This window comes from Diabrotica virgifera, chromosome 6 (genome assembly GCF_917563875.1).
Source record: "Diabrotica virgifera virgifera chromosome 6, PGI_DIABVI_V3a".
Taxonomy (NCBI): Eukaryota; Metazoa; Arthropoda; class Insecta; order Coleoptera; family Chrysomelidae; genus Diabrotica; species Diabrotica virgifera.
Window position 1 is genome coordinate 133,174,985 of NC_065448.1, and position 72,089 is coordinate 133,247,073.

The window sequence follows — 72,089 nt, forward strand, 5'->3', positions numbered from 1 at the left end:
CTGACCTTTTTGAGAGGGAGGATAACTCAAATATTATCATCTGATTTATTTTCAAGCAATTTCTCCAAAAAAATTTGAGTCGCCTCTTAACGTCCAAATGTACTATTTTTACAGATGCGCCCTGGTCTATAGGGTGTATAGTAGCCGCACTTTCTGCCAAGTATGAAAAGCATACGTCGAATAGTTTTAAAATCTTGAGCAAAAATAGTTTTTAAATTTTTAGATAAAACACCCTGTAACTCAGTAAGAAACCACATTTTATTTAAGTACTTTAGGTTAAATCTTCGTATTTTGTGCTAAGTTTTCTCCACTTACTATATGGACAATTATTAATGAAACATCCTGTATATGCCAAAAAATTAAAATTAAAAAATAAAAATCAACCTGATTTGTAATTTACCTCCAGAGTCGTCCATTCTCGAGAAAATGAACTTATTTCAACTCAAAAGTCCCCACTGGACCTATAACTTCAGAGGCTTATATCTTAAAACCATGATTTTTTGGAGCTGTGCGCCAATTGAGGCTTTTGTTCTACACATCAAGGACTACCAGAACCCAAAGTTTCAGAGCATTTGACAGAGAGCCATTTCCCATAAGCTTTCTGCGGGGTCCTTTGACATCGATATTCATTTTTTATAAAAATTAAAACGAAATTCCCCTAATCGAAAGAATTTAACGAACACACCCAAAAATAGGTCTCGTATCACACACTCTTAAAATGTTCCCTAAAATAATTTACTCCAGACTGTACCCGAAATCAGTAGTTGGAGAGATAGAAGCGGATTTTGTGCGTGATAAGTATATATAAAAACTATAAAGTAAAGTAAACTAAGTATATATACAGAGAGAGTCTGTAAAGTGGAATAAATTCAATATCTCAAATACTAATTGTTTTTTTGGAAAATGCTCAGACCCGTCGATTAGTATTTCAAATTGGACCGCGTTATGTAATAGCGGATTAAGCGCCAAAATGTAGTTTTGAGATAAATCGGTTTAAAGATTTTAAATTTGTTTTTGGTACTATTTCTAAAATATAGTACTGACATGTTTCATATTTAATATATTAATGCAAATGTAAATAGACTTTTACATGTGTTTAAAATTTTTTAAAAATAATTTATATTTTAAAAGTTATTCGATCAAATGTCGCTTAATTCGTTAATGATTTTTTAAGATATGCATGAGTTAAGATCCGAATACCGGATTAAGAGACATATTTGGCGCTTAATCTGATGTTACCTTACAAAGGATGTCTTTTAATTCGATACCTTTAACGTTAGTAAATATGTTATGTTTTGTAATAAAGAATTAACCGACTATTCGTGGCGCTTGATTCGTTATTACACTTACAAAGATGTGGATTTTTGTTTATGACAATAGATTATGTACCATTATTGGCGTTTAGTTCGATATTACAAATCCTAGTGTGGGATTTTTTTTAAGAAAATAAAAAATGTCGCTTAATACAGGCATTTAAAAACAGCTTTTTTTTAAATTTTTTTACAAAAAACATATTTTTATACATAGATTTGGACCCTAGCTGCAAGATGGCACTATTATCTCGATTTTGGACTTTTGGCGGTTAATCCGTTATTACATAACGCGGTCCAATTGTCCTTTTTGACATTCAATAAAAATGTATACAGGGTGTCCCAATTTAGAGATATGACGTCATCGTCGATTTTCTTAAATGGCAACACTGTCATTTTGATAGCTAATTTGATAGGGTTTGTAAAGTTATACATAACTGCAAAATATCAAATTTTTATTCTCTACCATTTACAAGATAATAGAAAATAACAAAGTTATATCTGTAATTTGGAATATATTCAATAATTAAAATACTAACTGTTTTTTTGAAAAATGCTCAGACCCGTCGATTAGTATATCAAATTGTCATTTTTGACATATAATAATAATGTATACAGGGTGTCCCAATTTAGAGATATGACGTCATCGTTGATTTTCTTAAATGGCAACACTATCATTTTGATAGCTATTTTGATAGCGTGTGTAAAGTTATACACATCTGAAAAATTTCAAAATTTTATTCCCTACCATTTACAAGATAATAAAAAATAACAAAGTTATGAAGAACAAGAAGTAATCAAATAATAATTGAATTTATTTATTTCAATTAAGCAAATGCTCATAACGTTGCCCATTGACAATTTGACAATAATTGAGGGCAACATTATGAGTTTTTGCTTAATTTATTGAAATAATTAAATTCAATTATTAGTTGATTACTTCTTTTTCATAACTTTGTTATTTTTTATTATCATCTAAATGGTAGAGAATTCAAATTTTAAATTTTGCAGTTGTGTATAACTTTACACACCCTATCAAAATAGCTATCAAAATGACAGTGTTGCCATTTAAGAAAATCAACGATGACGTCATATGTCTAAATTGGGACACCCTGTATACATTATTTATATGTCAAAAAGGACAATTTGATATACTAATCGACGGGTCTGAGCATTTTTCAAAAAAACAGTTAGTATTTTAATTATTGAATATATTCCAAATCACAGATATAACTTTGTTATTTTCTATTATCTTGTAAATGGTAGAGAATAAAAATTTGATATTTTGCAGTTATGTATAACTTTACAAACCCTATCGAATTAGCTATCAAAATGACAGTGTTGCCATTTAAGAAAATCGACGATGACGTCATATCTCTAAACTGGGACACCCTGTATACATTATTATTGAATGTCAAAAAGGACAATTTGAAATACTAATCGACGTGTCTGAGTATTTTCCAAAAAAACAATTAGTATTTGAGATATTGAATTTATTCCACTTTACAGACTCTCTCTGTATACATATATAAAAACTATATGGGGATATGTCGAGTTAGTTGTGTACATGACTTTCCCCAACGAGCAGAATCCAGAGTGGGGGACGAGGGTAGTTATAAGGGGTCAAAATCGCGGTTCTTATTATTTTTTTTTTGTGACTCTCATGATCCAGATAGTGCACCAAAATTTGGGAATAAGTAGGTCATGACGTAAATAAGTAAAATCATCAGGGGCGGAACGCTGCACGGCCGACAAAGGGGTGGGGGCAGGGGTGAATATAAAAATTATAAGGGATTTTTCGTGACGTTCGTGATCGAGATAGTGAACCAAAATTTGGGAGTAGGTAGATCATGACGTAACTAAGCCGAAATCTCCAGGGGCGGAAATCTAAATCTCCAAGGGCGGAAACCAGTGTTGGAGATGAAGGTAGTTTTTAGGGGTCAAAATCGCAGTTTGTATTTTTTTTTGTGACGCAACACAATATTTGGCTTCCAGGCAGCGTTTCGCCCCTGGAGATTTTACTAAGCTTGTCATGATCTACTTATTCCCAAATTTTGGTGCACTATCTCGATCACGAACGGCAAAAAGAACTTTATATTTTTATACTCGCCCCTACCTACTCCAACATGTACATCTAATACAATCATATTTGGAAGATAGAACTTTTAAAGTTAAACAGGAAGGCGAATATTCAGAATTACGACCAATTAAAGCAGAAATCTCACAGGGCAGTGTTCTGGGACCCATACTATATTTATTATATATTTGTGACATACCTGTTACAGAAAATATTAAACTGGCAACATTTGCAGATGCCACTGCAATACTAGCAGTCGGTGAAACATTCGAAGAAACAACTAGACACCTCCAAAATGCGGTGAACAAAATAAACACATGGAATAATAAATGGCGCATAAAAATCAATGAAGGAAAATCTGCCCATATCGATTTCACTTACAAAAAAATAAATAGTCACCCAGTTAGAATAAACAATAAAATCGTTCCGTACAAGAAAACAGTTAAATATCTAGGGCTACATTTAGATAGCAAATTAAAGTGGCAGGAACATATCAGAAAGAAAACTGAAGAACTAAAACTGAAGTACAAGAAGTTATATTGGTTATTAGGTAAAAGCTCACAACTTACAATCAAAAACAAAATATTAGTTTACAAACAAATGCTCCAACCAGTATGGTCTTATGGTTTACAGTTATGGGGCTGTACTAGTGAGAGTAACTATGCTTGCCTTCAAAGAGTCCAAAACCGAATACTAAGAAACATAGTCAACGCTCCATGGTATATCCGCAACAAAGACCTACATAGGGAACTTCGTATAGCAACAATCAAAGAAGAAATAAAGGGGATTGCCAAGGGTCACGAAAAACGACTCCACAACCATACAAACAGGGAAGTGTTAGAACTTTTAGATAATCAAGACCTAGTCCGCAGGCTCAAACGCACCAAACCTTTTGAACTTGTGTAATAGTGATAAATCTATAAATGTCAGTGTCGGTTTAAATTCGGGCAGTGAACCTAGCCACAACAATGATGTGTGCAACAATAATTATTAAATTCTAAGGTGAACCGTTGGGAATAACTAGGACAGTACAGTAGTAGATTAAGTTAAATGTAAAATGTTGATTAGTCTTAGGATTAGGTGCATTGTTAATTTAATAAGTAATAATAAAAAAACTCCTGACTACCACCCCTTTGCACCCCAAGCAGCGTTTCGCCCCTGGATATTTTACTTAGCTACGTCATGACCTACTTATTCCCAAATTTTGGTGCAGTATCTCCATCATGAGCGTCACAAAAAAATAATAAAAACCGCGACTTTGACCCCTTACATATAACTACCCTCGTCCCCCACTCTGGTTTCCGCCCGTTGGCGAAAGTCATGTACACAACTAATTCAACATATCCCGTATAGTTTTTCGTATTACTTATCACGCACAAAATCCGCTCCCAGCTTTTAAACTACAGAGATAGATATGAATGACATGAAATTTTTCTTCTGCAGTGGTGTCGCTACTAGAGAAAAATTATTTGCCCTAAATATACTTACTCAGAAATGTTTATATTATGTTAATCAGAGTCTATTTGTTTGCTTTATAGATAATCAAGACTTATAATAAGATTCGCCGTTATCAACTTATCAAGTATGTTGAAGAGATCGGGTTTTTACTCAACCTTAAAGTTCATGCGGATAAGTAAAAACAAAAATGATAACGAAACTTTACGCATTTGGACAAACCGATAAAAAGAGTAAAAAAGTATATTTACAAGGGCATAAGCATAAACCAAAGCAAATATTATCCTGCCCAAAAAAATAGTGGACAGAAGACATACCATTTTACCTCCACCACCAATCCAGGAGTTAAGCTCTAAGAGTTAAGCAACATTGGGTATAGCTTTATCCACACTTTTTGGCGGCGATCAAGTAAATATTTTGTTAAACGAGATTCGTCTCTAAAGATGAGATTTTTCCAATCTTTCACATCCTCATCTGCATGAGAATGACAGAGTTCCAAGCGTTGTCTTCGATGAGTTGCGTCCAATGTCAGTAGCAGGTGCATACAAAGACGATAAATTATATTCACTTAATCTTCAACGTACGGTGTCACCGTGTCAGGTGAAACTAGAAAACCATGACCATGAACATCTGCCAACCACTCGTTTCACACACTAAGAATTTTGAACGTGAGGTGGCTTGAAACCTTCGGTGAAGGGCGGTGGAGGAAGAAAGGTTTTCGAGCCAATATTGGAATCCAATCGTGCATTTCAACCATCGCACGTTCAAAATTCTAAGCGTTTGGCCACACGGGCGATATTTTACGGCCGCCGTAAGAGCCGTAAAAATCAGTGAGAAAATGGGTCCCACGGTGGGAATAGTAGATAGCCAGACTGAGCTGTAAAATATCGCCCAGCAACAGGCTGGCCATCTACTATTCTCACCGTGGGACCCATTTTCGCGCCTGATTTTTACGGCTCTTACGGCGGCCGTAGAATATCGCCCGTGTGGCCAAACGCTTAGACTACGTCTCCACGGGCGAGAAATTGACTTGTGAATTGAATTGTGCGTAGTCGGTTCAGTTCGGCTATTCCTATTCCGTTCCGCGGAACCTTAAGTTCGTTTTACGGCTACTGCTAGCGTCAATTTCTCGCCCGTGGAGCCCTAGCTTTAGTGTGTGAAAAGAGCGTCTCTTAGTAAACGCTGTGACTTTAGCAGTACCTGTCAGCTCTCGAACACTTAAATTCTCCACGGTGGATTCTCCAATCTTCCACGGTGTTTGTTGACCTTGTAGTCGAAGCAATAAAGCACTAAACTTCCGAAAAATAGAAGGATATGATGGATCTTAATAATCCTTTTTACATTCGATTCGTGAATGCGCCAGGAAACTTTGTGAACCGGATCCATGATATATGTAACATTGAAAACCTGCATAAAAAAATGCATTCTTGATGTGCATCTCAAACAGACAATAAAAAAAAATTAGAACTCGTCAACTATCGGCGAAAATGAGTTCAATTTGGTTTCTTTGGGGTTTTTGGGGTCACTGAAAACGAATATGACGTCAAAAGTGATCTCCGGAGTACCTGGTGCCCAAAGTACCTACTGTGCACCTCGTCTTGTGGAGTTTTCGGCAAATTCATTAAAAATTAGTCAAAAATTATTACTCGGGGGTTTTTGGGACCGCTAACGACAAATATGATTTCCGAAGTAATTTCCGGAGTACCTGGCGCACAGGGTACCTACTGTTTACCTCGTATTGTGGAGTTTTCGGCAAAAAATTTATCAAAAAATTAGTCAAAAATAATTACTCGGGTGTTTTTGGGGTCGCTAATGACGAATATAACATCGGAAGCGATATCCAGAATACCTGGTGCCCAGGGTACCTATTTCTTATGGAGTTTTCGGCAAATTCATTAAAAAATTAGCCAAAAATAATTACTTGGAGTTTTTTGGGTCGCTGACGACGAATATGACATCGGAAGTGCTCTATGGAGTACTTGCTACCCAGGGTACTTACTGGTTACCTCGTTTTCTGGAGTTTTTGGCAAATTCATTAAAAAATTATTTAAAATTCATTACTTAGGGGTTTTTGGGGTCTCTGACGACAAATATGACATAGGAAGTGATCTCCGATGTACCTGGTACCCAGGGTACCTGCTGTTTATCTCGTAACTAATGATGTTTGAAAACTCCAGAAAACGAGGGAAACAGTAGGTACCCTGGGTACCATGTAGTCCATAGATCACTTCCGATGTCATATTCGTCGTCAGCGATCCAAAAACCACCAAGTAATGATTTTTGGCTGAGTTTTTAATGAATATGTCGAAAACTCCATAAGAAGTAGGTACCCTGGGCACCAGGTCTTCCGGAGATCTCTTTCGACGTCATATTTTTCGTTAGCGACCCCAAAAATCCCCGAGTAATTATTTTTAACAAATTTTTTATTAAATTTTTTGCCAAAAACCACACAAGAGAGCTAAAGAATAGGTACCCTGGGCACCAAGTACTCCGAAAAAACCCTTCCGATGTCATATTCGTCGTTAGCGGCCCCAAAAACTCCCAAGTAATGATTTTTGACTAATTTTTTAATGAGTTTTAATGACGAGGTAAACAGTAGGTGCCCTTGGCAACAGGTACTCCGGAGATCACTTTTGACGTCATATTCGTTTTCAGCGACCCCAAAAACCACCGAGTAACAAAATTGAACACATTTCCGCCGATAATTGACGAGTACTGAATTTTTTTTATTGTCTGTTTGAGATGCACTTTAAGAATGCATTTTTTGTATGCAGTTTTTCAATATTATATCATTGCTCCGGTTCACAAAGTTTCCTGGCGCATTTACGAATCGAATGCAAAAAAGAATTATTAAGATCCGTCTTGTCCTTTTTTTTCGGAGGTAAGGCCGATTTTAGTGCTTTATTGCTTCGTCTATTGGTCTTCATTATACAGGTCTTTTTGAGTAAGAAAAAATTTCTCAAAATCTTTTTAAGGCATTGAATATTGTACTTCACGGAAAACGAAGCACATTTTTGATATATCGATTGCGACGCCCATCATATGAGAGACCAACAGCTTGCGTTTTGCATTTCAAACAGACGTCATACACCTTAAAGTAATATATCTAATTAACAAGCATTATTTGAACTAAATACTCAATTTATCGAGAACACCCTAACACAAACTTTCTTTTTAGTCACAGAAAATGACAAACTCTGTTTAAAATAACGAACGAATTGATAAAAGTAACTTATATTTTAATAAGTATATTTAATTATTATACATGGCAATTCAACCAAAAATCTAAAAGAGAAAACTATAGAATTTCGCGTGTCCGGTTATTACTTTTGCGGGTCAATATAGTTTTAAAGTTAAATAAAACTTTAATCACCTGTATCGCCTCAACGGCTCTACACACAGCGCAATGTACAAGCGTCTATATTATTCGAAATAATATTTGAGTACATGTTTTAAGTAAGATGGAAATCTTTTACCCTGTCAAAAAAGATTATAAAGATTTTTGTAGAATTGTAACTAATTTCATAGTTTTTAAGAAGAAAAAATTTCAAAATTTACTTACACAATTATTTTTTCAAAAAACTTTTGCAAGTACCTAACTCAAAAAAAGCATTTATTTCGGATGAGATGCGCCTAAAAAAATTTATTCTAAGTGATTCAGTAAATTGTTTTTGTTTAGTACAAGTGATTTGATAACACTAATTTTCGACCCACTTGGAAAAAGACATTTCAAGTTTGAAAACCATACTATATTATATGGAATCAAATAAAGAAAGCTTTGGTGCTGTAGAAATGCAAAAAAATAGTCGTTTATGCTCTGCTTATGAGAGCACACGGCTCACCTATTTTAAATCTGAAATAAAGAAAATGTCAAAATACTATTAAATCCCAAATCCCAGCGCGCCGTTTCAGTTATGAAGCCGGTTAAAAATGATCGGACATTTTTTAGAATTCTACCGCCAGCGCCCGAACAATATTTTTAACGAATAATAGAAACTCTGCGGCTACAAAAAATGAATGGCGAAAAATAAATAAAAATAAGGCTATCCATTTTCGTAAATCACCCTTGGAACCGACAAAGAACAAATTTTATTAGTACAAGCACGCCTGTCGACATAAAAGTACAAAAAGCAAAAAATGAAAACATGGGTGGAGTTTAGACCAGTGATACCAACCATAAAGATGTTTCTTCATTTCGGAGTTATTTTTACTTATGAACTTATGATAAAATATAAACTTAACTTTATTTTTTGTTAAAATGAACAAATAAAAAACAAATATTCAGATAAATTTTAAAAAGTCATTAACAGATATAAAAAAGTAGTTACCTCTCCCTTGGCTTCCAAAGATAGCTAATAGGGTACATATTATAGGGTACCTGTATCTTGGATATTTTACAACTCGAAGCGAAAATCACAAATAACGTAGGTATTGATAAATTTTAATTTTTAGTACATTTCGATATAAATAAATAAATTTGTTTACTGCAAAATAAAAACAGATACTCTGTCCTTAGGTCAAAGCTTTAAATTTAGTGACTTAAAGTTTATTATTTTACATGCGAACTGAACATTTTAAAGTTTTTGATAGTTGGTCATAATATTTGCTTTAGTTAAAACTAGTTTGATTTTTGTGAAATTAAAATACTAAAATACATCAAAATGTAGAGTAAGAAAATAATAGATATAGTCCGTCCGCTATAACTTTTCCCATGCGGTACGATTCATTTTCAATCAAATTAAGTCAAAACATAAAAATTGAAACGAACGTCGATGTGTATATACATTTTGTATTATACTCTGGGCTAATTAGCAAAATTCATGGAAAAGTTATTTACCAGCAATTTTATTGCTGGAATCGAATTATAAGATCCTATATAATAATAATATAGGTATGCAAAGTCCGCAGATAGTGTGCTACTTTTTGTATAAACAAAATGGCGACGACAAATCGTATTTTTTTCAATTATTGCTCAATAACTCCAAAGATTTTAACATTTCAACAAAAACACTCAAATAAAAATTCACCGCAATTAAATTCTGTATAGAGACATGTTTTCCTGATTTGCTGCGATGAAAATTTTCCTCAGAAAATGCGGGTTTTGCAGAAATGCAGAAGCCGGTGAAAATTAAGCGAATATTTTAGCAACAATTCAGTTGTTAATTAACAATTTACGATCGCAATAATAACCAAAATAATCATGATACATTGATCAAACTTATAAATATTATAAAGATGAGATGCTTATTTAATATTTTATCGACAAAATATAAATTTTTCATTTTTTTGCATAATTATTAAATTTTGAAAAAAAAATAGTTATAATACGCTGGTCTAATTAGTAAAGTACAAAGAAAGGTTATTTACCAGCAGTTTCATCGATGGAATCCAATATTATGATCCTATATATTAATAATATAGGTATGCAATGTCCGCAGATAGTGTGCTACTTTCTTTATTAACAAAATGGCGCCCACAAATCGTGTTTTTTTTTCAATTATTGGTCCATAACTCCGAAGATTTTAACTTTACACCAAAAATATTCAAATAAAAATTCACCCCAATTTAATTCTACATATAGGCATGTTTTTTACGATTTGCTTTGACGAAAATTTTCTCGGAAAATGTGGGTTTTCCCAACAAAATCTCGAATTTTCAAATACATTTTTTGGGCAAGTAATTATTTATCAATAATTAAATAGATTGGTGAAATAAAAGGTTTCTTGGTATAGACTATAACTGCAGAAACGGGTGAAAATTAAACGAATATTTTAGCAACAATTCAATTGTTAATTAACAATTTACAGTGGCAATAAAAACCAAAATAATCATGAGACATTGATCAAACTTAGAAAGGTTATAAAGATGTGATGCATATTTATTATTTTGTCGACAAAATATAATTTTTTTATTTTCTTGCATAATCTTTTAATGTTAAAAAAATAGTTATAAACAAATTAATATTTCTCAGAAATTGTTTATTATATTATAATTTTAAAAAATATTTTAAATGCGTATTTTAAAGGTCTTGAAAATGAATGCTTTAACAAATTTATCCAACTATTTGCAAAAAAGTTATGAAACAGCAAATTAAATATACGATTGCTCCGTTGTTTATAATTTGTTTTAATTGTTTCAAAGCTTAAAAGTGAGTCTGTGGTACAATCTAATTACTCACAAAAAATATCAAATATTAATTCAATGGTTCTATTTTAATCAAAGATTAAAAATATTTTTTTTTTGGAATTTTTAGCGCGAAAGTAGGCTTGATACAGAGCCGGAGATGTTTACTTGAAGCTACTGACACGCTTTAAACTCGCGCGAGTTGTGTATATATGTGGACGGGTATAATACAGAATACATAGCTACGGTACTGTATTAGTCTACTTTCGAGCGTGTAAATAAAAAAAAATATATGTAATCTTTAATTAAAATATAACCGTTAAACTAATAATCGATATTTTTAGTAAGTAATTAGCTTGTACTTTAAACTCACTTTTACGCTTTGAAAGAATTTTAAAAAATTATAAACTACGCAGTAATCGTATGTTTATTTTGCTGTTTCATAACTTTTTTGCAAATAGTGGTTGTAAAAAAGTTTTAAAACATTCATTTTCAAGATATTTGAAATACGCATTTTAACTATTTTTTAAAATTAGAATATAATAAAAACTTTCTGATAAACGTTAATTTGTTTATAAATATTTTTTTTAACATTTAAAGATTATGCAAAAAAATAAAAAAAAATTATATTTTGTCAACAACATGTTAAATAGGCATCTCATCTTTATAAAATTTCAAAATTTGATCAGTGTATCATAATTATTTTGGTTATTATTGCGACCGTAAATTATTAATTAACAATTGAATTGTTGCTAAAAAAATTCGATCAATTTTCACCAGCTTCTGGAACTATAATCGAAACCAAGAAGGCTTTTAAGTCACCAAATTATTTAATTATTGGTGGATAATTACATATCTAAAACTTTATTTGAAAATTAAAGATTTTGTTGGGAAAACCCGGATTTTTCGAGGAAAGTTTTCGTCGGAGCAGATCGGAAAAAACATATCTCTATGCAGAATTTAAGTGCGGTGAATTTTTATTTGAGTATTTTTGTTGTAAAGTTAAAATCTTCGGAGTTATAGAGCAATAATTGAAAAAAACACGATTTTCGGGCCCCATTTTGTTTATAAAAAAAGTAGCACACTAGCTGCGGACTTTGCATACCTATATTATTAACATACGTAATCATAAGCTTCGATTCCATTAATAAAATTGCTGGTAAATAACTTTTCTCAAAAATGGCCATTTCTCCGAGAATTCAGCCCAGACTAATACTGTATACTCTGGATATTTCGATATTTTCTACTATAATGTGCTATATCGTTGGAAAGAGAAGATTTCAGAGAATAATTTTTAGTCAAAAAACTTTAAAAAATTCAATTTTCGCACTTTGGCTGCCCTTTACAAGTATTAACAACATTTGTTGATAATTTGACAACATTCGATAATTTTTGACAGGTAATTGGAATGCACAGAGTTGCTGCGCGCAGCGCCAAAAATTAATGTTTTTTCAAAAGTGCTAATTAACCGATTTTAATTTTGCAAATTATAAAAGGTACAGTGTTTTTCTATATGAAAAAAATCCAATTACTATCTGTTTTATTTTCAATCATGCAAAATTTTGAAAAATTGCATTTTTTTGAGAAAGATCGATTGCAACATTATTTTGCAAAATTTATTAAACTGATTTTAATGAAATTTACAGTATTGTTTTAAGATATCATAAAGTTTTTCTGGGTGAAATATGAAGATCCTAGTGTAGCATAAATAATTGAAATAAGTAAGATGCGGATACTTGTTTTTATGTTTTTTTTTTTTCGGAATTATTGCTATTTTGTAACAAGGGTGACAATTTTTAAAATTTTTAACTATATATCTTGTAGGAAATTTAATTGCGCAACTTTTAGGTAAGTGCAACTTTTCTCAGAAATGAACACTTTTAAAGTTATAATCAAAAACGAAAAAAAATTGAATTTTTTCCTCAATTTTTGACATTTTGATTATTTAAACAATGTTCCGGACCTTTTTGAATGGGGGGATAACTCAATTATTATCTATTATATGTGAGATATTTAGACTCCAATTCTGAAAAAAAATATAAGTCACCTGTCAACATCCATCTCAAAACAGATGCGCCCTGGACTATAAATGAGGCGCTCAGAGCAACAGTGGCCTAAGCCACAAATTGAGCATTTTTCGATTTGTACAGGGTGTAACAAAAATACAGGTCATAAATAAAATCACATATTTTGGGACCAAAAATAGTTCGATTGATCCTAACTTACCTTAGTACAAATATGCACACGAAAAAAGTTACAGCCTTTTAAAGTTACAAAATGAAAGTCGATTTTTTCCGATGTATCGAAAATTATTAGAGATTTTTTAATGAAACTGGACATGTGGCACTCTTGTGGCACTCTTGTGGCAGAAGCATCCTAAAAGGAAATTATAGTGAAATTTGTTCACCCCATAAAACTCCATGGGGGTTTTCTTCTCTTAAGCTTCCGATGACCAACCTTTTTTGTTACACGGATGACCAAGGGGGGAAAACTAACCCCAGGTCAAAAATGTCAAAAATGACAATTAACAAAAAAAATAAAGGTTCTTTTTTTTTAATTTTTTTATGGCATGGACTTAATGTCATTCAGCCAGTCAGAACATGAGTATTAGTGTCATGTGTAGTGTGTATGTTGAGTAAGTGTCTTGTTACTTTGCAAAGTCGACGTCATTAGCGTAAAACTACTTGGAATTACACATTATAGACGGTATTTCACTAAACATCAACTTCAGAATATATTTTTTATTCGTAAAATATAGGGAATTTTTTTTATTTCAAAATACGAGGATATCCAGAATGATATTAAAGTCAAATAAAAAAATAATGAGTTAAAAATTGAAAATACTTTTGAATTTATTAAAGAAAAACCTACATTGGGGTCACAATTTCCCCCGCTTGGTCATCCGAAGGTTAAACCCCCCAAACTTTTATATTCGTTCCAATTAAATTATTATTGTGGTACCATAAGTTAAACACACTGGTTTTTAAACCCTTTTTGCCTCTTAGTATTTTTTCGATTAACCAGTTTTAATCGAGATGTGGCTTATTTTTTAATGTGTTTAATTTTATGGGGGGTTTGGGTCTTTAAACAATGCAAATATTTGTGTACGATACAATTAAATTATTGTTGTGGTACCGGTACCATTAGTTAAACACAGTGTTTTACAACTTTTTTGCCGCTTAGTATTTTTCTGGTAAGGCACCTTTTATCGAGATGGTACTTCTTTTTTATTATGGGTCAAGATATACCTCAAACTGTAATTTATAAATAAATTTTCATATTATTACCAGGTCTCCATAATCGTACTTAACAAATATTCAAAATATCTCGATAAAAACTAGCTTTTCGAAAAAGTCCTAAGAGGCAAAAACGTTTTAAAAACAATGTGCTTAACTAATGGTGCTACAATGATAATTTAATTGGAACGCACACAAAAGTTTGGAGGGGTTTAAGGGAACACAACCCCCATAAAATTTTTGTGGGGTGCACAAATTTCACTATAACTTTTTTTTAAGATGTTCATGTCATAAGAATGCCACATGTCCGTTTTCAATAAGAAACCTTAAATAGTTTTCGATATATTGGAAAAAATCGATTCTAATTTTATAATTTCAAAGGGCTGTAATTTTGTTACATCCTGTATATGAACAAAAGCAGGAACATTAAATCTTCGGATTAACAAGGGTCTACACAACCTACGTCTGTATTTAGCTAAATGGCGGCTCATAATCTGTAAAGCGATCGCATAAGCATAATGGAAATACGAATGCAAAGCATTTATCTCAAAACTTCGTTTTTAGGGTTAGGCCACTGTTGCTCTGAGCACCACAAATGGTCTCTTCATTTTCACTCCTGTAACTTATAAAAAGATTATAGAAGTTTTTAAGGAGTTTCCTCCCTCAATAATAATGTAGTCTTTTATTCTGCGTTAATATTTTTCAAAAATACTTGAAAAATTTTGGAACTGAAATTAACTCTAAAAATAAATAATACTAAACAATGGCGAAAAGGAAGATCTTACAACATATCCAGAACAAATACATTTTTATAATCAGTTGATCAATACAGTAGACTATATTAGGCTATTGATGATATATTTTAGAAAGGAACTACAACGTTTACGGGTTTTAATTGGGGTGAATTAGTCCCTAGGCACAGGTCAAATTAGGGTGAGTTCTATGTACTTTTGGTACAAACAAGTCTACAGAAAAATAGTTCCACGTTAAATTTACTATCGAAACATCACATTTTAAAATCAAATCATTTTTTTCACTTCGGGCAAATTAACTTTTTTAAATTCTTTGGGTCATTCTAAACAAAAAAAAGGTTTCGTTTGATTTTTCTCGAAAATTGTCTATTGTCGAGTTATATGCGATTTAGAATTTGAAAAAACGCTAAGATGGCCATTTTTTAAGAAGACCATCTTAGCCATCAAATTTTACAAAAATTATTATTATGAAAGTCAGAAAGTGACCAAATCAAAGATTAACCTTCGGATGACCAAGCGGGGGAAATTGTGACCCCAGCTTATGTTTTTCTTTAATAAATTCAAAAGTATTTTCAATTTTAACTCATTATTTTTTAATTGGACTTTAATATCATTCTAGATATCCTCATATTTTGAAATAAAAAAAATTCCCTATATTTTACGAATAGAAAATATATTCTGAAGTTGATGTTTAGTAAAATACCGTCTATTATGTGTAATTCCAAGTAGTTTCACGCTACTGACGTCGACTTTGCAAAGTAACAAGACAGTTACTCAACATACACACTACACATGACACTAATACTCATGTTGTGACTGGCTGAATGACATAAAGTCCATGCCATAAAAAAAACTTCATTTTTTTGTTAATTGTCATTTTTGACATTTTTGACCTGGGATCATTTTTCCCCCCCCCTTGGTCATCCGTGTAACAAAAGAAGGTTGGTCATCGGAAGGTTAAAAGCCCTTCTACAAGATCTCGAAGAAATTTGCCTCATTAATGTATAACTAAGCTGTTATTTTCAATTATTAACAATGAACGCTAATCGCGTATTGAGGACAATGTGAGTGTGAGTGAGTGCACCATTGGACGGTCGGAATGATGCATCTCTTTCGCACTCACCATTGACGACCGCCTAATACGCGCTTAGCGCCCATGGTTAATAATTAAAAATAACAGCTTAGTAATAAAACAATGACAACAATTTGTCCAGGATCTTGTAGGGAAAGCTTTAAACGTTGATTTGGTCACTTTCAGACTTTCATAATAATAATTTTTAACCGAGTTATTAAGCCTAAAATGACAATTTTCGCGTTTTTTAAATTTTAACTGGCATATAATTGACAAAAATCAATTTTAGAGAAAAATCAAAAGAAACCTTTTTTGTTCATAATGATTCAAGGAATCTAAAAAAATGACCATAATGAAAAAGTTGATTTTTTGAATTTGTTTAAATTAAATTGTTTAAACAATTTTCCGGCCGCGATAGCTCCTGGCACTCTGTGGATTTGTTAAAAGTGCCTCTTTTTGAGTGAGTTTGTACAAAAAAAAAAACGAATCAAAGTAATTTACCTAAGGGAGCGAGTATACAGCGTGGACTAATAGGTTTTAATTCAATCAAGCATATAAATTTTTTAAACTGGGAAACATTTTCATGGTTGACTATATTAAGCGACATTTTTTAAAGATAATGACGCCAACCGATTTTAATTACAAGGCATTTACTCTATGGATATACACTCAATAAACAAAAGGATTATTCCATTTATAACATTGAGCGGTGCATGCGGTAATTAAAAAATAAAAAATCTCTGTTCTAGCAGGGCATTCGCCTGGGAATGTATACAGTTTCTCTCAAGTGGTGAATGTTATAATTGAAAACTGCAGGTATGTTTCCCAGAATAGCAGTGGAAACGTATAAATAGAATAGGATATTGCGTATGTATAACTCGTACAACAGAAATAATTTTTTATATAACGTGTATGCCAAAAGAAAGTCATATACCAAACTACAAATGGAAATGCCAGTTAGAGATTGGTGACACATTAATCTTTTTCCTTGTTTTTAAATTCATCCTAATTATACAATCGCCCCCTCCCGGGGGTGGAAATTTTTTAAATATTTTAACCGCAAAAGTTCATAAAAACATTCATTCTAAGCAAAAAATGTTCTATACATTTTTTTGATAAAATTAATAGTTTTTGAAGTAAAATTTAATAAAGAATTTTTGTCCTGGTAAAAGGTATATTAGTTTAAAAAGCCTCCATAGGGCTACAAGCAGAAACAAAACGTTCTCGCTCTGTAACAAGAGCATCATCAGTGTTACAAGAATATGGTGAGCCACCCAAAAATACAAAGGTTGAAATCATGAAAAGGTTCAATAAACATCATAAAATCCAAAGGATGAATAAAATTTCTATAGATGTGGCTTTAGAGCAACATTTGACTCCCACACGTGGTAAGTGGGTTAACTAATTAAGTCATTGTGTTGACTTAAAATTAAAAACGCAAATATTCTCATTTGAAAGCTTTATAATTATTTAAACAATCTTTATTTAAACAAATTAAAATTTTTTATTATAATAAATAAATTTATTTATTATATCAAAACAAAAGCAATTTTGACATTGATTAATGCGTTAGTTAGATGGCTCTACTCGAGTTACTTGTGAACAAAAAAAGAATGAAGAAAATTGTTCCATGGGAAGCCGAGAAAATGCATTTTTTTATCGTATACCGATTTTGAACTTTGAGATTACATTTTGTCCAACCTGATTTTTTATTGGAATTTTGCTATTTTTGGCAATTTTCACTCTTAATATCATAGTTTTTATTATAATAATATATGTTATGAATATTTTATTGGTGTGGAGAAAGAGGACAAAAATAAAATTATTATCCTATTTTTTATATATTTGCCGTAAATTCCGGTCAACTTTGACCGGTTTTATCTCAGGAACCACTAATCATAATTAAACGTTTTTTCTATTAAAAGAAGCGTCCTGCCGCTTTTTTTAATACCCTTTTCATGTTTTAATTTAATGTTTCTACAACCGTGTTAAAAATTCAATTTTTAGCACTTCATAGGAGCGTTAAAAATGCAACTTTAAGGCACTAGTCCTTTAAAAATTTTAAGGCACTGCAATTAAAAGTGAATTGTCAAATTGTGAAACGACAAAATATTTTTATTTCATTTATTAACATTAATATTAATAGTACAACTTGCGCAATTTGAAAAAGGTGGTTTAAAAGGTTTTTTTTTAATTTAATTTAAATTGTATTATTGCATTTTTAACACGTTTGTAGAAAAAACAAGTTTATGTAACGGTGTAATATTTTCGATAAGAATTTTTAGACATACCTCTCGAGCGTAGACAACCAGTTCTACCTTTTACGGGTCATAGGTTTCATGGTTTCAGCAATTAACAAAAATATTGTATTTTATAAATTTATAACGTTTGTAGAAAAAATATTGTATGACATAAGTGTTGAAGAGTACATTTTTAAGGCACTCATGTGAATTGCAGAATTCGCTTCGTTCATTCTGCAAACTTTCACATGCCTGCCTTAAAATTGTACTTTTAACACTTATATCATAAATAACTATTATTATTTCCCGAGATATTATATTTGTTTATAAGCCAAAAAATTGTGTATAATTTTAAAATATTCCTAAGGCCGCTTAAATAGTCCAATTTCAATTCTGTAAAGTACATTAGATAGGTACAGTATGTATTTATACAAAAATCATAGTTGTTCTTATGCATCATAATTATTGAGGTTATTATAGCGACCGTAAATTTTTAACTAACAATTAAATTGTTGCTAAGCTCTTCATTCCATTTCCATCGTCTTCTGGAATTTTAATCTATACGAAAATAAGCTTTTATATTACCAAGTTATTTAATTATTGATGAACAATTACTTATCTAAAATGTTAGTTGCAAATTAATTAAAGATTTTGTTGGAAACACCTACATTTTCCGGGGACAATTTTTGTTGAAGTAAATCGGAAAGAACAAGTCTCTATGCAAAATTTAAATACGGTAAATTTTTATTTGAGTGTTTTTGGTGTAAATTTAAAATCTTTGGAGTGACAGAGCAAAAACTAAAAAAACACGTTTTTCGGGTGCCATTTTGTTTATAAAAAAAAGTAGCACACTATCTGCGGACTTTGCATACCTATATTATTAATATATAGAGTCACAAGATTCGACTCCAGCAATAAAATTGCTGGTAAATAACTTTTACCAAAAATGGCCAATTCTCCGATAATCTGCCCAGACTAATTGTAAATCATGATTCAGGAGTGCTCTGTTTATAGTTAACGGGTCTCGGTTTGTTTACTTCTACTCCATGTTGATTATGAATGTAGAATAGTAAATTCCATATAAAAAAATCCATTATTGTAATCTAGAACCTAAGGGTTCAGCATGTCCTTTGGACAAGTGAAGGTCTCGAACTAAATAATGTAATTCGGCTTGTTGGATGCAATAAGGTTCTTTTTGGTGGCTTTCGGGAAAATAAGAATAATTATTTTCTGATACATCATCAGGTTCACTTTTATCACCATATATTTCCAAATCGTTCTCCCAATTTGCCCAGATCCTAGAATTGGTAAATCTTCTCCATCCAAAACCGGTTTTATTGATAAGGTAATATCTGGGTATTCAATTTTATGCTTGCTCTTCCTTGAAAACCCAGACACTTTTGTCATACAGGAGTAACAGTCGTTAAAATGGTTTAAAACTATATAAGTTTAAATGGATAGGTTTACTGATTGGACTACCTTTGGTGTATTCCTTATTTAAATGTTAATGTGTTATTCGTAGACATTAGATATCCCGGTGTTACCAAATTATGCACAATTTTTAGGAAAAACGTTAATTTGATAAGATCACGCCCCGATATATTACGAATTACTTTAAAAAAAATTTAGTAAAATAATCATAACTTAAAAATCATAACTCATTTTTTTTTGAAAAAAATCATAACTCAAAAATCTTACGTGTTAGGAACTTTTTACCATCATACTCATTATTAGAGAGCAACAGTTAACAAAAAACAGCATTTTGCAATCGAGTCGCAAATTGGTTGTAAACTAGTGTTATTGGATATGTAATTTAGCGTGTTAACTATTACAAAAAACAGCGGTTGCCCGATCTAATCTTGTTCTAACTATAATTAATTAATACTTAAAAAATGATATTTTTTATGAATTAAAACAAAAAATTTTGACCCGGTCAGGTATTATATTAGATTTTTTGGATCATTCTAAACAAAAAAAGTCTTTCGAAGTTTTATTCAAAAGTTTATCGTTTTCGAGTTATAAACAATTTAAAACTGAGAAAAGAACCAAATATGACAATTTTCAAGGCTCAAAAACACCAGTAAAAAATATCATTTTTGTAATAATCAAGTACATAAATTCAAGTCAAGCCATGCTTTATTCTAAAACATATTTTCTTTATTGTTAATGAGGGAGGCTCTTATGGGGAGACGGGCATTAACAACTAAAAAACAATGTTTCAGAATGAGATAAGTCCAAAAGACTTATCAAGATCCGATAGAATAAGTTTTGAACTTGAATTTAGGTACTTCGTAATTTTTAAAATGATATTTTATACTTACCTTTTTGAACCTTGAAAATTGTCATCTTTCGTTTTTTTTTCAGTTTTAAATTGTTTATAACTAGAAAACGATCAACTTCAGATAAAAATGACAAAAAACCTTTTTTGTTTAGAATGACCTAAAACATTTGAAATAATATCTGCGCGGGCAGATATTTTTTTTTATTTGTAAAAAAAATCATTTTTTAATTATTAATTAATTATAGTTAGAACAAGATTAGATCGGCAACCCTTGTTTTTTGTAAGTGTTAATATGCTAAATTACATATCCAATAATTTTTATCCATTAAACAGATCGGTGCAAATCGACCTTATATCGTATCTTATACTAACAGAGAAAACATAACAACAAATGTCTCATTTTTGTATCTCTATGTTGTGGCTTTTGGTACTCACATACGGCTCAGAAACCTGGACACTCACTAAAAGAGAGGAAACATTGCTAGCCACCTTTGAAAGAAAAATCTTGCGACACATATATAAGAGCACGAAAGAAAATGGAATTTGGCGAAGAAGGTACAACTTTGAACTATACGAAATATACCAGGATCCAGATATCATAACATTCATTAAAATAGGACGGCTGCGTTGGATGGGACATGTAGAAAGAATGGAAGAAGGCGAAATACCAAACAAAATATTCAAACAGATGCCAGTAGGAAAAAGAACAAGAGGAAGACCGAAGCTGAGATATTTAGAACAAATAGAAAATGATATAAGAACCTTAAAAATAAAAAACTGGAGAAAAAAGCACGAAACAGATCAGAGTGGAGAAGAATCCTGGAACAGGCCAATACCCAGAAAGGGCTGTCGAGCCAATGATGATGATGATGATGTTGTGGCTTTTGAATATGGCGATCATTTTGTTAAAGGTCGTTCTTGCCTTTGCTATGCGGCACATTATTTCGTGTGTACATTGCTCCACTGCTCATTTATAAATAATGTTCTCAGGTAGCAATACTGTTTTGCGCGCTCTATCTGCGTTCCATTAATATAATATAGATGAGCCCCACTTATATTCTGTTTGCTGATAATCATTTGTTTTATTTTTGGATATTATTGTTTAGTTCGTACTGTTGACTGTACGCGTTGATTCTGTCCATTAGGCTCTGAAGTCTCTCTAAACTATCACCATGGTGTCGTTTGCATATCTAATATTGTTTGCTCTTTTTCCATTTAGAAGGATGCCTTCATCTACTCGGTATAGCCTCGCTAAAAATTCTGTCTGAGTACATATTAAATATCAACGGCGATAAAATACATTCCTGTCTAACTCCACGTAATAATTTGGTGATCTGTTTCTTCCCTGTAAATTTTCATATGCGGTCTAATTCCAGTAGAGTTCTGAAATTATCATGAGGTGTTTGTCATCCCAGTCTGCTTCTTTTAAAATGTTAATCATCTTTTGGTGTGGAACTCTGTTAATTAAATCCTTTTCATAGTCAACAAGCCCGCCTATACGCAGCAGTTAACGTCCCTACATCTTTGAATCAGGACCTATACTCCTAAAAGTGCCTCTTTGGTACCCACTGCTTAATCAACACGAACTGACTGTCTGATATTCGTTCCTCGCACTTCTTATAAATTTTTCCATGAATTACTCTAAGAAACAATATTAACATATGGCTCATTAGGCTGATTGTTCGATTTTCTTCGTACTTTTTAGCCCCCTGTTTTTAGGTATCGTTATGAAATCTAATTCTAGCCATTTATCAGGGATGATATATTTCTTCGAAGTGATTGATTTCTTGTTGAATGTTTTCTTCTTTTAGATGTTTAACCTGGTTGTTGATATATTTTCCCACTTGATTTTTATGCAAGTCTTATGGATGTTGTCCTGCAATATCAACCGGATGTTGCAGGCACGTAAGTTTTCGAACTAAATTATTTCTGCAGACATAGAAGATACACAGATACATTGTTGGTTGTTTTCTAGTGGCTAACATTAAAAATTGAAATTAGGCTGCAGTTGTAGCTCGCTCGCGTCATGGATGACGTTTGGCTGGAAGTTCTTGACAAACAATTTTCTAGAAACCATTTCCAGGTAGCTCTTAATAAATTTATTAATAATATCGATGTACCTAATGAACAGCTCATTGTCCGTATAGAAACAATTAGGTCTGGATCCCGCGTATGAAAAAAAAGTTGATTAATATCAAGCTGAAAATTTGTTAATAGCTTAAGGGTGTCTAGTCGGATAAACTTTGATATATGGGAACACTGGAACAGGGGCAGTTTTAATTGTGGAACAGTTTAAAAATTTGGAACGGTCACACCACGAAAACTGCACATTCATTTTTTCCGACGGAACAGACTTAAACTCTCCGAACAGAGATTAAACTCTCATGCAAAAATCAGACTATTATTTATCACCTGTCATAATTCCTGTCATTTGACATATTCTACATGTTCCACTCATTAAAACGCCCATTTGGTTATAAATAGCAGTCTGATTTTTGCATGAGAGTTTAATCTCTGTTCGAAGAGATTCAGTCTGTTCTGTCGGACAAAATAAATGTGCCCTTTTCGTGGTGTAACCGTTCCAAATTTTTAACCTGTTCCACAATTAAAACTGACCCTGTTCCAGTGTTCCCATATACTAAAGTTTATCTGACTAGACACCATTAAGCTATTAACAAATTTTCAGCTTGCTATTAATCAACTTTTTTTTCATACGCGGGATCCAGACCTAAATGATATTATCCAGGTCCAAACAAAGTTTCATCAGATGTGGATGCAAGTTTTCAAAGATAAGATTCTTGTATTTTACTGTTTAGTTTTTTTTTATTAAAATAAATATAATTTCAACGAAAATTTGTTTTTTTTTATTTGTTATTATTGAATTAGTGTAAGATATTAGTGCAGGTATTTGTGTTTATAGGCTTTTCAGCGTTTCCGCAAATTACAAATACCCACAACCCGACGTGGGTAAAATAGATTATCCACGTCGGTCGGGTTACGGGTATTATGATTTTGCTCAATTTCCGGTGAACGTGTTTATTTTGGCAATTGAGTCCTTTCGTTTACGCACAACGCGTTCTGGGTATTTCGCTTCGGCCAATGTCCGAATAAAATGCTCACTCCGTAACGTGGGCAATTCACGTTGTCCACATCGCAAAGTGAGTAAAAATTTCGGACAATGTCCGAATTCGTCGTTTGAGTGTAACATCTGATCAAACCGCAGTTTTTTCCTCTCCTGTTTAGACTGTAAGTGTCAAAAATGTGTTATCATGGTTCAATAACTGTGTTTTGACTAGGAAAGTTTTGGGATAGTTCTAATTTCTTTCATTATATATGGATTTTGGGCTGCTGAATCCGAATATGAGGTTTGCGGACAAAATTTCTTGCCGGAACATTGAAAAAATCGCGAAAAAAGCGAAAAATTTAAGCTTTTTCCACTTTTTTGTTCAAATCTAGAAAACTATTAACTTTTAGTAAATGGTCTGTTAACAGAAATTAAAGTACTTAAAATTATCTACAAATATCACTATTTACTTTTTTTTCAGTCGAACCCTTCGGTCTAAAGTACAAGTTGAAAATTGCCAATTCTTAACGGTCTTGGCAAAACTCACTTTTTCCATTCCAAAACTATATTCTTTATTAGAATGCTGTCATTTGATAAATTTCTCCTAGTTTTCTGTACAAATAATAAATGTTAGTTCATAATATGAATATGGTATGTCTCTTCTCACAGCTTCCATGAATCCATTCCATTCTAAAATACCTAGAATGTTTCTGCTTTTCCCGTAGAGCCACAGAAGATTAGCACAGATGGAGTCACAGTTTCAGTTGGTGTGAACATTTCCTTCGGATCTGTTATCTTAATTTCTGATAAACCTTGAGGTTTTGTCCTTTTAAAATAATTAGTTGAACAGCTCCCTGACTTCCATAAACCTCAGGCGCGGGTTTCTTATTTATCCTAGGAATGGATTGCTTAGGAGCTACTGCATGTTTTGGTGCAGTACAAGAAATGCCACATATGACGTGAAAAGTGTGGTATTTGTCGATTGTATGTACGTTAAAATCAGCGTTATCGTACACCTGCTGTGTAAAGCACGACAGGCCAATTTTCTGAGGATCGCCTGCGAATGCTGACACTTCCAGGCGAACAGCTTCTGTATAGGATGAACAAAACCCCAAAGAGGAAACTACACCAACCTATTTTCTTGAGCCGTATTTTTTGTAGAGAAAACGGCCAACCCCGCAAGGAATGGTGAGACCAACTATCTGGGCCTGCCTTACTGCCGCTACAAGACTTTGAGCAAGCGCGTTGCTTATCTGGAAGTGTCCAAAATTGACCAGCCGTGCTTTACACAACAGGTGTACGAAAACGCTGATTTTAACCCTTTCTATGCCAGGCCTAAATTTACATGTTGGTCCCTCAATCCCAAAGATTTTTTCATGCTTAGAGTCCCATTGCCTTATATATACGTCGCTTATAAATAAACAAATAAATGGCCAAAACATGTTTTTAATGAGTTTTTTTTAACCAACTTAAACGATTTCTTTTCAAAAGTACTCATCAAAGAGCAAAACCAACTTGAAAAAATGTGGCTAACTTAAAAAAAATAATGTCATGTAAATTAACATTAAAAGTTTTATTTGGTGTGGTACTTCTCAAAACATGACACTACGCAAAGGCCGACTCCGCATCTTGCAAAACTGTATCTCGATTCGCTTCTTTTTTTTCTGGTCTTTTCTGTGGCTAAAAACGATTCACCTTCTAGCAGCTACCTATAAGCGTTGCCACCAGTGCTACAATAATATAGCATATATCTAAAATATGCGAACAAAAATATATACGGCAATGGGTCCGCATGACCTCTCTTAGGTGCCAACACTTTGAGGCTTAGGGAACAATAATCTAACATTATCGGACATATTTCTACGGCATTGGGACACCAATGAATCTAAAATTTTATAAGCAACGCATATTTTCGGCTTTGGTAAATTGAGACCATAACACCTTGAACGTATATATGTATACGGTGGCTGGTAATACAGACCCACTTTTTCAAAAACATATATATGCAGCGTTGCGACAGAGAGGGTTAACGTATGTACATACATTCGACGGATACCACATTTTGTACGTCATGGGTGGCATTTCTTGTATTGCACCAAAACATGCAATAGCTCCTAACCAATCCATTCGTCGGCTAAAATCTAAACCCGCACCTGAGGTTTATGGAAGTCAAAGAGCTGTTCAACTAATAAATTTTGAAAGGACAAAACCTCAAGGCTTATCAGAAATCAAGATCCGAAGGGAATGTTCACACCAACTGAAACTGTGACTCCATCTGTGCTGATCTTCTGTGGCTCTACGGGAAAAGCAGAGACATCCTAGGTATTTTAGGATGGAATATATTCATAGAAGCAATGAGAAGAGACATACCATATTCATATTATGAACTAACATTTATTATTTGTACAGAAAACTAGGAGAAATTTATCAAATGACACTATTCTAATAAAAACTAAAGTTTTGGAATGTAAAAATAGTAAAAAAAAAGTAAATAGTGATGTTTGTAGATAATTTTAAGTACTTTAATTTCTGTTAGCAAACCATTTACTAAAAGTTAATAGTTTTCGAGATTTGAGCAAAAAAGCGAAAAAAATCTGAAATTTTTCAATTCTCTTGCGATTTTTTCAATGTTTCCGCAGGAAATTTTGTCCGCAAACCTCATATTCGGATTCAGCAGCCCAAAATCCATATATAATGAAAGAAATCAGAACTACCCCAAAACTTTCCCACTAGGGAGCTCGTCGAGTACAAATTAACTGAATCATCACGGAAATTAAACGAACATATGAATTTATTTTTACAATTTTATTACCTTATAAAAATCTCCCTAGATATTTCCGATGTGTGTATTTATTATTTAGTTTATATAAATTTTGGTTAAAAATATTCTTCTGGTTTTGAGCTTTATTTAGGTCATCTTTCACATTTTGTTGCTTTTATTTATAAGGTTATTCACAAAACCAGCCACCGCGTAGAGAGGACACGTCATCAGCACAGTTTACCCCATTTCACAGTAATTTACACTCTCTGTCTTTGTCCTTTTATTCGCCTTCGTTATGCCAAAAAAGTTCAATTATCTCCAGGAATTCCCATGTTTTAAATAATTAGTTTGAGGAAAAGCCTCTTAATTGGTCTGATACCTTCCGTGGGATTTTACTTTAGTTAACGGAGTTTCCTTATGAAATATAAACTCTTGGTGAGAGTCTCATAATTGTACTTACGTTAAACAATATTAAGCTAGTTAGTTATAATTTTGTAGAAGGTGTAAAAAACTTAAAATATATTTTTTTTTAAAGGGCGTCTTACGTTTACTACGAAAATAATAAAAAATTTAATAGGTAGCTTTTGTTGCTCCCTGTCGTCAATAGAATTATTTGAATACTACCCCACCCACTACATAATTATTTGAAAGCAACATACACTCACCGGTATAAAATTCCGCCACCCATAATTTTTTATTAAGTTAGACAATTTATAACTTTATTATTTGTGCTCCAATTTTCAAGGTTCTTGCACCAGTTTGTAGTACTGTGGGCTAATTAGCAAAATACAAGGAAAAGATATTTACCAGCAATTTTATTGCTGGAATCGAATCTTATTATTGTATGTATTAATAATATAGGTATGCGAAGTCCGCAGACAGTGTGCTACTTTTTTATAAACAAAATGGCGCCCGAAAATCGTGTTTTTTTCAATTTTTGCTCTATAACTCCAAAGATTTTAACTTTACACCAAAAAGACTCAAATAAAAATTCACCGCAATTAAATCCTGCATAGAGACGTGTTTTTCGCGATTCACTTCGACGAAAACTTTCCGCGGAAAAAGCGGGTTTTCCAACAAAATCTTTAATTTTCAACTAAAATTTTAGATAAGTAATTGTTAATAAATAATTAAATAACTTGGTAGTGTATAAGCCCTTTTTGTATATTTTATAATTCCAGAAGTCGATGGAAATTGAATGAACAGTTTAGCAACAATTGAATTGTTAATTAAAAATTTACGGTCGCTATAATAACGACAATAATTATGATGTATAAGAATAACTATGATTTTTTCATAAAAACACACTATACCTATCTAATGTACTTAACAGAATTGAATTTGGTATAATTAAGCGGCCTCAGGAATATTTTAAATTTATAAACAATTTTTTGGCTTATAAACAAATAACATATCTCGGGAAATATTAAACTAAATTAAATTATGAAAGCAGTATTCGAAAAGCAGCGGCAGGACGCTTCTTATAAAAGAAAAAAAGTTTAATAATAACGAGTGGTTCCTGAGATACAATCGGTCAAAGTTGACCGGAATTTACGGCAAAGATGTAAACAATAGGATCATAATTTTCAAACCATCACCTTTTTGCTTTTGTCCTCTTTCTCTATACTAATTTTCATATCTTTAAAATACTCGTAACATATATTATTATAATAACAACTATCGATAATACGTGTTAAAATTGCCAAAAATAGCAAAATTCCAATCAAAAATTAGGTTGGAGAAAATGTAACCCTCAAAGTTCAAAATCGGTATATATTAAAAAGAATCATTTTCTCGGCTTCCCATGAAGCAATTTCCTTCATTCTTTTTTTGTTCCCAAGTAACTCGAGTAGAGCCATCTAAATAACGCATTATTAAATGTCAAACTTGCTTTTGTTTTGTTATAATATATTAAATTATTTATAAGAACAGAAAACTACATATTTTTTCCAGTTGTAGGCTTTTTTTTAGATAAACTTACTACAAGTGTACCTTTTAAAGTTAAAAACATAAATATTCTCATTTGAAAGCTGTATAATTATTTAAACAGTTTTTATTTAAACAAATTAAAATTTTGTGTTTTAATAAATAAATTAATTTTTTATAACAAAACCAAAGCAAGTTTGACATTTAATAATGCGTTAGTTCGATGGCTCTACTCGAGTTACTTAGGAACAAAAAAAGAATGAAGGAAGAAAATGCATTTTTTAACGTATACCGATTTTGAACTTTGAGGGTTACATTTTCTCCAACCTAATTTTTGATTGGAATTTTGCTATTTTTGGCAATTTTCACACGTATTATCGATAGTTTTTATTATAATAATATATGTTATGAGTATTTTAAGGATATGAAAATTGGTGTGGAAAAAGGGGACAAAAATAAAAAGGTGATGGTTTGAAAATTATGATCCTATGTTTATATCTTTGCCGTAAATTCCGGTGAATTTTGACCGGTTGTATCTCAGGAACTACTCATCGTAATTAAACGTTTTTCTTTTAAGAGAAGCGTCCTGCCCGTTTTTCCAATTTAATTTAGTTAAAGATTTTCCGAGCTATTCTATTTGTTTGTAAGCCAAAAAATTCTTTATAACTTTAAAATATTTCTGAGGCCGCTTAAATAGTCCAATATCAATTCTGTAAAGTACATTAGATAGGTATAGTGTCTTTTTATAAAAAAATCATTGTTGTTCTTATGCATCATAATATTGTCGTTATTATAGCGTAAATTTTTAATGAACAATTCACTTTTTGCTAAACTCTTCATTCAATTTCCATCGGCTTCTGGAATTATAATCTATACGAAAAGTGCTTTTACGTTACTAATTTATTTAATTATTGATTAACAATTATTTATCTAACAGTTTAGTTAAAAATTAAAGATTTTGTTGGAAAAACCCGCTTTTTCCGGAGAAAGTTTTCGTCGAAATAAATCGAAAAAAACACGTCTCTGTGCAGAATTTAATTGCGGTGAATTTTTATTTGAGTGTTTTTGGTGTAAAGTTAAAATCTTTGGAGTTATAGAGCAAAAATTGAAAAAAACACGATTTTCGGGCGCCATTTTGTTTATAAAAAAAGTAGCAAACTATTTGCGGACTTTGCATACCTATATTATTAATATATATACAATCATAAGATTCGATTCCAGCAATAAAATTGCTGGTAAATAAGTTTTCCCAAAAATGGCCTATTCTCCGATAATCAGCCCAGACTATAGGTAGATGTATTGAAATTGTTTGGTATTATTCCGGTAACAAAAAAAGATGCTTTCATGGCAATATACAGGGGTGAATGGAAGCGTTGTATTTTCTCCTAATTTTCAAATATTCTGCGGAAAATTGGAAGAGCTGATTTTGTTTCATATTCCTGTCATATTATCCCGGAGGCATCACTAAAATTTTGTTTTTTGAATTATCCGAATACTTATTTTCTTGTAAGAGCTTTACCATTTTTTTGTAAATAAAAACACTGATTGACTCATAAAATAGAGGTTGGATTTATAAGACTAGCATGGCCCGCATGCAGCCCAGATCTCAATCCTATTAAGCATTTATGAAATGAATTAATAAAAGCTATTCGCCGTCACCCTAGGCCTCCAGAAAATTTGGTACAATCATGGTCCTGGTAGAAAAATATCGGCCTATTCCCCAGACAAGTATAAAATATCTTTATTCGATGCTAAACAGATTGCGAGCAGTCGTTGCTGCAAAAGGTGGACATACCCGCTATTGAATTGTTTTGTTTGGTTGTTAATTTTGTTTTGTTTTGTTAATTTTAGTGCGTTTGGTATTTTTAATTGAATAAACCTTCAAAGCAGTGTTTTATTTACAAATCTTACAATAAAAGAGATATTCGGATAATTCAAAAAACAAAATCTTCGATATCTCCAGGATAATACAAAAGATGCACACGCACGTAGATGCATGAGGTTTATGACTGTTAAATTTTTTTTTGGTCTTCTTACATGCCGTTGCAAGGGATGGTTTCTAAGTTCATCAGTAACATCTTTACACGTCCAGATTATGCTAATAGGATAACTAGGTGAAGGGCTGGGTAGGCGGATATGCTTCGTAGGTTAACACATAGTGTATCGGAATAGATCTTCAAGGTAGATGTGTGATGTGAAACAAAAGACAGACGGAAGAAAAGAAAGACAGAACACCAACAGCTATCTGTAGGGTATTTTGTTTGTGATTTGTAATTGGAGAAATAGTAAAGTTGAACTTCTTTGAGTGTAACGGAATTAAGTTTTAATTTATTTTAATTTTTAACGGAGAGATTATTAATTTAATTTTAATGTAATGTGTATTAGTTATAAGAAAGACAACGTTCGAATGGAAATGGGAACGTTTTCTTTCTCTTAACTAATACATAACAATAAAATTAAATTAATAGTCTCTCCGTTAAAAATTAAAATAAATTAAAACTTAATTCCGTTACACTCAAAAAAGTTCAACTTAACGATTTCTTAAATTACAAATCACAAACAAAATACCCGATACATAACTGTTGGTGTTCTGTCTTCATTTTCTTCCGTATATCTTTTGTTTCACATCACACATCTACCTTCAAGATCTATTCCGATACACTATGTGTTAACCTACGAAGCATGTCCGCCTACCCAGCCCTTCACCTAGTTATCCTACTAGCATAATCTGGACGTGAAAACATGTTACTGATGAACTTGCAAATCATACCTTGCAACGACATGTAGTAGATCAAAAAGAATTTAACAAATAGTCATAAACTTCATGCATCTACGTGTATGTGCGGGCTTGTTAGGAACTTTTTGACTTGTTTTTGTTATGTGACAGTTTCGTAGAAGATGAAAAGAAAATAAAAAGAAGATTTATGTTAGCATGGTGATGCATGCACCTTGATAAACAATATAGAAATAATTGAATTTTTACCAAGTTGTCAGAATAAACTTCAAATTTAAATATAGTTTTCTTAATGCAATATATCCATACCAGCGCAAATAATTACAGTCCAACCAGATTTAAAACCTAACATTTTGGTCATTAGAGCCGGATTTTGGTCCTACATCGTCGCATTAAGGATATATTCATGAAGAAAAGTGCCAACAGCCACGTTTCCAAGTGGGTTTGAAGTTACAATATATTGGTATATTTTCCAGTTATCGTTCACCAAGCGACTTCCAAGACTAGAAGATATAAGTAATTCCAATAGATTCCTTTATTTTCAAGGTACCGTGCACCAAGCGACGTCCAAAACTTGAAGATAAGTCTGTCCTTTTTGCTATTATATCATAAACCTCTTTTTATTTCTGAATTAAGCAAAACAGTGCATTTTGAAGTTTTGTTTTGATTTAATATAGAATAAATTTAATTTCCATTAATATTAATTTGCTAACAAGTTTGTGGGATTGCCATAAATCGCCAAAAAATGACTTTAGCCAATCATATAAGAACAAGGGGTTCTTACAAGGGAAAATTGACAAATTTAGAGTCTTATATTAATATAATAAAAGCTGCTATGCCAAGTAGTAAACCATCTCTGTCAGAAATTCAACTCAGATATGAAATGAATGCGAGTTTATTAAAAGAATTTCAAGATATACAACTGCAAATTGAAATTTTAACACCGGAAGACAAATTAAAAGAACAGTATGAGGAAAATGAATTATTTGAAAATAGGTGTTTTAAAGCTATGGGTTTCTTGATAGGTTATATTGAAAGTAACACATTTCAGTCCTCACATGATACTAGTTTGAGTTCTACTCCTCAAGTAGACTCCTTAAGTCACCTTTTGTTACCAAAAATGAAAATCAAAGTCTTCACTGGGGAGTTAGAAACTTGGTTAGAGTTTAAATCAATGTTTACTAGTGTCATTCACAACAGCCCTTTGTCAAACAGTCATAAGTTTCAGCTTTTGCGACAATATGTGGATGGATATGCAAAACGTATAATAGATAAAATTGAATTTTCTGGTGACTATTACCAAACTGCCTTTGATGCTCTCTGTCAGAGATTTGACAATAAAAGGTTGTTAGTAAACAAACACATTAAAACCATTTTTAGTTTAGAGTCAATTAATAAAGAGTCTCCAAAGCATCTAAGACAATTGTTAGATAATGTGTCAGATAGTGTCACTTCAATTGAAAGTTTGCAGATAGCAAAAGAGTCCCTAAGTGATTTATTGTTAATAAACATTATTTCTGATAAACTTGATAAACAGAGTTATAGAGAATGGAAAGAGTTTCGCAGCAAAGAGGAACTCCCTACCTTAATGGAATTCTTTAATTTCTTAAAAACGAAAGTAGATACTTTGGAAGAAATCCAAGACCAAAATTCTCATAATTCCCATCACAATAATTATAATAATAATTCCAATTCTAATTACAAATATACAAACCGTAAAGGTCATAAGAGAGCGGTCCAAGTAAATTTAGCACAGAAAAAGTGTTGTGTTTTGTGTAAAGGCAATCATTATATATATTCTTGTATTCAATTACTCAAATTAGATACCAAAGGCAGATTAGGTAAGGTTAATGATTTAAAACTCTGTTTCAATTGCCTAAGAATTGGGCACAGGGCTCAAGATTGTACACTAAAACCATGTTTGAAGTGCCATTTAAAACATAATTCCTTAATACATTTTGATGACATTCAACATGTTTCAGTGGACTCTGACAACAATGTCCAGCCATGTGAAACATCAGTAAATAGTATACAGAATGTTAATATACCACCAATGGCAACTCACCAGCTATCTGCACAAGCAGTAGATTTGCAAAATAAACAAGTTCTTTTGTCAACAGTTGTTTTTGATGTCAGGTCAAGTGATAATAAATTAATACCATGTCGTGCGCTTCTAGACAGTGGCGCTCAGATAAATATGATAAGTGAGAGCTTTTGTAAAAAATTAAATCTTTCATTGATTCCAACTAACCTTGCTCTTAGTGGTATAAACCAGGTAGTGTCAGTTATCACAAAGAAATGCCAAATTTCTTTGTTGTCTAAGTTCAATAGTTTTAATATTACATCCATATTTTATGTTGTACCAGTCATTTCAAACCAAATTCCGTCAGCTAGTTTTGATACTTCAAATTTTGTTATCCCATCTAATATTCAGCTATCTGATCCTTTATTTAATGAATCCACTAATGTTGATGCCATTATTGGTGCCAATTTATTCTGGGACCTCCTTACTGATGGCAAAATCAACCTGGGAAAAGGTTTACCAAATTTTCAAAATACACGTTTAGGCTGGATTGTAAATGGAGTTGTTCCCTATGAGACAACTCGTGTGTCATGTAACTTTACCAGAACCATCGCCGAAGATGACCAGTTAAAACATTTCTGGCAAATAGAAGAAATGCAAGATTCTACACCATGGTCGAAAGATGATGACGAATGTGAAGAAATATTTCAAAAAAGCACTACCAGGTCCGAAAGTGGCCAATTTGTAGTAAAACTTCCACTGAAGTTCTCTGCTGATTTGTTAGGAGACTCCTTAGATACTGCTGTCAGCAGATTTCTATTATTAGAAAAACGAATTACCAAAAATCCAGAACTTAGTGATTTATACCATGACTTTATTAAAGAATATCAAAACCTGGGACATATGGTTAAGGTCGATATGAAAAATATATCTTCTAAATCCTATTTTTTACCCCACCATGGAGTTTTAAAAGACACCAGTCTTACTACTAGACTCAGAGTAGTTTTTGATGGCTCCTGTCCTAGTACTTCTGGTTGGTCTCTCAATGATCTTCAGTATACAGGACACAAAATTCAAAACGATATTTTTGACATTCTAGTACGATTTAGACAGTACACCCACGTTGTTTCTGCGGATGTGTCAAAAATGTACAGACAAGTAATGGTACATGAAGAGGACCAAACCCTTCAACAAATTGTTTGGAGAGAAAATCCAGCTGATAGTCTTGACACATTTAAATTAACCACAGTAACTTATGGACAAAAGGCAGCTCCATTCTTAGCCATGAGATGTATGCGCCAATTGGCCCTAGACTTTCAATCTCAGTTTCCTTCAGCTGCAAAATCTGTGATACAAGACTTTTATGTAGATGATCTACTCACTGGATCAAATGACTTAGAAGAATTGCAATTGAGATGCAAAACCATTTTTAAAATATTGAAATCTGGAAATTTTATCTTAAGAAAATGGATTTCCAATACTCCTGATACCCTTGTTCACGTTGACAACAATGATATTTCCAATAATAGCATTGATATTGGAAGCTCTGAGAGTACCAGAACTCTTGGAATTCAATGTATGAGTCGCCAATACCTCCTTTGTTATAAAATATCACTTTGTGAAATGCCTGTTTTATTTACTAAACGTCAAATTTTATCCATTATTTCTAAAATTTGGGATCCAATGGGTCTTCTCAGTCCAGTTATTATACTTGCCAAAATAATTATTCAAAAATTGTTCCAACTTCAAAAACCATGGGATGAACCTGTACCTCCAGAGTTAAATAAATCCTGGAGGCAGTTATATAACCAGTTGCCCCAGTTAAATTCATTACGTATTCCAAGATCCGTTGTTGGACCATACAGTCAAATCATTGGCATCCATTGCTTTTGTGATGCCTCTCTTAAAGCTTATGCAAGTAGCATTTATATATCCAGTGTTGGTAAAAATAATGAGTACAATTCTCATATTTTATGTTCAAAAACAAAGGTTGCACCTCTCAAACAATTAACAATCCCGAAACTTGAATTATGTGCAGCTCTCTTAGGTTCTCAACTTATTAATAAGGTTGTAAAAGCCTTACCAGTTGTAAATGTTCCAATTTATATGTGGTCTGACTCAAATATAGTATTATGTTGGTTGAAACTAGAGCCGCACCAGCTACAGGTATTTGTATCTAATAGAGTAGCTAAAATCCAATCTCTCACCACTGTGAACAGTTGGCACTATGTCAACACTAAGGAAAATCCGGCAGATATTGCTAGTCGCGGAATTCTTCCTGAATCTTTCATTGAATCCAATCTTTGGTTTCATGGGCCACATTTTTTGAGACAACATCCCAATAATTTGCCGATTATAATTCACTTCGAGAACTAGAAGAAATACCAGAACTTAAGCAGTCAGTCCAAGCAACCTTATCTTCCAATATACACATAAGTTGGATTTCGAACTTTATTAGTAGATTTTCAAATTTACATAAACTAAAAAGAGTATTTGCATATCTTATAAGATTTACAATATGTATTAAAACTAAAACTAGAGCAAATAGCATGCTTTTAAGTGTAAAAGAACTAAATGACTCCTTTTTAATATTAATAAAACTTGTTCAAGCAGAATCTTTTCAAGATGAAATTGTTAGCTTGGCAAATAAAAAACCATTAAATAAAAAATCCAAATTAATTCATTTATCACCTATTTTAGATAATGATGTATTAAAGGTAGGAGGACGACTTTTACATAAAATGTTACCAAATAATATAAAAACTCCAATCCTATTACCAAAATTTCATGCTTTAACAAAATTAATATGTACACATTACCATGTAAACTATTTTCACCCAGGAGCACAACTATTATTGTCACTAATCAGACAAAAGTATTGGCCAATATCAGGAAAAGTATTAACCAATCAAATAGTGAGACAATGTATTAAGTGTTTTCGAGTAAAACCCCCTAATACTTCAGTGACCATGGGTCCACTTCCTAGTGAACGAATTACTATATCACACCCTTTTGAAAATGTGGGATTAGATTTTGCAGGACCGTTTCTTTTAAAGGAGAAAAAGGGACGAGGAAGCAAAATTCTAAAAGGTTATGTTTGCATATATGTCTGCTTTGTTACAAAAGCTATACATTTATAATTATTAACTGATATGACAACTGACTGTTTTTTATCATGTTTTAAACGATTTATATCTCGCAGGGGTATTCCCACTAATGTTTATTCCGACAATGGTTCCACTTTTAAATCAGCCAATAGAGAATTAAAGTCTATTTATCATTTTTTGGAAACAAATAGCCATACTATTCACAATTTTGCTTTAACTAAAAATATTGCATGGCATTTTTCTCCACCATATAGCCCAAATTTTGGCGCTTTGTGGGAATCGTCTATAAAACAAATGAAATTTCATATGAAACGCACACTTACCAATATTAATTTAACATATGAAGAATTTTTTACTTTATTAACCGAAATAGAGTGTATTTTAAATTCAAGACCACTTTTTGCTAGTTCAGAAGATCCATCTGACCTTGAACCCTTAACTCCTTCCCATTTTTTAACATTACGTCCTTTAACTTCACTTCCTGAACCCAATGTTCTATCAATTCCTACAAACAGACTTAATCGTTTCCAACAAGTTCAGCAACTTCATCAACGATTCTGGGCTCGCTTTTCAAAAGAATATGTCAGCCAATTGCACCAGTCTTATAAATGGAACCAGAATTCATCGAAACCTCTCAATCCAGGTGCTTTAGTGATTATCCATGATTCAAGTTTACCTCCATGTAAATGGTCTTTAGGACGAATAGAGAAGGTATTTCCTGGAAAAGATGGAAAAATCAGGGTTGTTCAAGTTAAAACCTCCAAAGGCATCATCACCAGATCCTCCAGACATCTAGCCCAATTGCCTTTAGAAGAATCTCAGTGATCCTCTAACTATTATAACAACTTCCCAAGTGTATTATGTGTCGTGGACTTGTTTGAAGTGTACTTCAACGCGGGGAGTATGTTAGGAACTTTTTGACTTGTTTTTGTTATGTGACAGTTTCGTAGAAGATGAAAAGAAAATAAAAAGAAGATTTATGTTAGCATGGTGATGCATGCACCTTGATAAACAATATAGAAATAATTGAATTTTTACCAAGTTGTCAGAATAAACTTCAAATTTAAATATAGTTTTCTTAATGCAATATATCCATACCAGCGCAAATAATTACAGTCCAACCAGATTTAAAACCTAACAGGGCTTATGAGTACTTTTTTGCCCATGGATGTGCATACGTATGTATTTGTTTGTTGTTCTTAAATGTCAACATTTACATACCTTTTAAAATGTTGGCTTTCTATTAGCCTTTTAGTACAACCAGATACTGTTCTAACTATGGCTTTCTTTAATTGTAGCATTTAATTCACTTGTAACGCTGACCTGAAGATGATCTGCATGTTGTAGAGATGGAAACCGGTCGTCGTTGCAGTGAAATTAAAAGATTTTGAGTACCTACGTCTGTCTTTCTTTACTTCATTTTTTAAAATGAACTCACATGTGCAACCCATTTAACATTTAAATAACTATCCACAAGGAAAAATTTCCTGTAGCTGGCTGTATACCATTAATTACAAGTAAAATTGTATAAAATTTTTTTTGTCTTGGAAAAAGGTATAATAGGTTAAAAAGCCCCTATAGGGCTACAAATATGGAAACAAAACGTTTTCGCTCTGTAACAAGAGCGTCATCTGTGTTACCTAAAATAAGTAAAACCATATTTATTAAAGCAAAATGTTAAAGTTAAAATGATGACCAAGGTAAAAGCAAAGTTTGGTTATACTTACAAGAACATGGTGAGCCAACCAAAAAATACAAAGGTCAAAGCCTTTAAAAAATAGACTAAAAGTCTTATATAAATGCAAACATTGCAAAATCCAAAGGATGGATAAAATTCCAATGGCTACGGCTTAGGACAGTTGTATTTTTTGGTTGGCTTACCATGTTCTTGTAAGTATAACCAAACTTTACTTTTACCTTGGTCATCATTTTAACTTTAACATTTTGCTTTAATAAATATGGTTATACTTATTTTAGGTAACATTGATGACGCTCTTGTTACAGAGCGAAAACGTTTTGTTTCCATGTTTGTAGCCCTATAGGGGCTTTTTAAACTAACATACCTTTTACCAAGACAAACATTTTTTATTAAATTTTACTATTTAAATAATTAGACCTCGCAATTCCTAGGTTTTCACTTAAAGTGGTCGAACGTGGAACCAGAAATCGATATTTGAACACTTGGTGTAACTTTGCGTCGATTGATATACTATTTTACTAATTTTGACTCATTTTTACTAAACTTTCGGTCATAATTGATTAAACGGGAATGATTTCAAAACCGGGACTAAGGAGTCAAGCTCGAGTTTTCAATACTATTCGATTGATATGTCACATGTTCAATTTCTGCGACTATAGAATATAGTTAGAACTTTTTAACCAGAAATTTTATAAAAACAAAAAGTATACATTTGTTCTTATCTTCCGTGGCTACAAAACAGTACTTACGGTTGAAACTCTAAAATCGGAAGTCCGATGTCAAATTTCTCATCTTTGATACCATCCTTGGATTATAAGCTTTCTCTCCACACCTAATTTGTCAATATATCTGTATTAACACGTTGACGGACAGAACGTCTATAGATGTCTAATTTACATTTATGTAATGTGACACAACTCTACTTTGCAAAATACACATAGTGTCACAACACTTGCTTTTATACATTTGGCTCATTGTCCGTCAAAGTGTTAATAACGGAGGAGTTATATTCTCGAACGAACGGACAGACAGACAGGCAGTAATGAAACCGGAAGTATATATTTGTTCTCATTCTCGCCTTGCTAAGGCGCGTCGAATGATGTATCGCTTATGTTATTCCGGTGACTTTAAAAAGTTGCATTTCTAACAATGAAAGTCCTAGGTCAAATGTCTCTCCTTTAGTGCCATCCCTGGATTATAAACTTTTATTTACACCTCATTTGTCATTCTACCTGGTATATTAACAGAGTAGATGAGTTTACGGACGGACAGACAGACGGATGAACGGACGGACAGATGGACGTGGATAATTAAACGTTTTCACATTGTTTCATAATTGCGTGAAAACAACGTAGCATACTTTTTGCGGACTTCGCATACCTATATAATATTACTAATATGTGCAATGTTAACATTCGATGTGCTATGTTAAGATTCGATTTCAGCAATAAAATAGCTTGTTTTTTTTTAATTAGCCCGGAGTATGGATGTCGTAAAGTATTCCACATTCGACACCATAATATTCCTTTCTATATTACAATGATTTCCACATACAATTAGACAATCTAATCTCCAAACGGAGATAAGGAGATTTTCCATGTAATGAAGATCTTAGTTTATATCCCCCATTTAATCAGCACAACATGTAGATCTAAATTTGTAATACACGTACTTAATATAGATGATTCTACGTGACTTAATTTATACATCATGTTTGTAATTAGTATGAATAATTTTGTTTCAGACATACACTGGAAGTTTTGAAATTAAAGAGATTTTTGGTTTTTGGATATATTTGGGTATGGGTAACAATGTTAAACTTAAAAAAAATTTTAACGCTAAAATACCGAGAATAAGAAACTTAAAATAGGCGTTAATGTAATGTCTGGTAAACCGTTCAAAAAATAAGTATGCTTTTTAGTTGCCTGTACAAAGTAATTGAAAACGAGCAACAGAATTTGCAATATTACTTAAAAAAAAACAATAATTGTCATATATCTCAAAAAGAATACTAAGTATCGAATCCTAGAAAAGCCTAATGCTACAAGTCACACAGTCTACCCAGGACATTTGTCGATGTGTAAATATTAAATGACGTTTAATACAGGTCATTTTATTTTTTTATACATTTTTTTATAAGAGCTTTAGAAAAACTGAACCGATTTAGCTAATTTCAATTTCGAAGCATTTGTAGAAATCCAAGAAAGGTTTAAAGGTGAGAAAATGTGATGAAAATATAAAGAAAATACTAAAAACCACAATGTTCTTTTTATACAGAGTTATAGTGAACCCCTTTAGATTTGCGTCACTAAAACCTGTGACTATTTTCTTAAATTCATAGTCTCTCTACTACATAGTCACTACATAGCTACTCTTCTACAAACTACATAGTCACTCTTTTCTTAAAGTCATATAAACTTCGCGTCTATTTATTTTTATTTTGACCCCGAATGAGTTCGAATCCCTGCCAGTGAGAAACTTTTTTATTTTTAATTCCATAACTTTTGTCTTTTATTATTTTAAATCTTATAAATGATTAAAAAATTAATCAGAAAAATAAAATAAGTAACCAGTGTATTAGTCCATTCATTAACGGTAAAATATTGCAAAACCTTTAAATTTTAAAGAACCGCTTGGATTGACATGAAATTTGGCATACACACAGCTAAAAAGTCAAAGAAAAAAAGTGATGTTGTGCCGATATGTGCTTTTGCCCTGGGGGTGGTTTTCACCCCCTCTTGGGGGTTAAAAAATATTCGTCCAAACAAAGTCAGGAAATGGGTAAACTGGCTAATTTAAAGTAACTTTTGTTCTATAGAGTTTTTTCACTAAGTCAATACTTTTCGAGTTATTTGGCAGTGAATATGTTCATTTTTTCAACAAAATAACCACGCTTTTAGACGGTTTTTCGCAAATAACTCAAATTGTAAGTATTTTGTCGAAAAAGAATTCTTAGCAAAAATATAGCCTATAAAAAATTTAAAAAAATAGTGAATATACCACGTTTTTTTATTTAGTAGAAGCGGAGTTATAGCTAATGAAATATAGGTTCATATTCGTCAAATTCCAAGTGGAATAATTTAACGTGAAATAACCAAAAATGAAGCACATTTCGGGGAAAACTCATTTAAACTTATTTAAAGTGTTTAAAAAAGCTTCATTTTTGTTTTATAAAAAAAATTTCTAGCATCAAAATTAAACAAGTTACGCTCAAAATAAAGTTAGTCCCTTTTGGTTTTGGTAAAAAAATCGAGAAAGTCACCCCCTAATTAGTATTTTAAATGAACTTAATCGTAACGACTTCACAAGTTTCTTGACTCGTGTATATATTGTTTATATGATCTGTAAGTTTCATCGGTTCAAAGTCCTTATTATTGAAACGGCTGTAGTTAAAAGGGGTTGAACGAGTCACTGATCACGAATGTATGCAAATTTAGAAACACCAAATCTTGATCAATTTTTGTCTAACAGAAAAACAAAAAAATACATGATATTCAGAAAAGCAAATCTGGCTTTTTTTGTATTTCAAGACTTTTGCTATCTCTAACAATTTTTAAGTTATTTTGAAAAAAAGCATATTTTTCAAAATTTAAATTTTGAAAAATTTTACTTTGAAACCAAATTTTTTCAAAAATAAACACTTTGAATCGATGAAACTTACAGATCATATAAACACAATATAAGTAAAATAATTTATGGAGCGGCAACGATTAATTTCATTTAAGTTGCTAATTAGGGGGTGGTCTTCCCGATTTTTTTTTGCAAAAACAAAAGGGACCAACTTTATTTTGAGCGTAACTTGCTTAAATTTAATGCTAGAAACTTTTCGTAAAAACAGAAATAAAGCTTTTTTTAAACACTTTAAAAAAATTAAAATGGGTTTTCCCAAAAAGTGCTTAATTTTTTGGATATTTCACGTCGAAATATTCTATTTGAAATTTGGTGAATATGAATCTATATTTCATTGGATATAACTCTGGTTCTACAAGATCCAAAGACCTAACGTGTACACCATTTTTTTTACTTTTTTATAGGCTATATTTTTGCTAAGAACGGTTTTTTCGACAAAATACTTACTTTTTGAGTTACTTGCGAAAAACAGTCTAAAAATGTAGTTATTTTGTTGAAAAATTAACATATTCACTCGCAAATAACTCGAAAAATGTTGACTTGGCGAAAAAGCTCTATAGAACAAAAGTTACTTAAAATTAGTCAGTTTACCCATTTCCGGAGTTGTTTTGGACATATATTTTTTCACCCCCAAAAGAGGGTGAAAGTCACCCCCAGGGCAAAAGCACACGTCGGCACAATATCACTTTTTTTGTTTGACATGTAAGCTATGCGTATGCCAAATTTCATGTCAATCCAAGCGGTTCTTTAAAATTTAGAGCAAAAACGGTAAAAGAATGGACTATATATGTTACGGTTGATGTGATAAATCCGGTCTGTATTAATAATTACCGGTAAATATTAATAGTAACCGTAGCAGCTGGTCAATGTGAATAAGATTGCCTTTATAATCAGATTTGCCGGCTATTATTAATTTATCTTTCTAACAATTCTGGTTAATGTAATAAAAACGCATTTTGGGCTTCATTCACTATTGCTTATTTATTAAATTTGGTAATATTAACACTTAAACAGAATTTACAAATTTACGAATTTACAAACAAATTTACGAATTTTGTATCTATGACAAAACTCAACAATCTAAATTTACAATCAAGATGAAGTAGAAATAAACAAACCAATTCACGTTAAATGCTACTAGGAGCAATCCCGAATCATAATTTACAATGCATAAAATTTGGAAATCATAATTTGGAATTTACAATGTATATACATTGTAAATTATGATTCGGGAGTGCTTCTAGTAGCATTTAACGTGTCTTGGTTTGTTTATTTCTACTGCATCTTGATTTTAAAAGATCGATACCCTATATGTAAAAACAAATGCATACACACGCATTAGGCTTTAAGTTACTAGACTATAATTACTTTTTTTTATAGGAAAGGCTCTTGTGGCACTTAAAATTACAAAGAACGCTTAATTTTTTGCATTTGCAGCATTTTTAATTGCATTGGCCACTATAATTGCAGTTGCGGAATCCTTGACTGCCAAATTCGAATCTTTGCGAACGCATTCAATGAGTCTTATGTAAGTATCAGGCGCTTCATTGACCGAAATAAGTGTTACGAGCTTTTCGTCTATAACAGAAATAATAATGGCAATAATGTTTCGGCTATTGGCCTTAGCTCTATCAACTTCTGAAATTCGCACTCTAACAATTTGACCCACTTTTCCAACAGGGAATCTATCATTGGAATGCTTTAACATTCTCTCAGATTCTTTTACAAATGACTATTTAGCAAGATCCCGAGTCTCCTGAATTTTCTTTTGAAGTTTTTTCAATTGCAGTGCCATCTTCTTCGTCTCCCTCATATGCTTTAATGCCAATACTGGCATTGTCTTCCTCATTTACAGCAATTATCGCATACCCATTATGTTCCATTGGGCTGTTAGTGTTATCTGTGTCTTCAATATTCGCTAACTGTGAATCCTCGGTTGTACTGTTGAATTACATATCACCACGATTATTTCCTCCGTTATCACCGTCATCAGAATGATCTGCTATTATCGCTTCTAAATCTTCTTCTTATTTCGGATAAAGAACCAAGAGGTAAGGATGGTTTTAATCCTGCTTTAGCCTTATGTATTTAATACATTAAATGGTGTATTACACAGTGGCCGACTACAGTTTGACTACAGTTTGTGGTATGAGCTATGCGCCGTATTAAGGTTTGGTATGTCGCAGTGACTAATAAACCTCTCTACATTCCGCATTCCGCATACCGTAACATATGTATTCCACAATTTTTACTTCATATTTAACATAGCCTTTAATTTTTAAAGCGAATGCTTTTCATCGCTACCCATGATAAGAATGATATTGAATAAAAATAATATGATTATAAGTAAAATAGACTAAAATAAAATAGGTAATCTTATTTTATTCGTCACAAACCAGTAGTTTTATCTTTACAATATAATAATAATTAAAATTAAGTAAATACAAACATACATATAAAATAATAATGAACATATATTTAACCCATTAGATCAAACAATGTGAAAAAAATCGGTTAATTCGAAATAGTTTCCATGTACCTACCATCACATTGGACAGTTTATTATCTCTATATGCCAACGATTTACAATGAATGTGATTTAGTGCTTGAGAAATATCATATCTGTCCAATCCCAAAAAATAGATTCCTCAAACATACCTATATCTGCAAACTAAATCAGCCAAACCGATTTGCGATATCTAATGAAATAATATGCCATTATTTATTGTCTTTCGTTTTTGAAATCTATTTTTATATAAAATATGTAGGTTTAAATTGATACAGTAGCGATCAACAGGTAGCCAAAACGCGTTCCAAGATTGCGGCTATAATTTTGTATATTTTTTCGAGATATTTGGCACACCTATTCGTAATATAATAAAGAATGGCGGTACAGAGCCCAATTTCAAAAATATATTAATATGTGGAAACTACTCTGTAATTAAATACAATATTAAAAAATGAGCCTGTACCGCCATTAAGAAGAACAAAGAAATACACTTTCGTCTAATAAACTTTTTTATCCGATGCCTAGATTTTGTGTCATTTTGGAACTACTAATGAAATAAAAAATTTTAGTAGTTCCAAAATGACACAAAATCTAGGCATCGGATAAAAAAGTTTATTTAAAGAAAGTGTATTTTTTTGTTCTTCTTAATGGCGGTACAGGCTCGGTTTTTCAGTATTGTATTTAATTACAGAGTAATTTTCACATATTAATATATTTTTAAATTGGGCTCTGTACCGCCATTCTTTATTATATTACGAATACGTGTGCCAAATATCTCGAAAAAATATTCAAAATTACAGCCGCAATCTTGGAACGCGTTTTCGCTACCTGTTGATCGCTACTGTTTCCTCTTAATAAAAATAAATTAGAATCAGTAAAAATTATGTGGTGTCAAAAAAAATTGTGGAAGTCAGAAAAAAATAGGAGAGGCCAGAAAAAATAGAGGAAATCAAAACAAATTAGAGGGAGATACGATAAAATAGGAGAAGTGAAAAAAATAAGTGCAGTTACTGTAGGGGCAACTGACTGTAAAAACACTACTAGTTTCTTATATATAAAACAATTTGCCACTAAAAAGAAAAATCGTAAAAAAAGACAACAAATCTAATTACGTGCCATCATTACTTGTCCAATAAAGATCCTGAACTCCTAATGGTAAAATAATTTATTCTTGAATTAATTTTGAACTGTAGTGTAGAACAATAAACAAATGATACAAACGTATGAATATCTCTACTACCGCTCACAGCTGCTTTATCTGAGTTGTTTAGTACATTTTAAAATAACATCTATGTCAAATCATTGATTTTAGCTGCCATCCACTCCTTGTGAAGACACACAGACACACATAGTCTCTAATGTTTTCCAATCTGTGTTTCGTGTAGCATTTTTCTGAAACAATCTTGTCATTTAGCAGAGGGTTACCCTCAGTTCCATTTATTTGCACTAGCTTGCCACAAAACTTTCATACTATCAGAATACATCTGAATGCGATGACGCGATATGAGTACGCGACAACTTTATAAAAATTCTCATAAACAAAATTAAGTCTTTTCCTTCTTGCAGTGCGTATCCGTTACGGATGTTGGCTACCAGCATGGTTTCTTTTTGTTCTACCAACAACCTTAATAGGTTAATGGCGGAACATCAAAAACTTAAAATAGCAATTTGGAATGCCAACGGGCTGTAACAACATACCCAAGAGCTTAAAATATTCCTACAAGATCAAAATATTGACATCATGATGATCTCCGAAACGCATTTTATTGACAAAAATTGTCTTCGAATCCCAAAATACAAACTGTACTACACTAAACATCCAGATGAAAAAGCATATGGAGGTACTGCAATAGTCATTCGAGACAGCATAAAACACTACAAACGAGAAAAATTCTCCAAAGGTTATCTACAAGCAACAAGCGTGACCATTGAGGAAAAAATATAACACTAACGACATCTGCAGTTTATTGTCCTCCAAAACACAATAATAAGAAGGAAGAGTACGAAAGGGTTTTCTACTAACTAGGAAATATATTCTTGGCTGGTGGCGACTATACTGCCAAACATCCAGAATGGGGTTCCAGATTAACAACTACAAAAAGGGCGAGAATTGATCTCAGCAATGAAGACGAATATTCTACAGCAAATATCAACTGGAGAACCAACATACTGGCCATCTGACAGGAACATTGACTTTTGAGACACAAAAGTTTTTGACACTAAAAAGTGCATAGCGAAATCCTGCCGTGACTTTTCATCGGATCATTCTCCACTGATAATATCAATATACTCAAAAATATTGGATCATTCAAAACAACCATCCCTATTTAATAACGAAACCGACTGGAGAGTATTCAGGGAAAAATTAGATCATTTATTTAATCACCTTAAATCAGACATTAAAAAATTAACTTGACATAGAAACAGAGGCATTCACACTATGAACCGCGTCAAGGAAAAAACTAAATATCTCATTCAGTCAGAGAAAAAATTGCCGCAAAAAGACACTTGAGGAAACAACGGCAACAAGCTAGGACCACAGAAAATAAGAAAAAATTGAACAAAGCCACCAAAAATTGAAAGAGCTAATCGTACAGAACAATATCAGGGAATCCACTGTTACCTGGAAAGCCTTACACCTACAGAGGCCACAGATTATTCGCTGTGGAAAGCAACGAAAAAATTAAAAAGACTTACTTGCCTAATCCACCAATCAGAAATGATAACACCTGGGCCAGAAATGATAAAAAAATCTGAAGGTTTTGGCAAATATCTGAAAAAAGTCTTCATGTTCTTTCCTTCAGAATTATCCGCTGAAGAAGAACACGAAATTACCGACTATCTGAATGTACCCTTCCAAATGGATCTGCCTCAAAACAAGTTCACTATTAGAGAAGTCAAACAAACAATTATGGAAGAAATTAACATAAAAAGAGCTCCTGGTTTCGATTTGGTATCTGGAAAAATTCTTCAAGAATTATCCGAAAAGTGCTATAGACTTATTACTAGCATCTGTAAAGTTGGCCAAATCGTTATGATACCCAAGCCCGGCAGCGAATTTACAAAACCTACACCATTTCAGTCAAGGCAGCGACTGAGTTCGAGTAGGGTTTGTATGCAGGATATTAGTTACATATCCTATGCTATTTTGGTCCAGAAATTAACTGTTTTGGTGTAGGATTTGCAAAACGAAATATTTGGTTATTATTAGAGCTCGGGAAATATGCAAACTGCATATTAAGTGCATGTTTGCATATTTTGGATAAATTTTCTAAGTGCATATGCATTTATTAAAATTGCATATTTTTAGACTTTTTTGCAATTTTTTACATATATGCATTTTAAAGAGAAATGAGAAGTCTCAAATCTAAACAATAAATGTGAAAATTCTCATGGATCCACTTTGTGGTAATATCCTTAATATCTGCCTTTTACAATTTATAAGGCGACAACTAAAGGAGACGAAGGGGCTCTACAATATGCAGTCACATTTTGTTTGTGAAAACATTTTGTTATTTTTATGTGATGCTGCACCATATGACCAAAAGTAGACAACATTTAAAAATATTTTTTTCAAATTTGTTACTTGTCTAGAACACGCGTCTGCTACAAATAGAGTAGCAGGATGCTACAAGCTGTAATAATGGAACTTGCAATGGTCAATACCCTTGTATCAAATATAAATGTATATTTTTAAAAGCCCTTCTGCGAGTACAGGTGTATAAAGTTCGTTTACCTAATGTGCCTTTACCACCTGCACCTGTGATAACTAGATGGAGAACATGGTTAAAGTCTGTAAATTTCATAACCGATAATTTTGAGAGAATTATAGATGTCATTTATAGTTTCGAAGATGTAACTCAGCTGTTATGAAAAATGTTTGGATGTTTTAAAAAAACCGTTATTAAAAAGTAATTTGACACATATCCTAACCAATTTTGTAAATATTGCTTTGCCAATTGCTAAATTAGAAAAGCGAAATATTTCTTTAGACCAAAGTATTGAAATGATCAATTCATTAAATGAAATAAATAAACACCTTGGTGAAACCAACTAAGCGTATCAAAAATTCTGCACGGTGTTAAAGAAAAATGAGGGATATCAAAAAATAATTCAAAAAAAATATTATTAAGATGAAGAAATGTGAAGATAATTTAATTTTATAGGTAGAATCCTCAATTAAACAATATTTTAAGTTTGCTTCTTTAACTTCATGTGAAGTCATATTAACAACTACCATACAGATATAATAGTTCTATCAGAAATATGGCTCACATCCGGTCATCATTTTAGACTTAAAGGATAAAACTATTTAAATAAATGTGAAGATGGTTACGGTGGCGTAGGTATTTTCATCAGACAAGGAATAGATTACCAAGAATCCGAAATTAATAGTAATTCCGATGACAGTATAGAAGCATGCGCAGTTTTTTTGAACAAAATTAATATCTCATCAGTATCAATCTATAGATCATCAGATGTTAGAATAGAAATAAATGACTGGATCAACCTATCCCTTCAGTTTAATATTGCAAAAAGTATTTTTCTGGGAGATTTTAATGCTCACCACGGTATGTGGGGGCCAGTTGCAGACGACAGAAATGGTAGAATATTAGTGGAGACCATGGATTATTGTGAAATAATTACATTAAATGACGGAACATCAATAAGAATATTCCCAACTAGTAATCATTCAGCCGTAGACTTAACTCTAACATATCCCCTCTTAGCCGACCGTATAGCTTGGTCAGTAGATTCAGATTCATTAGGTTCAGATCACTACCCAATCAATATAGAAATTCAAATCAATCCCTCCTACTTTGTCATCAACCCATCAACAAAATGGAATGACTCTCGTGCTGACTGGTCTGTTTTTGGAAATATTTTTGAATTAGAAATTAGTGAGCTCAATAATTTAGATAGGAATTCAAACTCAGTAGACAAAATCGAATTTTCCCTCAATGCGATCACGGTCGCAGCATCGAAATATATACCTATTAAGAAATCTTTCGCACCTTCTGTACCAAGACCTTATTGGTGGGATGAGGAATGTTCTGCGATTGTTAAAAAACGAAAAGAAGCTCTCAGCGAGTTTAAAAAAGAAGGTAATTTTATCAATTATCTACAATATCAAAACATTTCTGCTAATGTCAAACGTACGTTCAAACTTAAACAAAAAAACCGTTGGAAAATGTTTTTGAATAAATTAAATAAAAACACTCCTCTGACTGAGATATGGAACACTGTAAGACCTATTTGCAATAAACACCATCAAGAAAGAGAACCACAATTAGACGAAAGCCTTATTCAAAAAGTTCTTGACACATTGGCTCCTTCAGCTGCTGCAGGTCCAATGTTTAACGACAACATTAATCAATTTCACTTCCATCAAGACTCAGACACCCTTTCAAAAAATTTTAGCTTTTCGGAATTATAATTAGCCTTAAAAAAAATCAAAAAATACTGCACCTGGACTTATACGATAATAAATAGATTGCCTGAAAGTGGTAAACTTCATCTATTAGAAATTTTTAATGATTGGTGGTTGAAACAAAAGTATTCAGATAGTCTTAAAAATATAATTGTGTGTCTTCTAGCGAAATCTAAGAAACCACCTGACTTACCTTCGTCCTACTGACCTATTTCATTGTTATCGTGTATTACAAAAACTTTCGAAAGGCTTATAAAATTTAGACTCGAACATTTTGTCGAAAACAGATCAATTTTACCAAAAAATCAGTATGGATTTCGTAGAGGTATAGGTACAATTGATGCAATCTGCCATTTAGTTACATATGCTCAATTGTGTCTATCAAAAAATAATTACATGTTGTGTCTTTTTGTGGACCTTAAAGGGGCTTATGATGTGGTAGATTTGGAAATATTATATTCAAAATGGTAACATTTGGTATCAACAAAAGAGTCTCTATAAATATTTTAAATTTGTTTGCTAATAGAAAAATATTTTTGCGAGATAGTCATAACGTTTTACATGGTCCAAGAGTACTTTACAACGGGCTTCCGCAAAGCTCTTTTTTAAGTCCCCTTTTGTTTAACTTATACACTGCAGACTTGCATGATTTGATGAGCGATGACATACAAATTATTCAATACGCAGACGATTTGTGCATTTATGTCACCCATAATACCTACGATCGCTGCATGATAGACTTAAGACGTACTTTTGACAGGTTACAAAACTGGTTAGACGATATGGGTTTTAGTGTTTCACCAGAAAAGACAGCTGTGATGTGTTTCACAAGGCACAGACATCAGTTAGTCGATAATTTCTCTATAGGTAAATACACTATTCCTATCTTAAAAGAATATAAATATTTAGGTATAATTATAGATAGTAAACTTCTATGGACCAGTTACATTAAGTATGTCAAACAAAGATGTGAAAAGGGAATTAATCTTCTGCGCTTCCTCTCCAAACAGAGCTGGGGCGCGGATAAACAAATTTCCTTAATGTTCTACAAGTCTTATATTCGCTCGATTTTGGATTATGGGTGTACTCTCTATGGTTCTACCTCCAATACCAACCAACTTACTCTTGATCGAATACAATATAGAGCTCTGAAAATATGTTTGGGAGCCATGGCATCTTCACCAAATCATGCCATTCTGGCAGAGTCTCCAGAAATTCGTCTTAGTTTTCGAAGACAGTTTTTAGCAAATAAATGTATATTAAAATATAGATGTTACAACAGTGATTTGATTGCAAAAATTAACTTTCTTGTAATTGAGAATTTGACAAATCATTATTGGAAAAAGAAAAACTCTCCTCCTTTGGCAGATGCATTTATTGATACAAACTTATTTCAAAATGATATTGTTAAACTAAATAAAATACCATTGTATGCACACAGTTTCGATTCTATAATTGACAAGCCTATCACCATATTCCCTCGGTATTCAGAATGTAATATCTTAAACCAAGCCATGATAAAATCCATTGTGAATGGCCTCGGGTCGAACTTAACTAAAATATATACAGATGGGTCAAAAACGGAGTTAAATACATGTTCGGCATTTTTTGTTTCAAACATAAATCATATTGAAAAGTACAGAATCTCAAATTATTGTTCCATTTTTACCGCCGAGTCCTTTGCTATTGAAAAGGCACTAAAATGGTGTTCAACTCAAACATGCACGAATGTGGCAATAATTTCAGACTCAAAATCAGCATTACAAGCTATTAGCGGTCACCCAATAAACCAATTCCGAAATGCCTTAATTTTGAACATTAAAAAATTAATTATGGATCTTAAACAAAATAATGTAACTGTTTCGTTTATTTGGACGAAAGGACATTGCGGAGTCGAAGGTAATGAAATTGCGGATATAGCCGCAAAAAGTAGTCACAGTTGCCACCATATTGACAAAGTATTTAATTTAAAAGATTTGAATAATGCTCTCAAACCTAATATCAGAAGGAAATGGGAAACTGATTACAAAAGAATTGCAAATAAATCTACAAACCATTATTTCAGAATTCACCCTACACTTCCAAAAAACTTTCTTCATTTCACCTTTAATTATAATAGAGCACGCATGTCAGTATTGACTCGTTTAAAATTGAACCATGCTCGATTTCCATCTCACTTACATAAAATTGGAATACTAAACTCTCCTGTCTGTAGTTGTGACAGTATATCCATTGGTGATCTAAATCATATATTTCTAGAATGTTCTCTGAACTCTCAATCTTCTTCAATTCTGTGTCAAGAACTAATTCATTACGAGTGTCCATTGCCACTAAATATTACGGATCTCCTTTCTTCCTCAGATAAAGCGGTACTATACGGTACGGTAGCGGTACTAAGCGGACAATATGAAATCATTTAGTGTAATTAAGAATTTACATGTTTTGTGGCAAATAGATTTTGTCTGATGCTAGGATCACACAACTTCATGTGAAGTAGAATGAAGTTTTTCCGTGTATGTTTAAACAATTACAATCAGATAAATATACCTACGGCTATTTTTCTGTAGAAAATTTAGAAAAAAGTTTAATAATGTATAGTTTTAATAATATTTGTAATAATAAATAATAAATAATAAATAATGATGATAAATATAAAGAATAAATAAATATAATGATGTAGGTTATAGACGTTTACAGAATATTTTTTATGACTTTAGCATAAAATAAACATTATTTTCATTTAGCTTAAATGCCTCGACAGTCCATTGGCATCAAATAAATAATTACATAATTACCTTCAAACCAAGGATTGCTGCGTTTCTTTATTTATATCCATTAAATGAATAAAATCATATTTAAGTGGATATTTCAACTGTTTTTTGTGCATATTTGCATGCATATTTTAGGGTTTTTTAAGCGCATATTTCCTGAGCTCTAGTTATTATTTAGCAAATGACTGTTTCAGTCATGTAAGTAAAACTAATCAAATATTTACTAAGTGGATTTATTATTATATCATAAAATTTAGATATGTTTTGAAACTTAAAATGAATAATACATATTTGGATAATATTAAAAATTAAAAACAAATGAATAATTACTAATGTACGAATATAAATATACAGTATGTCCCTGTAAGCTGGGAGAGGGGCTAAATTATGGAATAAATTCATTTTCTCTAAAATGGACGACTTGGGAGAAAAATACCGAAACAGGCCGATTTTTATTTTTAAATTATAATTTTTTGGCATATATTTCATAATAGTGACGTCGTCCATCTGAGCGTGATGACGTAATCGATGATTTTTTTAAATGGGAATATGGGTCGTGTGGCACCTCATTTGAAAGGGTGTTCAATTCTCTATTCAGTAATATAAACACAAATGTCATTATTTATACAGGGTGGACAAAAAAAAATAATTTTTGAATTATATTAATTGACGAAAAAAAAAAAGAATATATGCAATTTATTTAAACCAAAATACTTTCTATCGCTGTCAGAAAATAGAAAAAACTGTTTATTTGGCAAATAAACATTGGTTTTTGGCTTTTAAATGTTCAAACTGCCAAGAGGTATGTACGTGGGAGGCTGTTTGTGATTTAATTTAAGCAAGAAGAAATGGTTATTTGTGAAATAAATATTTTTTCTATTTATTGATAGCAGTAAAATGTATTTTGAGTTAAATAAATTACATACATTCTTCTTTTTGCGTCAATTAATTTAATTAAAAAATTATTTTTTTGGTCACCCTGTATAAATAATGATATTGTTTATAGTACTGAATATAGAATTGAACACCCTTTCAAATGAGGTGCCACATGACCCCTATGCCCATTTAACAAAATCATCGATTACGTCATCACGCTTAGATGGATGACGTCACTACTATGAAGTATATGCCAAAAAATTGTAATTTAAAAGTAAAAATCGACTGTTTCAGGATTTTTCTCCCAAATCGTCCATTTTAGAGAAAATGAATTTATTCCTAAATTTAGCCCCTCTCTGTGTAAAGATTACTTTACTGTTAACAGAAATTCATATTTTTTGACATCTCTCATATCCTATTAATAAAACTTAATATCAGATTTTAGACCATTCAGAACTTTTTATGAAGAATATCTTTTTTGCGTAAAATCAATAATAAAAAATTTTTCCATATGTTTCCAACTTACAGGGAAATACTGTATTATATTCTTACATTAGTAATTATTCATTTGTTTTTAACTTTTAATAATATCCAAATATATATTATTCATTTTAATTTTTAAAACATATCTAAATGTTATGATATAATGATAAATCCACTTAGTAAATATTTGATTAATTTTACTTACATGACTGAAACAGTATAGACATTTGCTCAAAAATAACCAAAAATTTTGTTTGCAAATCCAACACCAATACAGTTAATTTCTGGACCGAAATAGCATAGGATATGTAAGTAATATTCTGCATACAAACCCTACTCGAATTCAGTCGCTGCCGTGACTAAAATGGTATAGGTTTTGTAAATTCGCAGCCCGGCAAGAAAACAGAAGGGTTGTCTTCCTACAGCTCTATAAGCCTACTGCGAATACTTTCCAATATTTTTGAGAAGCTATATTATGTTAAAAGTCTAAAAACTATAGATAAAAACTATAAAACTCCACAAGGTAGCGTACTTGGACCCATTCTGTACTTATTGTATATAGCAGACGTGCCATCAACACGACTTACCACTGTTGCGACATTTGCCGATTATACAGCCATTTTGGCGTCCCACACTGACCCAACATCAGCCTCTAGGAACCTGCAAACTAGTCTGAACAAGGTCCAAAACTGGCTAAAAATATGGCATATTAAAGCAAATGGATTGAAATTAACATATGTGACGTTTACCCTCCTAAGAGAAACGTGCCTACCAATTCAGTTTATTGATTGTCAAGTTCCACAATCTTATAGCACCAAATACCTGGGAATGCACCTGGATCGACGACTGACTTGGATAAAACACATATTCACTAAGCGCAAGCAACTTGGCATCAAATTAACAAACATGTATTGGCTCATCGGTCGCAGATCAAAACTCTCAATAAACAATAAAATATTATTATACAAAACAATTGTCCAATATCAAATATTCAGTATTCATATCCGAAATTGGACAGTATCATTTTATCACCCAGTAGATCGAATGCATTTATTTGTTATTAAACACACACACGTAATTAATTAAATTACATACACATTTGGTCAATTATCAATAATATAATTTGGACATATGCCAAAAGTTGCTGACATAAGATAAACAATTTACCTTAATTAGATACACAAAATCACGCGGGGCCCGTGTTTACATTGACCCAATTTAAACTTATATAAAACTAAGATCTCTTGTCTAGAAATTAAATTATTATTAATTCATTAACGCGAGTGATTGTCTTCAACGCTCATCATTTAAGTCTCTACTCAAAGTACCCCGGGTCAACATCCATATTGTAAGTCTCATCAATAAACTCTGCTACTATTATTTGGTGTTTCCATCACAACTTAAAGACCATCTACACTGAGCCAACGAAGGGATATTGTTCATGGTCCTTCGAGCCGGATGAACTAATTCTGGCTTACGAGAGAGCGTGATAGTACAGGTATAGTAAATAAATATAATTGTTAATAAGCAGATATTTTTTTTGTGTGAATTTGATGGCCTTGGACTAGCCAATTAGCCAGACATTATAGGCATATTTAAGTACATTGCTTAATAAATAAAATACAGTTCATATTGTTTAATATATTTACCGCTGAATTTAAAATTTTATAAAAATAACCATGGAAAGTGTATACGTTAAGCAAGCGGAGATAGGAGCAGAATTAGCGAAACTAGTTTCAAATACTAAAAAGGATTCTCAATCTCGGAGGACTCAACAATACATCCGGGATAGGCAGGAAAAATTAGAAGAATATTGGGCAAAATTTCTGAATAACCACGAAAAGCTGCTAGAAGGAGGTATAACGAAAGAAAAATATTTTGAAACAAAATACCATGATCAGGTATTTAAGACATATATTGAGGGGAAAACCCTGTTGGAAGAATATGGAAGGGTGCTGAAAAAAAGAAAAGCACCGAAAGTAAAGGAGATACAGATAAGGAAGCAAAGAATCGAGGAATTATTACGGCCAGAAAATGAACAAGATTTGCAGGAGGATGAAGAACTGCAGTCAGAGTTAAGAGAATACATGGAAAAGGTGAATACACTAATAATTGAAGCAGCAGTAAATGAGGAACTAGACGCTATAGATAATGGAGAAGTAGAGAGAATAAATCAACTAAAGAGGAGAGTCAGGGAAACCTTGAAGAAAATAAGGCCAGGAATGCAACGGCCAGAAAGCACACAGAGGAGGGACGGTGTGACATTACCGCAGGTAAAAATCCCTGTGTATGAAGGCAGGTATGAAACGTGGAGAACTTTCCACGATCTGTTTACAAAAGTAATACATGAAAACGACCAGTTATAAAACTCAGAAAAAATGCAGTACCTAAAAACTCAACTAAGAGGGGAAGCGAACAGAATGATACAACACTTAAACATATCCGAGGCCAACTACGAAGTGGCCTGGAACATGCTAAAAGATAGATATGAGAATCCAAGGATGATATTGTTTAAATTGATAGACAGGATGCTACTAGCACAGGAAGTAAAGGAATCTTCTGCTAGAGCATTGAAATCACTACATGACACCTTCCACGAAAGTCTGGAAGCCATAGGAGGGTTAAGAACAGACACGGAAGCGTGGAGCCCATTGGTAGCCCGAATTATCATAACGAAATGGGACAATGAAACCAGGAGGCGGTACGAAAACCACGTTGGAGACAGTAGAGAGATACCGACGTACAAATCGACACAAACATTCTTACAGCGAAGATTCCAGACACTGGAACTGCTGGAGTCAGAAAAAAGACAAGAGAAGCAAGGAGGATCTGGGAGGAAACCAAGAATACGTTGCGTGATATGCAACGGAGATCACGGAGTACCGAACTGCAGAGAATTTCAGGAACTTAATGTAAGAGACCGAAACAGGATGATAAAAGAAAAAGGATTGTGTGCAAACTGCCTAGCACATAAAAAAGAAAAACAATGTTATGTACAATATAGGTACAGACACTGTGGCGGAGAACATCACCATATGTTGCATTATGAGAAAGGAACCACAGGCAACAAAAGAAACTCCAATGAAACGAAAGGAGAACAAACACAAGAAAGAAATGGAAGAGAGTCGAATAATAGAAGAAACGGGTATCAAGCTAATAGGTACAGAGGAGGAAATAATAATCCATACAACGCCAGAGAACAAAATAACGGAAGGCGAGAAAATACACAAGATACCAATGGGCATAGGAATATCAACGACCACCAAAGAGGACAGAATTCAGTAAACTGTGCAAGCCATAAGGAAGGTGAAGCATTACTAGCGACAGCTGTTGTACGCATAAGAGATGCGAAAGGAGATTCACACATAATGAGAGCATTAATCGACCAAGGGTCACAATGCGCATTTATAACGGAACAAGCTGCGACGACGCTAGGAACAACAAGGAAGCCTATACAGGCGACCATATCCGGGATAGGCTCGTCAGGAGAAAAAACAGCCAATTGGAGTATGAAACTTTTAATCGAAACTCATTACGAAAGTGACTTCGAGATGGAAATAGAAGCACTAGTATTACCGAAGATAGCAAGGAATTTACCGGAACAGGATATAATTCTACCGGACTATAACGAGAAAAATGCAATACTGCAGATCCAAGATATTACAAGGTAGGGAAAATAGACTTACTACTAGGAGTAAAAGAATACAGTTACATATTGACAGAAGGGATGCACAGAATAAGTAATGGACTCCTGAGTCAAAACACCAAACTAGGATGGATAGTTTCGGGGATAGCACGAGAGAAGGAGACTACAAAAGCAGAAGTATGCTGTATGATATCCAGACAAGAGATGGACATACAAATAAAGAAATTCTGGGAATTAGAAGAAGTAAATCAGGAAACAAGTTTATCAGTAGAAGAACAAGAATGTGAAGAAATGTATCGACAGACAGTAAAAAGAGATGAAGACGGAAGATACGAAGTGAGAATTCCGTTTAAGGCAGACGTAACAAAGCTAGGAGAATCTAAGCAGCAGGCATTCGCCAGATTGATGCAACTAGAAAGGAAGTTTGCAAAAGACAAACAGTTAGAAGCGAATTACAGACAATTCATGGAAGATTATGAAAACCAAGGTCATATGGTAATAGCAGAAAACCAGGGAGATGGGTACTACCTACCTCATCATCCAGTGAGAAAAGGGGACAGTACTACAACGAAAATAAGAGCCGTGTTTGATGCATCAAGTAAAGACTCATCGGCAGTAAGCCTGAATGATATTATGCACACAGGGCCGAAATTACAACAAGATTTGACAAATATACTATTACGATGGAGATCCAATAAGATAGAATACTCAGCGGATTTGGAAAAAATGTTTAGACAAATCAGAATGGCAGAAGAAGACCAAAAATATCAAAAAAATTTGTGGAAAAAGGACACAAAGGACCCAATACAAGAATATAACTTAACGACGGTGACATACGGCACGGCCGCAGCACCATTTTTAGCGTTGAGAACAATACAGCAATTACAAGAAGACGAAGGATCGAGGTTCCCGTTGGCATCGAAAATAGTAAAAGAAAACATGTATGTAGACGATATAAAAGGAATTAATACAACTGTTCAGAAAAGGAGGTTTCATTCTCAGAAAATGGTTGAGCAACGAAGAAAAAATAATGGAGAACGTACCGGAGGAAATGAGGAACGTAGACTCCAAGGCATTCAAACAAGAAGAAGTACGGAAAACGTTAGGAATACACTGGTCCCCTAAAGATGATATAATCACATTCAAAATAGGGATAACGACAGCAAAGAAAATAACGAAAAGACACGTACTGTCAGAAGTAGCAAAACTATACGACCCACTAGGGTGGATAGCACCTGTAGTAATTCAGGCGAAAATGTTCATAAAGGAATTATGGGAGCAAAAGACCAGTTGGGATAAAGAATTAACTAGCAACCAACAAGGCAGGTGGAATACATACCAGGCGCAATTAGTAAATCTGGAGAAAAGAACATTGCCCAGGTGGAACAACTTAAGCAAGACAAACAGAGTAGAACTACATGGATTTGCAGATGCATCTATAAAAGGATATGGAGCGGTAATCTACTCAAGGGTGTTAGGCCCAGAAATCAAAACGAATCTAATGATAGCAAAATCGACAGTCGCACCATTGAAAGGGAAAACGACATTACCGAGGCTCGAGTTGTGTGCCGCGGTGCTATTAGCAAATTTAATGAAGAAAACCCTACAAGCATTGAATAGGGAAAACATTGAGGTATATGCATGGTCAGACTCAATGATAACCCTGGCTTGGATAAGGGGATCATCAAAAAGGTGGAAAATGTTCGTCGCCAACAGAGTAGAGGAAATAAGAGGCGTTATAGGACCGAAAAATTGGCATAAGGTAGATACGAAGGAAAACCCAGCGGACATCCTCTCACGTGGAAGTACCGCATCAGAATTATTAGAAGCAGAGCTATGGTGGAAGGGACCAACTTGGCTGACTAGTAACAAAACTTTAACGCAGGAATCAGAAGAAATACCAGAGACAAATGAGGAGGAAGTCAAAACGAAAATAACGGTGCACACGACAACGATAAAGGAGGACATATGCGAGAGATTCTCAAATTTAGAAAGAATGAGAAGAGTACTTGCATACTGTAGGAGATTTGCAGACAAATGCAGAAAAAAGAAGGACAGTGGACAAAGTCAGCTGACAGTTCAAGAATTAGAGGAAACGCTATTAAAGGTGATAAAGCACACACAGCACGCCTACTTCAAACAAGAAATAAAGAAGCTGGAGAAGAAACAGCAGTTAGACAAGAAAAATAAATTAGCGTCATTGGTACCATTCCTGGATAGACAAGGAATTCTAAGAGTCACCGGAAGACTGAGACACACGAATCTAAAGTACGGAGAAAAACATCCGATAATTTTGCCAAAGGATAGTGCATTAACAAAGTTACTTATAGCAGATAGTCACGCAAAAAATCTACATAGCGGATTACAACAAACACTACAGTATATAAAAAGGAAATACTGGATAATCAACGGCAGAAGAACCGTGAAAGATCATCTAGCAAAATGCTTAAGGTGCAGGAGGTATAAAGGCCAAGCAGCACAACAATTAATGGGAGATCTACCGAAAGACAGAGTGAACCCGAGTCATCCCTTTACTAACACGGGGATAGATTATGCCGGGCCAATAAAAATAAGTACCACGAGAGGCAGAGGACAGAGGAGCTATAAGGGCTACATCTCAGTATTTGTGTGTCTGTCAACGAAGGCAGTACACCTCTAAGTAGTAAGCGATATGTCTACGGATGCATTCATCGCGGCGTTCAAGAGATTTACGGCACGCAGAGGACAGTGCAACAACGTATACAGCGATAACGGAACCACATTCGTAGGAACAGCAAATTTGTTGAAAAAAGAAAATCAAAAAATAGATGACGAGATAAAACAAGGATTACTGGCACTAGGTACCCAATGGCATGTCATACCTGCATATGCACCACATTTCGGAGGACTATGGGAGAGCGCAGTGCGGATAATGAAATATCACTTGAAAAGAATCATCGGGGAAACAGTTCTAACATATGAAGAATTGAGTACGGTGCTGACACAAATAGAAGCATCTATGAACTCGAGACCATTATGTGGGTCATCAGAAGACCCTGAAGGGAAAATAGCCCTGACATCAGCTCACTTCCTTATAGGGAGAGAAATTATATCACCAAATCGGGAAGAAGAGCTTACGACTTATTTGAAGATGCCGACGAGGTGGAGATTATTGGAGAAAATAAAAAGAGACTTCTGGAAAATTTGGAAACAGGAATACCTGCACCAATTACAACAGAGAAATAGATATCATAAGGCGCACTCTAACATAAAAGAAGAAGAAATAGTTATAATAAAAGAAGAAGATACACCTCCAGGCAGATGGCCATTAGCGAGGGTAACAGAAACACACCCTGGAGCGGAGGGACTAACCAGAGTCGTAACAGTGAGAAAGGCGAACGGGAAACTGACAAAAAGACCCATACATAAACTAATACGACTGGAACAAGAGAAACAGGAAAAGCCGAAGAAGGCAGCAGCACTAAGATGGAAGAAAATACTAGTAGCTATAATGTTTTTAACGATGTTAAAACCCATAAAGGCAGAACTGTATAAAATATATAATCCGGAACCAGGATTTTTCACAGAAGATCTTGGAGAGGTCGTTATAGACCGGGGAACATTTCGAATAAAGGTGTTACTAGAAAAGGGAAGAATTCGAACAGAGCACCAACTAATAGGAAATATGATACAAGGAGTACGAGAACTGTGTCAGGATATAAAAATCGTGAATTTTAAGGATATAATAGGGAAATTAGAGGAAGGACAAAGAAAGGCGGAATCAGTAAGCGAGGGGTTGACAGTAGAAATAAAAGCAAGGGAAAGAAGAGGAATATTAGGAACAATATTAACCTCAGTATTTGGAGCCAATGACGAAGCCTACAGTAACATTGAAGCATTAGACAATAACCAAAAGGAGCTAATAAAGGGATCACAGCATCAAGCGAAGATAATGTTAGAAACAATAACATCAATCAATCACACAGAGAACAGGATAAACGAGCAAATGAACAAGTTTAACAAAGCACTAATCACAGGCCTACAAGAAATATCTAAAGGACTTAACGAAGTAGAAGACAAAGCACAGAGACTAGAAACCGAATATAGCACGTTGCGAATACAAACGATAGCGTTGCAAGTTATGGAATTCATAAACGAATATACTCAATTTTACGAGGGAATATTAAACCTTCACTATAACCACGGACACTTCATTGATATAGTGAAACCGGGTGAGATAACCAAATTGATAGAGAAAGCAGGGCAGATACTGCCACAAGGGGTCGAAATACGACGACAGCCCATTATAGAAACAGAAGTCAGTCATGACGACAGATATATAACAGTCATCGGCTATTTCATAGTGACAGGGAAAATTAAGTACAGCATGCTGAAAGTCACGGCCATACCACTTAACGTTGAGGGGTCGGTGTTGCGCACATTTGTCGCCCCAAGGAATCTACTGGTCGTAGATTATAACACACTGCACTACTTCGAATTGACCACAGAAGATAGGGAAAGATGTTTACTGTTGACAAAGACGCAGATAGCGTGCTCACCAACGGCTATAAGGAACATGGATAACCAACCAAACTGCATACTTGAAGAAATTTATGAGCGATCTAAGAATAGCACATGTCCAGTGGTAGCCAGGACAATACAGACAGCTCAATGGAGTAAGATGGGTACCCCCAACCTCTGGCTCGTTATCACGCCAGTCACGATACACATATCCATTATTTGCGATGGAAATCGGAGCGAAAGAGTACTGGAACGAGTCACATTCCTGAAACTTTCATCCAAATGTATCGCCCAAACGAAAAATATTACATTACTTCCACTAGCACTGGGATGGAGAGAGCGGTAACAAGCTACCTGAAGGCGCCAATCACTCCCGTGGCCCAATTGGTGGCGAGGACACCCCGCAGGTTTAACATGCCTCTAAACACCTACCTGGACATGCCAGGAGGAGAGCTACGTCACGCGTTAGATTTTGATTATTCTTAAACTATTTATTTATTAACATGTTTGAATTTGACTATTTTATGTAATACTTATATAAAAAAAAACTCTAACAAGAAGTAAAACCACTTCTATGTAAATTGGTATATTTATTAAAACTTAAAAATCCCAATGGATTGAATAAAATATGTCCAATTCAGAACGTTTTCAGACCTATCGGTCCATCATCAGTGAATCTACAATAAATGAAGTAATCTCACTATTAGAATTGAAAGATGGTTGAAATTTTTAAAAAAGCTAAAAATGTGGTTAGATTACTTACGTGCATACTTGCTAAATCGCCCCAGAACCAAACAATGGTTGAATTTAAAAGTCAATTTACATTATTTAAAAATAATATTCAACAGGCTAAACGCCGATGTTACAGGATATTGCCTATGGGAACATGGTGAAACCCTACCAAAACCTCAATCAACCATCTTAGGCCAACTTTGACTATAAAGTGACACTAGTGTGTATGGAACTGTTTGAAGTGACATTGACAGTAGAGAAAAAGGTAGTCGATTTTAAAGTTAATAAACCAAAAGGTCATGACCCACAACAAATGATAAAAATTTTAATATCTGAAAATGTCTAACATTTTAAATCTATTGGTTATTGAAAAGAACTTGTGATATACAAAATTAATTTAGAACATAAGATTATTTATATTGACTGTATACCATTACCATAACATTAGATTGATCAAATTGATAGAAAGAAAGTTGAGCTGCTGTCAATAATGATAAAAAGATAAAAATAGATGAAGGTGAGAGAAGAGAAAGAATCAGTATTAGTTGGAATGTTATTGTACAAAATGAATAAATTGGTAGGCAATTTAATCTAGTCTATATTGTATTGGTGGTTGTATATGTACAAGGAAAATATTGTTATTTAAAAAAATAAATGCAAATTTTTGTAAATAATGGATTTGAATTAGGATACAGTCAAATAATTAAAAGTGTGTAATATGTGAATGAAAAAGAATTGTAATTATTATGAGATGTTTTATTTTTTAATTTTATTTCAAAAGTTTTGGGAGAATTCTTGTGACAAAGTGAGGGTATGTGAAGTTAGAGATAAAGAAAAGTATGATTATAGCTGTTAAGTCCAGTTGATACACGAATGAAATTAAAATGAAAATAATATTGAAAGTGTACTGAATAAAATAAAACCAAAGTAAGAAAAGGAATATTGATATAATTTAATTGTAATGATAATGGATCTGAATGTGAGAACTGAAATTAAGTGATGTGATGTTAGTTGGAGAGGTAAAAATTTTCTTGGAAAAGTCAAAGACAAAAAGTAGAGGGCTGTGGTGTAGGGTATAAAGACAAGAATTTTAAGGGAAAGAGAGGGATAAAGAAAAGATGAGGTGTGGAATTAAACTGAACGAAGTAATGAAATGAAAAAGAAGTAAAAAGATAGCAGGGTGAATTAATGAGGTGCTGGTTAATAGGGTTCAGTAGTTAATAATATTAGTCGGGTAAGGGAGTTTGAAACAGTGAAGGATAGAGGAAATTTTGAAAAAGAAGGGAGAGAAAGTTGAAAGAGAAAGAATAGGATAAAAAGAGGAAGTTGAAAAATAGGAATTATGAGAATAATTGGCGGTGAATGGGGACAAAGTTGCGGTTAAGGGATGTTTGTCTATTGACACAGTTGGGACTCTTCTTCATGTCCTTGCCAATCTCCAAATCTTCGTATAAGTCTAAACGGAGTGTATTGTTTTGTTGAATATTGTGTATCAACTGGACACTTTCAGGAATCTTAAGTTCATGTTTATTGACTTTTAAATGGTGTGAAAAGGCAGAAGTGGTATCTCTCTTGCTGTGTTCAGCAGATCGGGTAGAAAGGGATCTGTAAGTTCTGCCGATGTAGGTGGCATCACAATCTGAACAAGAGAGTCTGTATACCCCACTCCGGTTCATATAATGGATAGGATCTTTGGTATTAGTTAAACTTTTGCTGAGAGTGTTATTAACTTTAAAAGATATTTTTATGTTGTCACAAGAATTGGAAATGATATGTTTGACTCTTTCAGATAATTTGGAGTTATTGAATGGTAAGGAGGCATAGATGGGAGTAGTTGTGGATGATGTAGAGAAAGCGGATTGTTGTAGTAATTTGAGTTCTCTTTTTTGTTGAAGTTTAGTGATGATGTCTGGGTCATAACCATTGTTGACTGCAATCTGTTTGATAATATTCAACTCATTGTTGAATTCAGTTACGGATAAAGGAATAGAGTTTAATCTATGTATAAAACTGCGAAAAGCAGAGAGTTTATATGATAAAGGGTGATTAGAAGTAGAATGGATAACATGATCTGTCTGTGTTGGTTTACGGTAGATACCAAAGTTGAAGTGGTCATGTAGTCTGGTAATAGATAAATCCAGAAAGTTAATGGAGTTAGAAGATTCTAGTTCCATGGTAAAGGTGATATTAGGATGGATTTGATTAATTTTGTGAAGTAAGTTGTGAGCTGAATCAGAGTTACCAGAAATGAGGACTAAAATGTCATCAACATAACGGAACCAGTGTAAGAGCTCTGGATTTTTTATGATATAGTTGGATTCTAAGTGATCCATAAAAACATCAGCTAAGAAAGGGGATAAACAACTACCCATTGCTAAACCGTCAGGTTGTTGATAAAAGTTGTTATTAAAAACAAAGTAATCTTGAGATAGACAAATTTTGAGAATGTTTATAATAGACGAATTGGTGGTGGAAGTGACAGAATTATTTAAGAGGAGTGAATTAACCAGACTAATCGATTCATTTTTTGGTACTGAAGTAAATAAATTGCTAACATCAAAAGAAAGCATAACAATATTTGGATTAAGATTGACAAGTTGAAGTTTTTCAACTAATTGGCGAGAATTCAAAACAGTAAACTGTGGGGTAAAGTTGATAAAGTTTTTAATGGTGTTAAGAATGAATTTAGATAAAATAGAAACTGGAGTGTTAATGAAGCTGACAACGGGACGAATAGGAATGTCAACCTTGTGTATCTTTGGTAAACCGTATAACCTGGGGGTGAGTGGATTTGATGGAATTTTAGTATATGGTGCTTCAAATTCAGAAAAGAATTCAGTAAATTGCTTTAAGTTGGTTTTCATCTTCGAAACAAAAGATTTAGAGGGATCAACGGGAAGAGAAGTAAAGTTATTGTTGTCTAGGAGAGAGGTGACTTTGTCAATGTATAATTGTTGGTCTAAAATAACAAGGCAGTTACCCTTATCTGCTTTGCTGAAGATGAGGTGGTGGTTTTGGATCTTATTTTTGATAGATTTGAGTGTGGAGAGAAGGGATTTAGACTTATTATATGAGAAATTGGGAAAAGAGAGAGATGAAGAAGTTTGTGTAGAAGTAGAAGGGGAACTGATGTTGGTAAGAGAAGAGTTATTGTTGGAAAGAAGTTTCGTTTTGAATTTGTTGATAGTTTGGATGCAAGAGTTTCTGATTGAAGTTTTTTGTGTGAGTGAAATGGAAAGATTCTGAATAACCATGTCGGTCTCTATGGAAAGACTCTCAAGATCTTTGATAGATAATTTGCTAGGAATGGAGTGTTTGAGGCCGAGGTTTAAGAGTTTTAATTCGTCATCAGAAAATTGGACATTTGAGAGATTTTTGATTCTTGGGTGGAATCGAAAATTGGAATAATTTTTATTACGAGAAGCTTTTTGTTGATCAAGTCTAATCTTATTTTTGATTAAGTGTTTTAATTTATTATTGACTCTATTAAATTTAACTGAATGTGAATGATCTACCTTATCCTGAACGTCTGACATAAAGAAATAAGATTAATAAATTGTAAAGTTTCAAGTAGAGAATCATATGTTACCTTTAGCTTACATTCCATGTAGTTGAGTTTACTGTAATGTTTACAAATCTCTTTCTTTATGAGTTTAATCTGCATGGAGGTCCTGATGTTAGGATGTACATTATTGGATGTTCTAACTCTACAAAATGTTGGGAAGACTTTATGATGTAAACATCTTGAAATGAACCATATGTCCAGCTTTATGTTGCTCCGTTGTGTGGCTAATCGCAAGTATTGTAGCGCCAAGTTAACCATACTGTCATATATAAACTAAAAGGGAAGTTCCCTAGGTTGGCTGTATACCATATAGTTAAAAAACTCTAACAAGAAGTAAAACCACTTCTATGTAAATTGGTATATTTATTAAAACTTAAAAATCCCAATGGATTGAATAAAATATGTCCAATTCAGAACGTTTTCAGACCTATCGGTCCATCATCAGTGAATCTACAATAAAATAAGTAATCCCACTATTAGAATTGAAAGATGGTTGAAATTTTTAAAAAAGCTAAAAATGTGGTTAGATTACTTACGTGCATACTTGCTAAATAGCCCCAGAACCAAACAATGGTTGAATTTAAAATTCAATTTACATTATTTAAAAATAATATTCAACAGGCTAAACGCCGATGTTACAGGATATTGCCTATGGGAACATGGTGAAACCCTACCAAAACCTCAATCAACCATCTTAGGCCAACTTTGACTATAAAGTGACACTAGTGTGTATGGAACTGTTTGAAGTGACATTGACAGTAGAGAAAAAGGTAGTCGATTTTAAAGTTAATTAACAAAAAAGTCATGACCCACAACAAATGATAAAAATTTTAATATCTGAAAATATCTAACATTTTAAATCTATTGGTTGTTGAAAAGAACTTGTGATATACAAAATTAATTTAGAATATAAGATTATTTAAATTGACTGTATACCGTAACATTAGATTGATCAAATTGATAGAAAGAAAGTTGAGCTGCTGTCAATAATGATAAAAAGTTAAAAATAGATGAAGGTGAGAGAAGAGAAAGAATCAGTATTAGTTGGAATGTTATTGTACAAAATGAATAAATTGGTAGGCAATTTAATCTAGTCTATATTGTATTGGTGGTTGTATATGTAAAAGGAAAATATTGTTATTTAAAAAAATAAATGCAAATTTTTGTAAATAATGGATTTGAGTTAGGATACAGTCAAATAATTAAAAGTGTGTAATATATGAATGAAAAAGAATTGTAATTATTATGAGATGTTTTATTATTTAATTTTATTTCAAAAGTTTTGGGAGAATTCTTGTGACAAAGTGAGGGTATGTGAAGTTAGAGATAAAGAAAAGTATGATTAGAGCTGTTAAGTCCAGTTGATACACGAATGAAATTAAAATGAAAATAATATTGAAAGTGTACTGAATAAAATAAAACCAAAGTAAGAAAAAGAATATTGATATAATTTAATTGTAATGATAATGGATCTGAATGTGAGAACTGAAATTAAGTGATGTGATGTTAGTTGGAGAGGTAAAAATTTTCTTGGAAAAGTCAATGACAAAAAGTAGAGGGCTGTGGTGTAGGGTATAAAGACAAGAATTTTAAGGGAAAGAGAGTGATAAAGAAAAGATGAGGTGTGGAATTAAACTGAACGAAGTAATGAAATGAAAAAGAAGTAAAAAGATAGTAGGGTGAATTAATGAGGTGATGGTTAATAAGGTTCAGTAGTTAATAATGTTAGTCGGGTAAGGGAGTTTGAAACAGTGAAGGATAGAGGAAATTTTGAAAAAGAAGGGAGAGAAAGTTGAAAGAGAAAGAATAGGATAAAAAGAGGAAGTTGAAAAATAGGAATTATGAGAATAATTGGCGGTGAATGGGGACAAAGTTGCGGTTAAGGGATGTTTGTCTATTGACACAGTTGGGACTCTTCTTCATGTCCTTGCCAATCTCCAAATCTTCGTATAAGTCTAAACGGAGTGTATTGTTTTGTTGAATATTGTGTATCAACTGGACACCTTCAGGAATCTTAAGTTCATGTTTATTGACTTTTAAATGGTGTGAAAAGGCAGAAGTGGTATCTCTCTTGCTGTGTTCAGCAGATCGGGTAGAAAGGGATCTGTAAGTTCTGCTGATGTAGGTGGCATCACAATCTGAACAAGAGAGTCTGTATACCCCACTCCGGTTCATATAATGGATAGGATCTTTGGTATTAGTTAAACTTTTGCTGAGAGTGTTATTAACTTTAAAAGATATTTTTATGTTGTCACAAGAATTGGAAATGATATGTTTGACTCTTTCAGATAATTTGGAGTTATTGAATGGTAAGGAGGCATAGATGGGAGTAGTTGTGGATGATGTAGAGAAAGCGGATTTTTGTAGTAATTTGAGTTCTCTTTTTTGTTGAAGTTTAGTGATGATGTCTGGGTCATAACCATTGTTGACTGCAATCTGTTTGATAATATTCAACTCATTGTTGAATTCAGTTACGGATAAAGGAATAGAGTTTAATCTATGTATAAAACTGCGAAAAGCAGAGAGTTTATATGATAAAGGGTGATTAGAAGTAGAATGGATAACATGATCTGTCTGTGTTGGTTTACGGTAGATACCAAAGTTGAAGTGGTCATGTAGTCTGGTAATAGATAAATCCAGAAAGTTAATGGAGTTAGAAGATTCTAGTTCCATGGTAAAGGTGATATTAGGATGGATTTGATTAATTTTGTGAAGTAAGTTGTGCGCTGAATCAGAGTTACCAGAAATAAGGACTAAAATGTCATCAACATAACGGAACCAGTGTAAGATCTCTGGATTTTTTATGATATAGTTGGATTCTAAGTGATCCATAAAAACATCAGCTAAGAAAGGGGATAAGCAACTACCCATTGCTAAACCGTCAGGTTGTTGATAAAAGTTGTTATTAAAAACAAAGTAATCTTGAGATAGACAAATTTTGAGAATGTTTATAATAGACGAATTGGTGGTGGAAGTGACAGAATTATTTAAGAGGAGTGAATTAACCAGACTAATCGATTCATTTTTTGGTACTGAAGTAAATAAATTGCTAACATCAAAAGAAGGCATAACAATATTTGGATTAAGATTGACAAGTTGAAGTTTTTCAACTAATTGGCGAGAATTCAAAACAGTAAACTGTGGGGTAAAGTTGATAAAGTTTTTAATGGTGTTAAGAATGAATTTAGATAAAATAGAAACTGGAGTGTTAATGAAGCTGACAACGGGACGAATAGGAATGTCAACCTTGTGTATCTTTGGTAAACCGTATAACCTGGGGGTGAGTGGATTTGATGGAATTTTAGTATATGGTGCTTCAAATCCAGAAAAGAATTCAGTAAATTGCTTTAAGTTGGTTTTCATCTTCGAAACAAAAGATTTAGAGGGATCAACGGGAAGAGAAGTAAAGTTATTGTTGTCTAGGAAAGAGGTGACTTTGTCAATGTATAATTGTTGGTCTAAAATAACAAGGCAGTTACCCTTATCTGCTTTGCTGAAGATGAGGTGGTGGTTTTGGATCTTATTTTTGATAGATTTGAGTGTGGAGAGAAGGGATTTAGACTTATTATATGAGAAATTGGGAAAAGAGAGAGATGAAGAAGTTTGTGTAGAAGTAGAAGGGGAACTTATGTTGGTAAGAGAAGAGTTATTGTTGGAAAGAAGTTTCGTTTTGAATTTGTTGATAGTTTGGATGCAAGAGTTTCTGATTGAAGTTTTTTGTGTGAGTGAAATGGAAAGATTCTGAATAACCATGTCGGTCTCTATGGAAAGACTCTCAAGATCTTTGATAGATAAATTGCTAGGAATGGAGTGTTTGAGGCCGAGGTTTAAGAGTTTTAATTCGTCATCAGAAAATTGGACATTTGAGAGATTTTTGATTCTTGGGTGGAATCGAAAATTGGAATAATTTTTATTGCGAGAAGCTTTTTGTTGATCAAGTCTAATCTTATTGTTGACTAAGTGTTTTAATTTATTATTGACTCTATTAAATTTAACTGAAAAAATTATTCCAATTTTCGATTCCACCCAAGAATCAAAAATCTCTCAAATGTCCAATTTTCTGATGACGAATTTAAACTCTTAAACCTCGGCCTCAAACACTCCATTCCTAGCAATTTATCTATCAAAGATCTTGAGAATCTTTCCATAGAGACCGACATGGTTATTCAGAATCTTTCCATTTCACTCACACAAAAAACTTCAATCAGAAACTCTTGCATCCAAACTATCAACAAATTCAAAACGAAACTTCTTTCCAACAATAACTCTTCTCTTACCAACATCAGTTCCCCTTCTACTTCTACACAAACTTCTTCATCTCTCTCTTTTCCCAATTTCTCATATAATAAGTCTAAATCCCTTCTCCCCACACTCAAATCTATCAAAAATAAGATCCAAAACCACCACCTCATCTACAGCAAAGCAGATAAGGGTAACTGCCTTGTGATTTTAGACCAACAATTATACATTGACAAAGTCACCTCTTTCCTAGACAACAATAACTTTACTTCTCTTCCCATTGATCCCTCTAAATCTTTTGTTTCGAAGATGAAAACCAACTTAAAGTAATTTACTGAATTCTTTTCTGAATTTGAAGCACCATATACTAAAATTCCATCAAATCCACTCACCACCAGGTTATACGGTTTACCAAAGATACACAAGGTTGACATTCCTATTCGTCCCGTTGTCAGCTTCATTAACACTCCAGTTTCTATTTTATCTAAATTCATTCTTAACACCATTAAAAACTTTATCAACTTTACCCCACAGTTTACTGTTTTCAATTCTCGCCAATTAGTTGAAAAACTTCAACTTGTCAATCTTAATCCAAATATTGTTATGCTTTCTTTTGATGTTAGCAATTTATTTACTTCAGTACCAAAAAATGAATCGATTAGTCTGGTTAATTCACTCCTCTTAAATAATTCTGTCACTTCCACCACCAATTCGTCTATTATAAACATTCTCAAAATTTGTCTATCTCAAGATTACTTTGTTTTTAATAACAACTTTTATCAACAACCTGACGGTTTAGCAATGGGTAGTTGCTTATCCCCTTTCTTAGCTGATGTTTTTATGGATCACTTAGAATCCAACTATATCATAAATAATCCAGAGATCTTACACTGGTTCCGTTATGTTGATGACATTTTAGTCCTCATTTCTGGTAACTCTGATTCAGCTCACAACTTACTTCACAAAATTAATCAAATCCATCCTAATATCACCTTTACCATGGAACTAGAATCTTCTAACTCCATTAACTTTCTGGATTTATCTATTACCAGACTACATGACCACTTCAACTTTGGTATCTACCGTAAACCAACACAGACAGATCATGTTATCCATTCTACTTCTAATCACCCTTTATCATATAAACTCTCTGCTTTTCGCAGTTTTATACATAGATTAAACTCTATTCCTTTATCCGTAACTGAATTCAACAACGAGTTGAATATTATCAAACAGATTGCAGTCAACAATGGTTATGGCCCAGACATCATCACTAAACTTCAACAAAAAAGAGAACTCAAATTACTACAACAATCCGCTTTCTCTACATCATCCACAACTACTCCCATCTATGCGTCCTTACCATTCAATAACTCCAAATTATCTGAAAGAGTCAAACATATCATTTTCAATTCTTGTGACAACATAAAAATATCTTTTAACGTTAATAACACTCTCAGCAAAAGTTTAACTAATACCAAAGATCCTATCCATTATATGAACCGGAGTGGGGTATACAGACTCTCTTGTTCAGATTGTGATGCCACCTACATCGGCAGAACTTACAGATCCCTTTCTACCCGATCTGCTGAACACAGCAAGAGAGATACCACTTCTGCCTTTTCACACTATTTAAAAGTCAACAAACATGAACTTAAGATTCCTGAAGGTGTCCAGTTGATACACAATATTCAACAAAACAATACACTCCGTTTAGACTTATACGAAGGTTTGGAGATTGGAAAGGACATGAAGAAGAGTCCCAACTGTGTCAATAGACAAACATCCCTTAACCGCAACTTTGTCCCCATTCACCGCCAATTATTCTCATAATTCCTATTTTTCAA